At 46.0% G+C, this 64,521-nt stretch overlaps 5 protein-coding genes across 11 annotated transcripts in view; 4 read left to right on the top strand and 1 right to left on the bottom strand.

The window, feature by feature from the left end:
- smoc2 (SPARC related modular calcium binding 2) overlaps positions 1-3,035 on the top strand; it is a gene marked incomplete at its 3' end in the record, with an annotated part of 9,278 nt that extends 6,243 nt beyond the window's left edge. The window contains exon 3 of the mRNA XM_084020904.1: positions 2,974-3,035. Coding sequence (XP_083877030.1) covers positions 2,974-3,035 — 62 coding nt within the window. The remainder of the gene's footprint in view (positions 1-2,973) is intronic.
- A 14,971-nt stretch (positions 3,036-18,006) lies between these two features.
- dact2 (dishevelled-binding antagonist of beta-catenin 2) lies at positions 18,007-22,498 on the top strand. The gene is made up of 4 exons (XM_084020879.1): positions 18,007-18,350; positions 19,563-19,695; positions 19,786-20,067; positions 20,199-22,498. Exons 1-4 carry the CDS (start codon positions 18,093-18,095, stop codon positions 22,058-22,060), a joined length of 2,535 nt encoding a protein of 844 aa, XP_083877005.1. The 5' UTR covers positions 18,007-18,092; the 3' UTR covers positions 22,061-22,498.
- A 16,100-nt stretch (positions 22,499-38,598) lies between these two features.
- LOC311021371 (leucine-rich repeat flightless-interacting protein 2-like) lies at positions 38,599-56,228 on the top strand. 7 transcript variants are annotated; one of them, XM_084021882.1, is made up of 15 exons: positions 38,599-38,775; positions 40,074-40,228; positions 44,907-44,993; positions 49,897-49,938; positions 50,173-50,304; positions 50,684-50,755; positions 51,598-51,768; positions 51,882-51,974; positions 52,301-52,393; positions 52,983-53,084; positions 53,754-53,886; positions 54,419-54,589; positions 54,666-54,745; positions 54,827-54,931; positions 55,398-56,228. In XM_084021882.1, exons 2-15 carry the CDS (start codon positions 40,139-40,141, stop codon positions 55,506-55,508), a joined length of 1,482 nt encoding a protein of 493 aa, XP_083878008.1. In that variant the 5' UTR covers positions 38,599-38,775; positions 40,074-40,138; the 3' UTR covers positions 55,509-56,228. The 7 variants fall into 7 exon arrangements, with proteins under 7 accessions (XP_083878008.1, XP_083878010.1, XP_083878011.1 ...); XM_084021883.1 differs by lacking the exon at positions 38,599-38,775 and adding an exon at positions 38,996-39,016; XM_084021884.1 differs by lacking the exon at positions 50,684-50,755 and having other exon boundaries at positions 38,600-38,775.
- Positions 47,109-49,890, top strand: LOC311020683 (leucine-rich repeat flightless-interacting protein 2-like; the record flags this gene model as incomplete). Its single annotated transcript, XM_084020891.1, has 8 exons — positions 47,109-47,171; positions 47,257-47,328; positions 47,561-47,650; positions 48,049-48,102; positions 48,421-48,474; positions 48,621-48,677; positions 49,120-49,191; positions 49,412-49,890. Coding segments are annotated over 8 exons (639 nt in total), but the record flags the coding sequence as incomplete, so codon positions are not given.
- Positions 56,229-56,589: 361 nt separating the features above from the next.
- mlh1 (mutL homolog 1, colon cancer, nonpolyposis type 2 (E. coli)) lies at positions 56,590-62,006 on the bottom strand. Its single transcript, XM_084021881.1, has 19 exons — positions 61,774-62,006; positions 61,145-61,235; positions 60,922-61,020; positions 60,764-60,837; positions 60,613-60,685; positions 60,444-60,535; positions 60,324-60,366; positions 60,164-60,252; positions 59,969-60,081; positions 59,795-59,888; positions 59,558-59,711; positions 59,146-59,435; positions 58,391-58,527; positions 58,102-58,210; positions 57,964-58,027; positions 57,720-57,884; positions 57,553-57,645; positions 57,372-57,482; positions 56,590-57,291 (listed from the first exon to the last, which is right to left on the bottom strand). Exons 1-19 carry the CDS (start codon positions 61,878-61,880, stop codon positions 57,136-57,138), a joined length of 2,154 nt encoding a protein of 717 aa, XP_083878007.1. The 5' UTR covers positions 61,881-62,006; the 3' UTR covers positions 56,590-57,135.
- Positions 62,007-64,521: the final 2,515 nt, after the last annotated feature.

Raw genomic sequence — 64,521 nt, 5'->3', positions numbered from 1 at the left:
TGATTATGAATGTGATGTGAGATGCAATAGATTGCTTAATTTATGTACATTCATGTTCCCCAGATGATGAATCCTATTGACTTTGGTGGAAGTAAGATGGTAGGTTAAGTTGAGGAAGTATCCCATCTGGTGTGATCCTACGTATTGCTACATGAAATATATTTAATAACCTAAACAAGTAGACAACAACAGGAAATGATCCCCACACCTGGATCAAATGTTCCAGATCAAATCTACGCTGCCTTACAGTCTTTGGATGGATTTTCAGTTGGCCTCAGTCGTGAGGAAGACGGTGTTGACAAAGCGGGCGTGTCTCTGCCGCCCCACCATCCAGCCTGTTTTGGGCAGATCATCCAGGCATGTGTGGAGGACCACCAGGCAAGGCTTTGTACTTCCCCCCCGGAGGAGTCTGCTGCTGCTGCTGCTGCTGCTGCTTCTCTGCTGCTGCTTCTCTGCTGCTGCTTCTCTGCTGCTGCTGCTTCTCTGCTGCTTCTCTGCTGCTGCTTCTCTGCTGCTGCTGCTGCTGCTGCTTCTCTGCTGCTGCTTCTCTGCTGCTGCTGCTGCTGCTTCTCTGCTGCTGCTTCTCTGCTGCTGCTTCTCTGCTGCTGCTGCTGCTTCTCTGCTGCTGCTGCTTCTCTGCTGCTTCTCTACTGCTGCTGCTTCTCTGCTGCTGCTTCTCTGCTGCTGCTGCTGCTGCTTCTCTGCTGCTTCTCTACTGCTGCTGCTTCTCTGCTGCTGCTTCTCTGCTGCTGCTGCTTCTCTGCTGCTGCTGCTGCTTCTCTGCTGCTGCTGCTGCTGCTTCTCTGCTGCTGCTGCTGCTTCTCTGCTGCTTCTCTACTGCTGCTGCTTCTCTGCTGCTTCTCTACTGCTGCTGCTTCTCTGCTGCTGCTTCTCTGCTGCTGCTGCTGCTGCTTCTCTGCTGCTTCTCTACTGCTGCTGCTTCTCTGCTGCTGCTGCTTCTCTGCTGCTGCTGCTGCTTCTCTGCTGCTGCTTCTCTGCTGCTGCTGCTGCTTCTCTGCTGCTGCTTCTCTGCTGCTGCTGCTGCTGCTTCTCTGCTGCTGCTGCTGCTTCTCTGCTGCTTCTCTACTGCTGCTGCTTCTCTGCTGCTGCTGCTGCTTCTCTGCTGCTTCTCTACTGCTGCTGCTTCTCTGCTGCTGCTGCTGCTGCTTCTCTGCTGCTGCTGCTGCTTCTCTGCTGCTTCTCTACTGCTGCTGCTTCTCTGCTGCTGCTGCTGCTTCTCTGCTGCTTCTCTACTGCTGCTGCTTCTCTGCTGCTGCTGCTGCTTCTCTGCTGCTTCTCTACTGCTGCTGCTTCTCTGCTGCTGCTTCTCTGCTGCTGCTGCTTCTCTGCTGCTGCTGCTGCTTCTCTGCTGCTGCTTCTCTGCTGCTGCTGCTTCTCTGCTGCTGCTGCTGCTTCTCTGCTGCTGCTGCTGCTTCTCTGCTGCTGCTGCTTCTCTGCTGCTGCTGCTTCTCTACTGCTGCTGCTTCTCTGCTGCTGCTGCTTCTCTGCTGCTGCTTCTCTGCTGCTGCTGCTGCTTCTCTGCTGCTGCTGCTCCTCTACTGCTGCTGCTTCTCTACTGCTGCTGCTTCTCTGCTGCTGCTTCTCTGCTGCTGCTGCTGCTTCTCTGCTGCTGCTGCTGCTTCTCTGCTGCTGCTGCTGCTTCTCTGCTGCTGCTGCTTCTCTGCTGCTGCTGCTTCTCTGCTGCTGCTGCTTCTCTGCTGCTGCTTCTCTGCTGCTGCTGCTGCTTCTCTGCTGCTGCTGCTGCTGCTTCTCTACTGCTGCTGCTTCTCTACTGCTGCTGCTTCTCTGCTGCTGCTTCTCTGCTGCTGCTGCTTCTCTGCTGCTGCTTCTCTGCTGCTGCTGCTGCTGCTGCTGCTGCTACAAATCAGTTACTCATCACACCGACTGGAGATCACCAACAAAGCACAGCACCTCGACAGGTAAACAACCTCACATCTGTAATGTGATGTATAGTTGCCCTCTATTGAAAATACTTTATAAATGTTTCATTTTTATTGGGCCGATAAGTCAGATTCTACTACAGCAAAAAATGTGAATCCTCCCAAATTCTCGCTGGTCTCATGAATCCTGAATGTAATATTTATGAGGAGGATGATGGACGTGTCTCCTCCTCCTCCTCCTTGTCTCTATATGGTTCTCATGCTGCTCTAATCTTTCTCAGCGGTGAGTAAGGTGATTTCATCATTTATTAGATCCAGTAAAGCTACAAATCACAGAGGTCTGGTCACATTGTTTAAACGTGGGGAGCAGACTGCTGCTGTAATCCACGCTGAAATTCCCCTGAAAGAGGCTCTTGTTGCCCCCCCCCCCCCATACCCCCACCATGCCCCCCCTCCCCTCTACCGGCTGGAAAACGTTAGAAGCCAGGTTATGTGAATGTCCAGTGTCAGAGGACTTCTTAAATGGCATTAGGTTTGAATGTCTGTATCAGAGCAGAGATCTGCCGTTCGACTGGAGCTTCCTCTGATCTCACTGCCGCAGTCCTGAGACCGGGACCAGGGCTGGGACCAGGGCCAGGACCTGAGGTCTAGATGAAGAACCAAAGGTGTGTCTTAACAAGTCTTCAAGAAAGAAACCCGTGGATTTCAGTTCTTGCTTTTATGCCAGAAGTTTGTATTTAAAAGAAATAGTTCAACATTTTGTGTTAATTAGTGAGATGCGATGCTAGGTATTCCCACCCGTTGTCAGTCTTTGTGCTAAGCTAAGCTAACGGGCAGCGTGGAATAAGCATATTTCCCAAACTATTCCTTTAAAACATATTACAACATACAATTGAAGATTATTTGTATTGGATTATTTTGTATTTGAACTGTATTTAAATGTAAATATGTTTCAAAAGTAAAAGTACATCAGTAAAGACAAAAGTGAGGGGGAAAGTGAAGAAGATGGCAGGAAAGGTTTGCCATGTTTTGCTGTTGATGGTGCAGATTTAATCCATCCATTACTCCCCAGACCTGGTTCCCACCCAGCAGCAGTCGGACCCCCAGACCTGCAGAGGCGTGGCCGAGTGCTGAAACCTGCTTTAAAGCTGGACAGGTGATGTCAACAAATCCAAACCGTGTTATGACAAATAAGACAAGCGCGCTATCGCAGCCTGATGATGAACACAAAGCCCTTTTTCTTTTCCCTTTTTCTTGACTTTGCCAGAGATCCAGTCACATCCTTTCTGATGAGTAGATCCCGAGGAATCCCCCCCCCCCCCCCCCCCCCGACCCACGATCACACATCACCTTCCTCCCCCATCGCTCCCATGCCTCGGCCACCACCATCCCTATCAAAGGCTTAGTGCGATCTGAGGAAAAGATGAAGGGCAAAAATGTGATTTTGAAGAAGGAAAAAAAAGAAGTAAGAAGCCAGTGAAGTGTAAGAGGACTGAGAGAACACCGAGTACAGCGTTGATGGAACCAGGCCATTATGAATCAAACAAAAGGCTTCAACAGTTTCAGCTCATAATTCAACACATTTCAAACCTACTACATTTATATGTTTATCTGCCAAAAGCAATGATAAGAAAATGTGTTTTTTCAAAGTGAGTTAAAAAGGAGACCGCGGGGGGTGGGGGTGGTGTGGGGGGGCGATGGTGAGGATGAAGGATGTGTTGTTGAAGGAGACAGCATCCGAGGTGTCAAAGCAAACAAGACGAAGCAGAGAGGGCCACAGGTGTGCAGTCTGCTCGCCTCGCTGCAGACAGCCCCGAGCATGCATACCACTGCAGGCCGAGCTCTCTCTCCCCCTCTCTCTCTCCCACTGGCCTCCTCCACCTCCATCCACCTGGTTTGGGGGGGGGGGGGGAGAAAAAAAAACCAGCACACCTTTTGTTGGGAGGCTCTCAAAAAATGACACATTACAACTTTCTTTTTTTTTACGTTAACATCGACGGGATTAAAGATTTCTGGGTTTCATGCTTTGTTTTATTTTTCTGCATATAACTCAGAAACAGGTCATAAATGTTTTTTTGCTTTTCCCATCATCACCGTTGTCACACAGAATTGTTTTTCCATTTCAAGTAACTTTATGAAAACAGTCTGACCGTTGGGCTCCACATCATTCCTCTTCCTCCCTCTCCCTCGTTTTCTCACCCCCTCACCTCCTTCCTCCCCCCTGACGGGGATAAGCTGTGGTCGGGCCCTGACATCCCAAGTAATTTACTAAGTCAACACGGAGTGAAGAGGGCCGGTGTGCTGTGGAGAAAGGCCCTCTGTGCAGCGCCGCGGCCCCTGAGGAGACACACCACCACCAGGCTGCACGCCGGGCTTTATTACCAAAGACAAAGCATCAAATATCCACATATTGCAAAAGTACGTGGATAATATACAGGCTATAAAGTCACAAATGGACAGTCCTTCAGTGGGAAGTTTCCTTGGACGGACCAGCTTTGTCCATTTGGGAGTTATTATTTTACATGAATTCCAAGATGGCAAAGACGTTGCAAGTAAATCCAGATTCATCCTTTTTCATCTTCGAGATCTAATACATGCAAGATGCTCTTTGAAATGTCACGACTGTCTGCAAGGAGAAAACACAAAATAACAGTTCACTTCATGTGAGGTTTCTTTCATGTTGAAGACTCGTGCATGAGGAAATGTTGCTCTAAATACAACGATGCAAAACGCATAATCAACCTGTTAAAGAACGTGCACGGTTGCACGAGTCCAAATGAAGATGCATAAACTAAATGCACTACATGAACACGTACACACACACACACACACACACACACACACACACACGCTTGTTCAGGTGCAGCCGCCCACTCTCACTGCAGGCAGCTCCTTGTAAAGGGGCCTTGGTAATCACTGTGTTTGCTTTCCCATTAGGCCGCTCTTCAGAAGCGAGGGCGACCCGGCTCCTTCGCTCCCCGAGGACAGCTTTGCACTCCTCTCCTAAAAATGCCTTATGAAGAATTAGCCACATAAACACCTGCAAATGAAGAGCCAGAACCTCCAGAAGAAACTGTATCTTTCACCCAAACACGCCTGGAGATTTGACTCAAATATCACTCCTTGACTTTCCTCTGCAGGTGCCCTTGAGCAAGGCACAGGTTTTTTTGAAGCACCTGGGAAAGCACTATATAACACCTATTAATTATTATTATTAGAGCTGCTCTATTTTCTGTTTCTTATTTCCTAAGATAAATCATTTGTTTTTTAAAGGATGGCTTTTGGGTTGAATTTGAGACTTTGATCTGATTGAAAGCTGAAAACTCATGCAGGTGTTTACTTGTTTTTTTTTTTTTTTAAGATAATCCACTGGGTTTTTTTCCATGGGGCCGTCGCTGCAGATGTTCCCAAAGAGGTGGATTTTGGTGGAAGATAGAGGCATCCCAGGGAGGTGATGGAGCTTTCAACAATGAGGGCCCTGAGGATTTACTGCCCGGCTCACGGTGGACTAGAAGAATGGGCCGCTTCACTAGCAGAGAGAGAGAGAGAGAGAGAGGGAGGGAGAGAGAGGGAGAGAGAGAGAGAGAGAGAGAGAGAGAGTGACGGACGATGAGTCAAGACGAACCCCGTCCTGAACTCAGCGTGGAATGTTTCATTTACAGTCACCCACACGGACACCCGGCCGGTGCCTCGGCTGCCAAGACACAAGAGGGATGGTGGATTTCAAACAATGTAGATAATTCAGAGCCTGAACCCCCCCACCCCCCCTCCACTGCACAAAAAGGTCCACATGCACTCCAGATAGGACAGAAAGGCCCTATCCACTCTCTCACTTTGTCTTCCCTTCCCACACTCTCGGTACCTCTCTGTTATCTCACTGTCTCCGACTCCGACCTCCGCCAGCCATTTGTCATCTTTAAATGATTCCAGGCAGAAAAAACACTGCATGACACGCCGAATTATTAAAGCCAACATTTGCAGTGTAAACAAACATCCACAAACCTGTCCTTGTGTATTTCGTTTAGCCCTTCGCATCCATTTCTCCGGCTTTGAGACAATATTTTGACTCGTAATTGCGGCGTATGAAATGTTATCGTTGTAGCTGTCAATGAAATCAGGCGTGGCGCGTACGGTTGGCGCCCCGAAAAGATGGAGTCGCCTCGTTGCCGTGCTCGGGATTGACCCAAGCAAGATTTACCTTTTTTTAATGAAACATCACAATGTCGGGGTTGTGTTGCAACTCCGATGAATGTCTGGCAAACGCCGGCTGAAATCAAAACCGTGAAAGAGGCGTCGACTCCAGGTATGTTGTTTTCCACGCTCAGGTTCAAACCCCCCCCGACTTAAACCGTCCGGGTCAAGATGTACATTTTACGACAGGAACGCTGGGTCTCGGCCCACCAGCATCAAGGTGTACTTGTTTTTGCCCCTTTGAGAAAATATCAAGAAATACGGGGCTCCTTTTCTTGGGCGTGATGTAAGCCGAGCAGTGTTCGGGGTCAATGCTGGGAAGCCTCCTCGCTGGGTCACGTACGAGCTCATCAATCACAAACACGGAGGACTTTGCGTAGCGACGAGCTGGCGAAAGGAGCTGACGGCTTGACGCGACTTGGCCTTCGGTGCCTCCTCGGGTTCCCAGCCGTCGCTGACTGAGAAGATTACTTGCATAATCTAATATTTTGGTGGCACAGGAAAGCATTCATGCCTCATTCTGCTAAGTTGTTATTGGCTTTTTATACGTGAATTAGTTATGTGTGGCTCCCCACCCTGCTTCCAATCCTGGTGTTTGTCTTTGCATGTCATTAATACTTTGACCAAGCTGCATTTTGCAGAATTTAACTCTTCATTTAACCGACTGAAAAGTCTTTTTCCTTCTCCAGGCAACACAAGCCCCTATCCCCCCTATGTGAAAGCCCCGGTCCGTGCTCTTGATTGTAGTCTGGATATCTTTTCCATGCACAGAAACTCACTTTAAAAGAAATGCTCTAACGTCTGGCTGTAAGAGCCAAGACAGTGATGTAACCATTCAATGCCATAGGGCTCGCCGTGCGCAGCAGGTCGGTGACTTGGACCTGGACCAGCGATACACAAGCCACTCTCTTAGCAAAGGTGTTTGTGTAGTTGTAACAAGATCACCACTTTCCTGGCAATCACCGACGTTGCCGTTAAAACAGACGGATGGAAAGACGTGGTCAATAACCACGAGCATGGCACCGTCCTGGGCACCCTCCTCTTTGTCTCATCCTGGCGATGACACTATCTGTGAGTCATCCTGCAGACCGGAGCCGTTTACCTTTACCTACACCGGCGTCTCCTCGTGCCGAGCACCGTCGTTGCACCATGACCCACATCGGTGAGTTTACATAGCTCAGATACCCAACGAGATAGCCAGACCTCTCACCGTGCACATCCCCGCCACACAGAGAACTGATAGCAACTAATCAGCAAATGGCGGTTTTAACTGGCGGGGGATCAGACGTGAGCCGGACCTCACAGGATTTCCACCATGTTGTCTGAATGCGGGACAGATTCTATCGCAACAACTCTTTTTTTTGGTTCGCCGTGTGCAGGCTTTTCATGGTGTCCTTCCCTATCAATTTACATGTTACATATTAAATTGCTTCAATGTGTTTGTGTTTTGGCTTCTCTGGATCACATTCAGCCATGTTAGCATCAAAGTGTTGCTTTAAGCTAAATGCTAATTGTGAGAACGCACACACGATGACACAGCGTTAGCATGCTGATGTTAGAAGGTCTGTTAGCGAGGTTAGCAGTTTGGTTTGTTGCTTACGTTTGCACATTAGTATTAAACCCAAAGTAGAGTTGAGGCTGATTTTTTTCTTCTGAGTTAGAAGATCAGGAACCGACAAACAAAGATAGATGTGATAGATTTGAATTATTAGTTGAGGAAACCCGTCCGGACTGAACTCCCACTTCCTGTTTTATTTTGATTTTCACTCTGTTCGTGGACTCCAGCTTCACTTCCTCCCATTGTTCAGTTTCCCGCCACATCAATCACCACACCTGCAGCTCATCACCGATCAGTCACCCATATATACACATCTGCTCCCCCACCACTTCCCTGATGGTCTCGGGACGCGTGTCCGATATCTGCGGCCTTTTTCTGGCTTTTGACTTTTTGCTTGTTTTTGGATTTTGTCATTTAGCCTCTGGATTCCCTGTTACCTTTGCACCGCTGGCTGCCTTCCTGTGTCTTCCCTTTGCCTGCATTACAACCCAGACTGTCGATGTGAGCTCTGAGTTTTGCCTGAATCCTGCGTGAGTCTCTGTTCTTCGTCCACGTCATCACAAATACAAAAAATGTGTTTGCTCAAACAGCTGGTTTGCAGGCCTGTTTCAAACTTTCTTACAGAACAAAACGATGACAGAGCTTTCTGAAAAAATGTTCTCTCTCTTTTCACTTTTTCTGTGGGGCAATAAACTGGAAGTAAATAAACCTCCGGGTCTGGAAAGTGAAGCCGATGCAGAAGTGCCTTAATGGTGCATTCTTTCTAATGGCCATCGGGGGCGACTCTAGCTGCAAAGAGAAGTCTGAGACCCTATTTCTCACTTGAATTATTAGTTGTAAACATGAGTTTATGGTGTCAATTCCTAGTTTGAAGTCTTCTTCAATACAGCGTGATATAACTTACGGTCGATAAAGTAAAATAGACGATAAAGCAGGTCGTTACCACAGTGTTGTTCAGTCTGGTTTTAAAGTTAAACCTTTCCTGCTGTTTTTAGTTCATGAAATGCTTTGGTTGCCTAAAAAATGTCTTATTCTGCATTCAGCTGTTCTTGGCTCCACCCTCTTGTGTCACTTCTGGTTGCAGAAAACCAAGATGGCGACGGCCAACGACGAACTTCAGAACTTCTCCAACAGGTGACGTATGGCCACTACATCTACTTCTTACCAAATAAGGATCCATCATGACAATATGTCTATTTAGGCTTTTCTCTTGACATGGCCGTGTTCATTTGCAGGACAAATATGATGAAACACAATTTTCCAGATTTTTTTTTGTAGTCACAACCATGTGACCCGTGCCCCCTAATAGTCTTCTTAAACCCGGAGCAGTCACAGTCTGTAAACACATTTGATGCGTGAAAGAAAATGCAGGCGAAGCTTCACAAATTAACGGTCAACATGTGGCTGTTGTGGGACGGCGTTTTAGCGACAGGGTTTCCACGCGGCGCTGAGAGGTGACAGGGTTTCTAGGGTTGGCTCGCCACACAGACCTGCTCTGTGCCGACCCCGCGGAGCGTCGGGCTCCCTGCGTCAGACCTGGCCTCGGAGAGAAGGGCTATATTATGGGCCTTTGGCCGCCGCCTCTCCCCCTGTAGTTCACAACTTTTTCACCACAAGAAAATGTCAGGGATGGAGATTTTTATTTCACCCGAAAAAATTTCCCTTTCTAATCACGCGTCTCGACTCTTTGGCTCGAGGCGGCTGGGAAACTCACCACCCGGCCGTGTCCAGAAACACGTCCGTGCTATCAGCCACTCCATCAAAATCTATTTGCCGTCCAAACACAGCGATAAATGAATTCAGGGCCGGGGCGCTCATTTAAATAGTCGTCTTGGCAGTACCTTTTTTCAAATACCTGCGCCGATATGTGATACTGGGAGGATTTACATAAGTGCTTTGTGGGTCTTGTCGGGAGAAATATATGACCAATAAAGGCAGCAGAGTCCTCCTTACCAACCCTGCACCATGACATCGCTCACGCCCCCCCTCCGGACCTGATGGACCGGATTTATTTGATCTCACTTCCCTAAAACATAATGCAAGCTGAACCTCGAGGAGATCCTTCGGTATGAGACTTTAGATCCAGTTTGGAACGCTCATTCTTCAAATATGTGAAGGAGTGCTTCACTCGGAGGAATTTGAAAACATTTGCTGCACATTATCTTGTTACAAACACTCCTAATCCTCACTCTCCCTGATAGAAGGGAAAGATAATTGCGCCTCCTCGGGGAGAGATTCATAGCAATTGTTCCTCTTATTGTGCCGAGCCTTGTTTGCCAGATTGCTCGTACCTGAAACGACAGAGAAACCTGTTGATTTGGATGTTTGTGAGTTGGCTCCTGAGATGAAATGATAGTCTTCGGGAAGAATTTTTGTCATAACTTTTAATGACTTGAAAGTTGTGGGGAAACACCTCCAGAAACAAAAAGAAGAATCGTTGGCAGCTCCGGGGGAAATCGGCTCGAGAGTCTTTGTTTGTGCAAAATCAAACTTTAATCTGGTGCTTTTGATAGATATTTTGAATGTTTATGGAAATACCCAACAACAGTCTTGTGTGGTCCTGGCGTCTAATGAAACACAATCACGTATACGCCTCGTAGCCATCGGATCACCGGGCCAACACACGATTGAGGTTTCTGAAAACTGCAGCCGGAACAAGTGGAGTTTTTCTTCCTCATCGGGGACCATCTCATTCGGACGTGGACTCCACAGGCCAGCTGTGTTGGTGCTGTCAGCCCTCATCCTCCTCCGGTCCATCTCCCCTCTGGGCCACATGAGCTCCCATGGAGGGCTTGAGGAGGATTAGCACACCAGAGCAGGGGATGAAGGGTTCAGGAGCAAGTGTTCAGGGGTCAGCCTGGGGTTATACATTTGATCTCCTCTCAAGTACAAATTAATGTGCTCTGGTGTATTATTTTTGATTGAAGCGGCTTACGCCTTCAGTTCTTCAAAACCCATCGAGTGTAATTTGCTCACACCCCGGACCCCGGCTCGTCTGAGGGCCACGACATCACCTGGGTCTGGTGTTTTCCTGTCGAGAGGGAGCGAGAGAGGTTGTTTTGGTTTGGGTTGATGGATGGGGGGTCGTGGGTGGTGGTCACGACCCACGCAGCACATGGAGTTAGCTAAAGGAAGGACCTCAGCTTTTATTCTAGTCCTGTGTGTGTGTGTGTGTGTGTGTGTGTGTGTGTGTGTGTGTGTGTGTGTGTGTGTGTGTGTGTGTGTGTGTGTGTGTGTGTGTGTGTGTGTGTGTGTGTGTTATGGACAGACAGATTGTAATGCCACCCCGAGGGCACGGGCAATTCTGTCACAGTTGTGGGGGGAAAAAAACTTCAGGTGATTCTGCAAATAGAGAGGCCTCTTTTTCTTTTTTTTTTAAATTGCACACCTGCGCGGAGACTGCGGCAATTTCAGAACTCAACCTGTATAGCCTGTGGTTATATTCCTGTGAACCCAAACCTTGGAGTCTAAATCTCTCATCTCCTTGAAGATTTTGATGCCAGGATCAGATGCTGATCAGACATGAGGGAAGTTTAGACAGGAGAGTTTTGGTTCCCTCCCCGAAGTCTGTGTTGCAACTGCATTGTGATAGCTTAGTGGATGTCTAAAGCCACGTCTGCCGGTGTTCCTGTGTGCAAGAAGAAACTTGCTCCGTCAAAATAGCTGCCCTCCTGAAGGAGGCGAGGATATTCAGTTGTTGCAGCCGAACCAGGCCTTTTATGTCTCCGCCACCATCTTGATAAAACGCACATAAACTGCACACAAAGGACACAACAACTGTCATTGTGTCGAGGTTCTCCGTGACGGCTTCCCTTCATGACGTGGTGATACTCAGATGCTGGGTGGGACAACAGACTTCCTCTCTACGTGGGCTTCAGGAGGTGGATAAGGAACTGTTTATTGAAAAATTCCTCCTTTCAAACTTTTTTTAAAGGTTCATTCAGTTCTTGTGACTTTGTTGGTTTTCATTTGTGTTTTTTTCTGTCTTAAAGGACCGGTGTGGAGTATTTAGCGGCATCTCAATGAGGCTGTAGCTTCCAACCAAATGTACCCCTCCCTTTCCAAGCGTGTCAGAGCACTACGGTGGCCTTCAGGTAATGTAAAAATAAAAAATACTGTCGAGACCTGCTGCTTATGCAGATATAAATGGTTCATCTCTAAGGCAACAAAATTAAAAATGTTAGTTTTACTTACAAAAACATAGTTGTATATATTATATTTTATGTCTGCCGAAAAACCCCATAAATCTGGTCAATTAATACAATGTCTAGATTTCACTCAATCACCAAAGTCATGGATTCATCCTCTGTTCACCCTGAACATCTCTACCAAATGTAATAACAATCCACCCAATAGTTGTTGAGTCATTTCAGTCTGGATCCGAGAAGTGGACTTACAACAGAAACAGTGTTACAGTTCAACTTCAGCTTCTCTTTGCCCCCAAAAAAAAGCTTCTGGCTCAACAACCGTTACACAATGAACATCTTTGACCAAAAGAAGAAATGTCAGCTTGGGGCTTTTGCTCAACCTCGTTGTCCAGAAGTAATAAGAAGCTGTTTAAGACGAGTAACAGAAACAGAGCCGGGACTCGCAAAACCACAAGAGGCTTTGCTACTGTTTCATCATTTCAATCTGACTGGGCACTGGAGGAAGAGTCTTTTTATTAAAGGGCCGGTGTGTAGGATTCATCGGTGAGGTTGCAGATCTCAACCAACTGAATCTTCTACCGTGTGCCGAGCGTGAACGCTGGCTAAGCTACGAAAAACACAAATGGGCAAATGTTGCTGTAGGAACGTGGCGATGCAACATATAGTTTCCCCACCGTCGTTATTGTAAAAGCTACTGGGATGGAAAACGGAGGTCATCACAGAGACTCCGACGAAGATAGAAAGCTGGTTGCTCGTTCGAGGCCGCCGTTGATGCAGCAACATGCATTTGATGCACAGCAACTTTGCTTGCACCCGATGAGTCGTGTAAATGTGCTCGACGAGCAAAAGTTCCCCTTCTATTGTGTTTTGGTGCGCTATCGAGCTATTTGCGATGCTTATTTTTAATACTTCACACTACCGTCGACGCCGACGTGTTAAACATCACGGCCTCTCGGGATGCAGCGTTGCAGCGGATCGCTCTCCTTTCCGTGATTCCGGCGGAATCGCTGTGTTAAAGAATCTTCTGTGGATCCGTGTGAATCCTTCACACTGGACCTTTAACAGATGTGGAATCCGTTTCAGAGCAGCAGAGTAGCGTGGGTGTCCGGGACTCTGCAGCCAGGGTCAGTTAAGTACGACGTCCAAGCCTAACACAGCTCAGATGTGTGTCTCTCCCCGTGAAAAAGATACGAGCCGTTTGAGACTCCGTGATAAGTCTCGTTTGTATGGAGTTTGACACTTTTACATCCGTGTCTGAAACGTAGCCTCCGACGGGTAAATGATGTCTTTTCAGACTTTAGTTTTTCTCCAGCCTGAAGCCCAAACACACATCTCAAACTTTTATAAACTACTTGTGGGTGAGGCAGGTGTAAACACATAAATATGATAATAAAAATAATAAAAATCACATTCACAGCAATTGTGCGTGACACTGTGCCCCTTGACAAATCCCCCTGAGGTTCCACAGGGGGAAAGAAAACATTCTCCAAACAGCTCCCCCAGCTTGTCATACAAGAGGTATAGGCTATCCGCCGCTCTAAATCCCCCCACGGGATCTCCGGCTGAAAGGCAGCCCACTGCATTCATAAGGTAAGGCCACGCTTAAATCATTTAATTTAGACTGATGTCTTTATGATTTGCAGGAGCACGGCGTGCAAGGCCGTCTCGCTCGCTTGCTGAATAAACAAAAATTTGTTCGGCTCAAATAAAATTTGATGAGGAGATAATTTTGCGAGCGTACGGCGTATAAAGGCCTCTCTCATGTGCTCGGGGGGGTTCTGCTGCTCCGAGGGGCAAATCAACTGGAAGTCTGAAGAGGTATTTCAGCGCAACGTTGGACAAGATGATAGAGGGAGATAGCTGATCCGGTCCACCGTTGGGGACAGGCCTCCACGTGCCCACAAAACACACACGGGTTTATCCCAAATCTGCCTTTGTAATGCCCCCAAAAAAAGAGTTTAAACTCAAAATAGATTACAGTAGACGTTTCGCACAATGTGCCTGAAGAAAACACTTTTATGACTGTTATTTTTATCAGATGTCCCTATTGGATGAAGGAAAGTAACCGTTGCAACACCATTAGACAGTTCCTTCAACATTTCTTGGCATGAACAACTCAATCAAAGCTGGAAACCCACAGACACAAGCCTCTAATCTGGGATTTCATTTCAGATGGAGCTGCTCCGCTGACTGGGAATCAGAAACTGACATGGTGGATTGTGTCGTGACTGAGCTGTTTGCTCTACATAGACGTTGTGAAGTACAACATGTATCAAACCCAGAGTCGATACCACGTGGTACGTTTCTTGGCTTCGGTTTTGTTGGACGAGTCCAAAATGTTTAGAACAACAAATTTGATTCTGCTTTCCGTTTCGAGACGTTCAGACTTGCCAACCAGCTTGACATGGAGTTGGAGTGTTTTTAGAGTCGAAATCACAAAGGGCATTAAAAAATAAGTCTACGGTTTCAAAACACAAACCACAGAGATGAATTCACTGCGAGCCTTTGTTGTAGTATTTATATATTTTTATATTTCTTAAGAGGTTGCAGATAAACACCAGATGCATTTCATTCCCAGTAGAACAAAAACTATTTGGGAAGTAAAACATCTAATTCCATAATGGTCCCTGTAACTCAGTAAGCTGGTCAGCGGCCGCATGTTGACGTCCGTGTGAGGTCCGTTGGTGCGACAGCGTGGTGATTGTCGGACACAAGAGGCCACGCTGAGCCCTGAAATTCCCTGTGCTTTGTCTGTGTTGATGACAGAGGGATTTTCAATCAGAGAACCTGCGATGGGAATCCCCTGAACAACACACACACAGAAATATGTGACAACACACAACCCCCCCTGGAAATAACTCCAAATCAGCAACACCCATCACAGGATCCTGCTTCTTTTCAAGCGAACATCACAGTGTCATCTGCATGATATCAGATCTGCCTTGCAGCAGTAAGATACATGAAAAGTGTTTTATTGTTTATTTTGTATCATATGCACCTGGCTCTTCCTCTCACACATTCAGTCCCACATATGACAACAGCCCGTGTTTACCCGTCTGACTTCCCCATCCCACGCCATCCTGTTTGTTGCAGCATCTCCCATTGTCCCCCCCTCCCCCGCCCCCGTCTGTATCTACCTGAGCAGGTAAAAAAAAACCCCTCTTTATCACGCTCATTCCACTGCAGCTGTTTTGAATGAAGTTGCATGGATACAGAAACAAAAAAAAGGGATCCCTGGCTGTGTGCTTTTGTTTCGTTATCAACATTTGGCTGCTTTATCATTTCTTAAGTGGATGAGGAAATAAAAGGGTTGGGGGAGGGGGGATGGAAAATCTGCAGATAAATGCCGAACACAAAGAAGAAGCCACACAAAGAGAAACCACGAAGCTGTTTCCAGTTACAGCCTTTGCAGAGTGGTAGGTAAAAGTTTTCCAGTTTTCAGAAGCGAAGGGTGGATGAGGAGCCGGCCGAGCTCACTCGAGCACAAAGCTACACTTGATTGCTAAAAAAAGAAAAGAAAAGAGAGGGCACCTTTAGGGAGCAGCACCCCAGCTGATGTCACCCTAAAGGAAGTGCTTTGAAGGGGATGAGGGCGGAGGGACATCCAGGCATCACAATGCAGCGTTGTATGCCAGCAGCATCACAAGGACATGACGTATGACTGGGAGGATGCAGCGTATAGTCATACAATAATGTGAGCATCTTGATGAGGGGGGAGGGGGGGGGGGGGGGCATCAAAGTGACGAGGATGATGGGTAAACAAGTCCGTATCTCCCCAAACCAATCTGTAAATGTGACGATTAGCTGCGTGGGGATCCGATGACTTCAGCTTCAATCCCTTAGATTTCATGTCAAAGTGTAAAACTAATCCCACAAGATTGAGAAGTGGTGTGACACTGCCCCCTAGTGTCTATGACGGGTTAATAGTTAATAGGAAAGCCATTGAATGTGTGTGTGAGATAAGTTCCTTAAATAAATGGCACACAAACACAATGTAATCCATAAGATTGGTGAGCGGAAAATGAGTTGATGTAGCTCCTATTTTCTTATCTGTGTGTGTGTGTGTGTGTGTGTGTGTGTGTGTGTGTGTGTGTGTGTGTGAGACACACAGGTGCACATCCCTCCTGGTGTTTGGGTATTTCCTTTGAACTCCAGCCTGGAGATAGCTGCAGATATCAGCATGAAAGGATCTCCCTCACCTGTGATACAGTTGCAAACAGCGTTTGGGTGAATTGTCTGCAGTCGAGCTCATGTTGTCTTCATTCCCGGCGATGAGGGCTTCAATCATTCTCTCATTTCTTTATCAGATTATTGACAAAAAAAGGGGGAACAAGTGCTTCTTTGGTCTCAGGTGGAGGAAAGGAAGAGTCCTGCTCGTCTGTGTGAGTCATAGTGTTGGGAGGAGAACAGAGATAAAAAGTGATATGATTTCATACGTCCTGTTTGGTAAGTGAATTAAGGACACAGATTCATCATCATTACGATGTTTTAAGCCCCAAAGAAATCAAAATAATAAAGGTCATCCTTTTTCCAAAAACTTGGTTTAGTTTAAGACAACAATAATAAGTCTGGACCATCACATTTATATTCACTGTATATATCTTGTTTCTCTATTTATGTGATGTTGTACAGAGTGTTTTTTGCTGACTCTGCTGTGTCAAAATAATTTCCCAGTCAATTTCTATTCTATTCTATTCTATTCTATTCTATTCTATTCTATTCCCTCACCTGGGAGTCATGGGCATTGGGATTGGACCACAGTCCGAGGGGCAGCAGGAAGTGGGAGGAGCCTATAAATATGAGATGGAGTTCAGGTGCGAGCCCTTTGAGCAGCAGAACTCTGGGTTCTCTACGGCTGAAATGTGGCTTTCCTGGCCTTCAGTGTGGAGAGAACGATCAGTTATAAGGCGGCCAGGTGTTTGCATTGCGTTTCGTGATAATTCACGGATCATATTCTCCTGTTAAGATGAAGCCAGCAGCACCGTTTAAGTGGACTCCTCCAGGGCCTCATTGCTGCTGACTGAGGTCATCAGAGTACCTGATGATCAGCGTTCACCACATGCTGACCCGACTGGGGGAGAAGTCCACGGTCAGTGTCTTTTTATTCATGTGGCCCTCGAACACAAAGTTCATCTTTCAAGAAAAAGCCTGTGTTTAGCAGTCAGGCTGTCATACAACACACTGACTTAGTCTGGCTTTCAGTCTGGCTTAATCCAATCTGTACTGCTTTCTGAGCAACCCTTTAAAATTTCCCATAGGGATCAATAAATCTATCTGTCTATCTGTCTATCTGTCTGTCTGTCTGTCTGTCTGTCTGTCTGTCTGTCTGTCTGTCTTCTTATTCTCAATGGGATTTGTTTTGTATTCTGAATGTAATTAAGGTGCCATGGTGCATTATTTTACAAGAAATAAATAGTTTTTAAGTACAAGAACTGTCCCCTGGCCTTCTGTCATTCTACGAATATTTACTTTAATACCACAATGAAATACTTTCCTTTAATCTCCATTCAAAGTGTTGAAACCCACTTTTAATGTCTATATTTTCTGGCTTTTCTTTCCACCATCTCTCTGTGTAAACGTGCATTCAAAGCTCCATTACATGCAGCTGATTTCTCAGCATAGGACGCATGCATGTGGCTTAAATTGTAGTATTGTTCCTCACCACCAGGTGGCGGCATTAATCTATCCCTTGCTCTATGCTGCCACCACGTTGCCTCCTAGTTCTCCTAGTTTTGTAGAAGTAGTTTTCTCTGCCATTTGTTTGAGTGAATAAAATAAAAAGTCTGATGTGCTCTAGATTAATTCTGTTAATTTGATTTAATGGTTGGAGTTTTGCACAGAAGTCCATCTTTGTAATCCTTGTGTGCATTAATTAACTGAGAAGTGCTTCAGTGCACGCTTTTCACGTGGTTCCATTAGTTGTGTGTGTATTTGCTGGCTGGTTGTCTGAGTCCTACTGGAGAGAATAAAAACACCGAATAGTGTAAACAGCATGATAATACACTGGTCGCTGCCATGTGGTATTATGTAGATGAGGCGGTGCATGCCTGGGCAGCTCCATGAGGGCTTGAATGGGGAGGATTAGGACCAGATGTTCACTGGGACTCGGGAGGGGGAGGCAGCCAATCAGGAGGAGGGTGGGAGGAGCCCCGTCTCTCCTCTGAGCTCAACGTTTATTCTAACAGGTAGTTTAAAAACCAAACAGGTCAGCAGCAGCAGCAGCAGGACAGCGAGGAACCACGACTCTCCCAGCGTGTTGTCTCTGGATATGCCCGGACCTCGACGCGCTCCAGCATGCTGAGCAGGAAGGGCTCTTGCGCGGGGATGATGAGCGCCGCGGCCGGACTAGACCGCAGCAGGGTCGGGGAGAGGCTGCAGGCTGCCCTGGCCGGCCTCCAGGAGCTGCATCTGCTGAAGGACCGGCAGAGCGACATGGTGAGCTGGGCGCTGAGGATGGACCGGGAGGAGCCGGTCCCCGCAGTCCAGGCGGGGCCGATGGGGGCCGAGGAGCAGCGGCTGGAGGCCACGCTGACGACCCTGAAGCAACAGCTGGTAGGAAGCCATAAATATAATCAATATCAAAAACATTACAAGTTTATTTCTAACGTACTTCTTTATTATTTTTATTGTCATGAGAATGAAAGTCAGCGGATGCTCATGAGCATTCCTCTTCCATTCTTGGCAGACACACTTTCATGCTCTCAGCTGGGGGTAGGAAGTAGGATGGGTGTCATAAATCAAGGTTCACTGCAGGACCGGGAGGACTTTGAGTTGGGTGCGTGCACGCGCGCACAGTGCATGTGCACGCTGCAGGGGGTTGCAAACCTCAATCATTAACCACTATATATATATATATATATATAACGTTGTGTGTGTTTTTAAGGGTGGTGGTGATGAGATGCCACTGAGTGTTTGAGACAAGTTGTAGAGTTTTCTGTTTAATCGGATTTAATCGGATTAAGGTGCTTTTACTTTTACTAGAACTCAGCAAATGCATGAAATGACTGTAAAGTCCTTCAACATATGGGTTAAATTGTGTTCATGCAAAATGGTGGCAGACTCACAACACCCCATATTAAAACACACACACACACACACACACACACACACACACACACACACACACACACACACCACCGCCTACATAAAGACTTAATGACCCAGAAACACTTTGCAAGAAGTCTGTTTTGTTTTTGCAGCAGCAGTTTAAATGAAACTCAACCAAACTAACTTCATAACGAGGTGTTAATTAAAATGGTGCCATTTTGCAGGCGGCGTGCTGTCGTGTTTGTTTTTTTTTATTTAAAGAACCACTGTAACAGTAAAAATGCTCGGCCCTGGCTGCAAAGCAAACAGTCCTTCATCACCCCCCCCCCCCCCCCCCCTCTAAAGCTTTTCCTCCTCCATTAGTTTACACAATGGCCAGGCCCTCGCTGTGGGGGAGAAATGAGTCACCCACCACCAGGCTCCCCCATGTCCTGCTGGGGTTAATCATCAGCCACAGCTGAGATGCCTTTGTTTTTCTGACGGCGGTACATTAGAGCATCTTTCCATCCGAACAGGCCCTGCCTTTGTCAAACTAGAGGATCTCCAACCGCCATCCTGACTTCCCTGCTTCATTCTCACCTGCACAGAGAATAAACTGTAATCGTATCCACGTGTGTCGAGGGGGAGCTTTATTGCGTAACCCCCCTCCCCCCCTTCTGTTGGTTCAGGTCGTACTGCTCCATACATGCGGCTAAAACGTCTCGTCCGTTTTCACAGTCTCGTCTTCGGAAACAGGACGTCGGCCTGAAGACTCACTTGCAGCAGCTGGACCAACAGATCAGCGAGCTGAAGTTGGACGTGAGCAAGGCGTCCACGGAGCAGCTGGAGAGCGACAGCAGGCCGAGTTCAGGTGTGTAGGCAAACCGTCTTATGACCCCCCCCCCCCACCCACAGCTGTCATGTTTGATCCTGAGAGGAAACTGATGGGTTGTTTCTGCAGGTTTCTATGAGCTCAGCGACGGCGGCTCCTGCTCGCTGTCCAACTCCTGCACCTCCGTGTACAGCGAGTGTCTGTCGTCCTCCCAGACCAGCCTCCTCCTCCTCCCCACGAGCCCCGCCAACTCCCACATCGGCCTCCCGTCACAGGTGGAAGCGTGCCGCCGGCGGTCCGCCGACGAGAGCGCCACCCACCCGACCCCCCCGCGGGCCTCGGGCCTCCATCTGGGCAGCAGCAGGATCCGAGCGAGCACCGAAAAGGCTCGACCCAGACCTGTGTCGACAGGTAACGGAGTCTCACTGTCTCTCTTGAGATGTCGTAACCATGCAACTGTTACTTAGCAACGTAACATTTTCCTGCACAATGTTGTTTTTTTCTGCGGATGAGTGATTTCATCTGTATTTTGCGTTTATCAGGCGATCTCGACAGGATGATGGCTCACGGGCCGAGCTACTACAAGTCCGTGGAAGCAAAGCAACCCACGACGTGCTCGAACCTGAAGACCTCCACGTTGGACTCCAAGTTCCACAGCAACCTGGTGTCCCGCAGCGGGGCCGAGGTGTACCACTACCCCAGCCCGCTGCACGCCGTTGCTCTCCAGAGCCCCATCTTTTCCCACGGGGGCGAGCCGACGGCGCCCGGACTCCAGGGACCGCCGGTGAACGGCTCCGACACCCTCCAAAGGGCACCCATGGGCTACGACACCAAGACCCTGGGTTACATCGACAAGCTCCTCCTGCGCAGCTTGAGCAAAATCCAGAGTGAAACAGGCGCCGAGGCTCTGCAGACACACGGTGGCTATCACAGGAGGCCCACCGAGGTCTTAACTGTGTATCCCGAGGTGTTTCAGAAGGATGCGTCCACGCTGCAGCCCCTCCCCCCTCAGACCGGCATCACCCCCGTAGATAGCAACCAGAAGAGACACTGCATGACGTTCTCCAGCCAAGAGTCGGCCGATAACGCAAACCGCAATCAGCCGGCGAGAGCCCCGGAGGTCTCATACCGATACTCCTATCCCGTTGCCATGAGGGAGTACAGCTCTGATGAGGTCACCACTTTATCTCTGAGGAAGAGTGATAAAGCCCAAGCCGGTGCAGCAGCGAGAGGCGGTTCGGAGAACAGATGTGAGGATCATCTAGAGCCGCAAGAGAGGAAGGGCTACAGGCAGAGGTCCGTGGCGGCCCACAGCTCCAGCACAGAGGAGAGTCAGGAGGTTCACGCCGGTCCCGCGGCCTCCCCTGAGTTTGTGCACGCCAAATTTGTTCCTGCCGGGTCCCAGAGGGTCAAGGTGAGACAGGCGGACCGTAAAACCAAAGCCGTGAAGCTGCGACGGAAAAGCAGCGAGAAGCCGCGGTCGGCGAGGCTGCAGCACGGCTTCTCCTCGGGCGAGAGGACCAGGGAGGCCGGCGGCGGGACCAAGGGGGACCAGAGGAGATCGGGAAAAGGAAAGGCGACGCAGAAATGTTCCAGCTGTCACACGGAGGAGCGCAGGCAGGGCTCGGGATCGGACTCCAGCCACTGTAGCCCGGGACTCGTGTACACCCACAAGGTCCACCCCAAGCCACATCCCGTCCCCGCCGGGGCAAAGTCCAGCAGCAGGAGCCGCCGCCTGCCGTGCCCGGAGTACGAGCAGCCCGCGGAGCAGAGGAGGAGGAGGCTGGGGGCCAGATGGCCCTCCGATGTGGAGGTGCTCCAGGCCCCGTGTGCTCAGCGCCAGAGGTCCAAAGACCCCCATGTCCAGACGTCCGGGGGCATGCAGATGATCCGCAGCGTGAGCGCCAAGTCAGGCCAGTGGACGAGACCTCCTCGCCCCTTCCCGACCTCCTTGTCCTCCAACTCTTTCCTCCACCATCTCAACGCCAGATACCCCCCGGCGGCCTTCAACATGTCCAGCCTCTACCCGCCCCGCTGCGAGTCCGAGTACTCGGCCGAATGCGCCTCGCTGTTCCACTCCACCATCGCCGAGAGCAGCGAGGGCGAGATGAGCGACAACACCACCAACCGCTTCGGGGACAGCGAGTCCAGCCGGAGCTTCCAGTCCCTCTCGGACTCCGACAGCAGCCTGTCCCTGGACGAGGAGGACCAGGTGGACAGCCAGGAGGAGAGGGGTCTGGTGTGGGCCGAAGCCTCTCTGGGGCCCACCGCAGCTGGACGGCCCCTGCAGCCGCTCCCACGCCCCGAGCCGCCGCCGGCCTGCCGCATCAAAGCTTCCCGAGCCCTGAAGAAGAAGATCCGGCGGTTCCAGCCGGCCTCCCTGAAGGTCATGACCCTGGTGTAGCGACGCCCCCCCGGGGCTGAGTGAGGACTGAAAATGGAGAGGGCTGAGGGGAAATGCTATCAAAACATTCTGGGAACTCTTTGAGCTCAACATCCTGAATGATCCCTGAGAAGCAGACACTGTTGTTTTGTTAAAAAAAAAAAAAAAATCAAGAATTTTCAATGGTCGAACCTTAAACTGTACAAAATGGTGCATTGTATAAAAGCATGTATAACATATTTACACTTAATTTGTAAATATTTATGTTGTAATTATGGCATGTCATAGCATGTTGGCTGCAATAGAGACTTCCATGGGTGTTCCTGTTATATAAGTGAGAAATAAAAACCGGTCTTTTATACGTCTTATTGCAAATAGTTTTCCTGATAAATTCTTCGTTTTGATCATTGGTTATTACTATCCGTATTTGTCTTTTAGAATAAACGTATTTAATATGCATTGGGATACTTGTTTTTGTATTTTCTTTTATCTTTAGTTGGCTAGCAGCGTTATTAGCCGATAAGTGGAAGCTAACTTTCCTTCATCAGAGAGCACACATGTTTGCAAATTTTCCTGCCGACTTCCTCCCTCCTTCTGGTGATTATTTATCAGACATGTTGGGGGGGAAAAGTTTCCTCTTAATCCTCACAGACGTCCCGCTGAGGTGGACCCAATTTAGCACAGATAGGGCTAACGGCTCCTTATCTGGTTTCCTGCCCAGCTGCTGGTTTAATAAGTTGCGCCTGCAACAAGACAGTCACGTTTAATTAGAGGGTGAGACTTATCAGCCTCGGCCATTTAAATGTGAGCAAACAGTTTGACAAACGTTAAGACGACGGCAGAGGAAGAAGCTCAGGTTTCTGAGGAGAGGTTTTAAAACAGTTGGTGTGTTTTCTGAAGGGGGGGCACATGGGATTTAGAAGGAATGACGGATGATAAGAGGCTCCTCATTTCTGAGCTGTCATGAGGAGATTAAACAGTGGGCAGCTGCACAGAGTCGCCCCCAATAATCTCATTTCCAAAATCTGCCTCTGCATTCCTTCCATTAAAAGTTAAGACGACGGGGTGAGCAGGAGGCCACTCGTGAAGGTAAGCAGCACTCCCGTGGTCGTACACGTAAGAACGTTTCCCCCCATCACAGAAATCCTCTCTGACCTTAAAAGTTTCCAACTAAGAAGCTTAAAGGGCTGACAAACATTTTCGGCATTTCATCAAATTTTACTTTGAAGTTTCTGCTCCCTGCAGATTTAATCACGTTCTTTTCCAAGACCAACGGAGCCTCCGTTTAATTCATCCCCTCTCGTTTAACTCAAGTTTGCCAGCAGAGAAAGAAAAAGGCCTTTGAAGTATAAGGCCACTTTTTCACATAAGGATTTAGAGAAACGAATATCCCCCCCCTCCGTTTGAAAAAAAGTTGTCATTTACATCAACCTGCATAAATCCGCCATCGAGCGCCATTATAACGATGCCAAAGCCATGGGCGGCAGTGTAGGGAGAAGGATGAAGCCATGCAAGCCAATCAGAATCCTCAGAATCAACAACAAATAACACGAGCGACTTCCACGACAACACATCCCCGGCGTTATCAGAAATCTCCACTTTGTTTTTACAAAGAATCGTTTTCTGTGATAAAAACGAGGTTTTCGTGTAAATCAGAGGCCAAACCGTGTTGAGATATCTGCCTTTTCCCTTCATGTAAACGGGCAGTGTTACTTTCTTTTCCTTCCATTCGTCAGAAACACGAGAGAAAGTCTACACATCAAAGATTTTGTTGTAGTTTCGAGTCGTGGCTACAATGGAACTTATTAGTTGCTGTACATCCAGCCGACCTCCGACCTCCCACCAGAGCGGTGGGATTAGTGCTGCTGTCTTCGGCCCGACTCGGAGGGGAGCGTGACATGCGGCGGACTTGCCTTTGATGCTGAGTGTGTCGGGGAACCGCGGCGGCTTGACCTTGTGTGCTTGCTGACCCTTTCAGGCTGTAGAGCCGCCTCATCTCGGAGGGTCTCCCCCAACAATGGGGAGGTCAGGGGGGCCTGTTTGTGTGTGTCGCTGTCTCTGGGCTCCTCTGTGTGTGTGTGTGTGTGTGTGTGTGTGTGTGTGTGTGTGTTTGTGTGTGTGTTACTTTGGACTCATTGTTTGAGTGTGTTGCAAGAAGGCGAGTTCACCTGTTCTACTGCCTGCAGAAGCCTTAACGACATAATCTAATTGGATGAACCCTCTGGGGGTCAGAATGGAAGCAGCCAGCTGTGCAGCAGGTGTACAGTTACACACCTGCCAGTAGGATTCGCTCGTGATATTCTATATATTATAGGGGGGGTGTGTCACGGTGGGCTTTCAAGCCCCCTGACAGACTACAGATGTGGCGAGGGGATCTCAGCTGACACCACACCTGTCGGTCTTTATAACCGTATGAACACGGAGAGCCACGACACAGCTGTATTTTTATTTTCTTTTTTCACATTTAGTGAAAGTAGCCAGCAAATGAAAAATCCTGATAATTGACTTTGCACTCAAACCCAGCTTTTCCAGCGCTCGCTGCCTCTGAAGGTATAAGTAGGCGGAAGGGTCGTGCCAAACTACTCAGAGCACTGGGACACGTAAACACGGAGTTAATGCAGCGAAACGCTGGCCTCTGAGCCGCTTTGGTCATTGATCTGATTACACATCAGGTCACTGTGCTCCCAACATCTCCTTCAGTAGACACACGTTCCACTCAGGTCTTCATCTAACGGAAAGACATGATGTCATTCTGATGTCATTAAGATAACGGAGGGCGTGTCGCAGACAGGTGTTAATTCAACTTTGACTTTAGGGTTCACAGTTGGGGGGGGGGGGGGGGGGGGGTCTGCCTCCTCCGTCCGCCTCCGTCATCGAAACTCATAATACACCATCGGGTGTTTTATGGGATGAATTGATCAGATTTTGGTTGTCAAAGGTCAAGGTCGTCATGGTGATATCCCTGAAACTCCTTGAACTGATAAGATGAGATTTGATGCTAATTAAATGCTAATTTCACACAAATGTGTAAAAGGATTAAATGGAGTAGTGGCGACCTTTTGACCTCACTGGTTGGTGGAGCCATACCGCTGCAGGTTGATATTTCTAGTTTCTACATGGAGAGTATCACTGCTTATCTTGTAGTTGCTGCGTTTCTTCCCTCGCAGCCATACATCTATTTTTCCCAGCTGGATGTTCTTAACGGTGCTTTCGCTGATGTAAGGAACCACGGAGAGAGATGCTGCTGCCGGGCCTCAGATGGAAGATTTAACATGTTGACAAGCGGGAGCTCAGAAACTCATTACCACTCCCGATGAGAGGGGATTTCCACTCCCACAATGCACCTCTGGTGTGTTTGTCCGTGTTCCTGTGAAGAAAGATGGATTCTCTCCAGTTTGATGAAGTTACAGACAGATGAGGCGCAAACAGCAGCGTTTTGTGTCAAACAGCAGCGTTTTGTGTCAACTTTGTTGTATTGAATTTACATTGTTTACGCCAACAACGTGGTACGTTATCGTCTGTGGTGACTCTGCGACCTTTTGCACGGGGGAGGGGGGGCTACAGTGTGTGAGGTGGCCCTTTTGTCCCTTTGCTTACTGTACATATGAATGGGGCTGGACCGGAATGTCCAACCTCATGAATGTCAATAGTCTGAGGCCGGAGTTAAGGAGCAGGCTCCTCTGGTTGTGTGTGTGTGTGTGTGTGTGTGTGTGTGTGTGTGTGTGTGTGTGTGTGTGTGTGTGTGGGGTAATAGAGATAGAGAACAGCGAGATGAAGTAGAAAGCCGAGGGATATGATGAAGATGATGAGCTAACGGAGGAAAGACGAGGTGAAGCGTGAAGAAGACGAGGGAAACTGTAGAGAAAGTCACGAGGAGATGCACCATGTTTCCAATCCTGGAAAAAAAAAAAAAAAAAGTGGGGCTTAGCCAGTCTCCCCCCCCTCTGAACCACCACCTGCCCCTCTTTAAGCACATCCTGTCATTTAATGCCTAATCCCTTCATTCACTCCCCGTGTGTTTACTAACCATTGTCTCGGACCTCTTCACGCTGTGGTCAAGAGGTGGTTCAAAAGTTCGCCGTGTATGGGGAGCACGCACTCAGAGGGCATTGTGGGTGTTTCGGTCGCTCCTGCCAAGCAATTGTGTTAAGACGGAGAGAAATCTGAAATCCCTGTGCGTGCCGGCGGAGGGCTTTCTTTGGCTAACGAAGAGATATATTTACGGGACAGATAATCGGACTACGCTGTAATATGACCCGTATGACATGCGATATAAAGATAGAGCTCATTAGTTTGTTTAAAAATACTTTTAATCATTGCCTCTTCTTAATACCGCTTCAGTGAAAATGCTATTAGCATGCTAACATGCTCACACCGACAACCCTGAAATTATGATGTTAATCTTCAATCTCAACAAACCATCACAAACCAAAGTTTAAGTTGTGATCTGATGCTATGGTTCATCCTCAGGGAATAATGAATGTCCTTTGACATCCAATAGTTTGTTGAGATTCTTCACTCAAAACCTCACATGTGGATCTCGATCTCTCAGGGAGCGTCAGCGGATCACTCAAGTGGTAGGATTCATCCTCTGGGGATCAGGAATGCAGGTATTTCAGAACAGATAGACGTCGCCGTCCCTAAATGGCAAAAAGCAATGTTGTTAACACGGCGAGCAGAAAACATTGAAGATTATACAAATGAGCGGGACCTGAAAAAATAACAGCGCTAATCCGCTAATCCTGTGTGAATTGACTCTTATTTTCACGCCGGCGCTACTCGAGCTCGACGTTTATAAAAACAGTCGTTTGTGCTCGAGTGAGCAAAAATAATTACAGCGACAGTCTCTCTGCAGCTTAGCCGGATTGTGAGTGTGCAGTTTTCTAAGGAGGACATGAGCTCATGAGGTGCAGCTACAGTAGTGTTTGTGAGGGCAGCTTCCTCCATGAATCCCCCCCTCCTTTCAGTGTGTTTTTATCAGTGTCTTTGTGAGGACGTCCTGGCTGTTTTATGAGCAGGGCATCCTGTTTCTGCTCTCTGCAGCTTTTGTCAAGCCCCGGGCTCTAAACAACCTAATTGAACAAGATCCTTCAGAGAGCTGTAACCATCTCGCTTTATCTTGATTTTCTCTACTGTGGGGTTTGTCAACTGGCTCGCCAACAAAGCCACCAATCCTCATTATGAACAAAAACAAGCCTCCACTCTGAAGCGGCGTGAGCTCTGAAAGGAGAGATCAAAAGAGGGAAGAGAGTGACAGCTGGTCCTCCTCTTGGTCGGGGCCCCCTGATAAGATCAGAGTGACAGCAGAACATGGGGACCCAACAGGTACCACCCTCCCCCCCTCCCCTAACAAGTCCCTCTCCAACCAACCTCTCACATCTCGTTTGAGTCTTAAAACCTGGATTCCTCTTCTTCGCCCATAAAGGTGCACTGGCATTTGTTTTTATCTATCTCCACTTATCACCTCCTCATATTTGCCTGCCCTTCATGTGTGACTGCTCTCCGGCTAAGACGCCATAAACCCGTCGGTGAGTGTGTTCACGGTGGCCTACTTGAAGGCTCAGTCTTCCTACAGCCTAATGGACTCTCTCCCCTTTAGCACCCATAAAAAAAACTTCCACTCCTCTATTTCTAGTGCTCAGACGAGCTCAGCTGGTGCATCCGAAAGGGTCGATATTCTATTCATTTGATGGGAGGCTGTTTGGTTAGCACAGTTTTAGGGCACCTTCGTCCTCCCCTTTCACTTCTCCTCCGTTTGAAACCGTTTATTAATTGCTTCTTTGGGATGCTGGGAAAAGCGTAGGTAGGCCGTACCAATTAAATTGGATTCAGCCGTGGGGGGAAAACTGCTTGTCATGGGGCCAACTGCAGCATTTCCTTGGGGTCAGGAGTTTGCTGTATGGCTGGTTGGCTTTTGTCTCCCAGGTATAGTTAGTGGTTTAGTCTGCGCTCGCCCGTCTGAGGCAGGTCCCAGCTCGCAGGTGTAGTGGAAAGCATCCAACAGGGAGAAACTGGCTCTTTCCTCAACACACCCTGAGAATCAAAAGCACAATATAACTCTTTTTTGTTGCATTAGTATCTATTTCAGTTTGTTTTTGTCAAAGCAAAAAAAAACGAAAACAAACACTACAGAGCAGGCGAATGTAATTTCAGCCGGCTCCACTCGCACATTTAGGGGAGGAGGTCTTTGGACAGGGGGTCAGAAGTCACGCAGGGTAAGACTGATCCTATCCGTGCAGTATTATTCTCTATACCCGTAGGAAGCAGGGATGACGACAGACAGGTTCAAACAGCTGTCGCCGTCACGCCAGACCTGGATCGGTTCGAGTCGATGTCGGTAGAAAAGCGTGAAAGCGTCGGCTTTAAAGGCACATGCTAACCCAGTTAGCATCAGGGGGGGGGCGCTTACACCCAAATATTTGGAGTCATCTGTCAGGCATCACACACGAATACGTCAGGGGGGCAAAAGTTTGAGGCGATGCATGGTATTGTCATTTGTGTATGTTATCCTGATGAATGGCTCTTTGAAACATGACACAAAAGCAGCTGATGGGGGAGCGCCGGGCTGAACCCTTTGTAGTGGGGGGGGGTTTAGGGAAAGTTGAAGGGGAAGGCTTACAGATGAGAAATGGATCTTGTTGTGAGCAGGGGTCAGAGGTATTAAGAAAGGATTTATCTAAAGGGGGAGCCGGTTGAACAATTCGTCTGTAAGTTGTTGGTGATACAATTAAAAAACTAGGATTTATCAGGAGGAAGGTAATTCCTCATTAATTATGTTAATTTGGAGTGGCTGGACGGTGTGTTTTCACAGTGGTACCCAAAGGCAACATATGGCATGCCTTTCCTTTTTATCTGCTCCAGGCTGTTAGCACCACGGCTTCCTGGCATAAATATGTTAAAAGGGTGGCAACTCCACTTCCTTTTATGGCTCTGAAGATAAACATTAACACCTGACAGTGAATGTGCTCCGAGATAAACCAAGATTTCTTTTTTGCTCCGGTGGCAAAGATGAAGGGACTCCTGAAGACATCCTATCACGAGCCGTATTTCATCACGATAACAGCCAGCGGAGATGTGGGATAAATCTTCAAATGTGGACCCCCTCCTCCCCAGAGGCCTGGACGATGACATGTGGATGATATGTTTATATGGGGTGTTTACCGAGGCAGTAAATCACCACAGGCCTGCAGTGGAAGGAAGGATGACAGTCTATCTGGGGCCCCATGTGTTTTTTGGGGGGAGAGAGAAGGGGGTAAACTCTTGTCACGTTGAGGGAGCTTGACCTGGCAGGTTTGACCCCGGAGCTCCTTTGAACAGGACAACCCAGGGTGACACTCTAGGCCAGTTTGTTGAGGGGGGATTTGCACATGAAGGACAGGAGATTTTGAAGATCTCAGAAGAGGACTGCAAACCGTGAACCCCCCTTTTTTTTTTTTCTTTTGTCACGTGTCTTACATTAAAATACAACCAGATGAGTTGCACAATAACGTGATTCCCTTCGGAAAGTAGAGACGTGAGAGTGTGTTTCTGCGCTTATTCCTGATGAGGTCAAGTTTGAACATCAAAGCGGCGTTGAAACTCTATCTAACGTCGGTTCTCTGTACGTTAAGTTGGAAGTGTGATAGGCCTCGGCTATCTCCACGGCAGAATCAGCGGCTACATGACAAGATTATTCATAGAAACCTGCACAGTGTTGATGCAACAGGGTGTAACGGAGCCATAAAACACTTGGTTGGTACAAAGTACTGTAACGAGTGGGTGTTCGGAGCATTTTCAGACATATTAAGCAAACAGCAGCTCTGTATTTTGTGTGCTAAGTGCTAATTTCAAACAATGAAGGCGTGCAGGTTCTTCTTTGTGTGAAGGTAATGAGGTAGTGAGGTGTTCTCCTTCAAACCCACAATTATAGTACTTTTTTTTTTTGCCGTGGGAACTCGGCACGATACGGTCTCAGTCGGGATTATGCAGTCACGCTACCTCATGGCGCCACTTAACAAAACGCCATAATCATTACATAAATAAGGCGGAAGATGACGGACGGACGAGGAAGGGGGGCTCGGAGGCTCCCGTCAGCCGTTTAGTGCAGTTTGACGACCGTCACACTCCAGCAGCCGATCTATTCTATTGATCGGTGCTGGGTGTTGCTCTAGTTGGATCAATGCCCATCCTCTCTGGCTGATCTTTGCAGGATGGGGCATATGGATGTGGATTTCCTCCACTCTGGTCATTGAAGCCATTAAAAGAAAAAAGGGGGTGAAAACAAAGAGAAGGATGAGGTAGAGACAGTTTGAGAGTCCAGCTTTGATGCCGGCTCTGCATGGATCTGGCGTCCAGATGACCTGTGCTTGCAGAGCAGATTAGCCTTGACGGTTGTATCTGGAGAGAGAGAGAGAGAGAGAGAGAGGGAGAGAGAGCTGTCTGGAGATCCTCGGCAACATTAAAGATCAGAGCAGGTTCACGGTGTCAAAAACCCCACAGAGCAGTTCTTATCTGCAGACCCCCGGTGGAAAAGGCCCTCGGAGCAGATTAGACTATTTACATTAGATTTTTATCCTTACATTCCTTCACAATGAATAAATGAAGCCGAGAGCGGATTCACTTCGTGTCCCCGCAGCGGGACGCTTTCTTTCTTTTTTTGGGGGTTCTTGGTGTGACAGGAACTTCTCCCGCAGGAAAGAGGGCCACCGCTTGGGCATATCTCAGTGTGTATCCACCTCACAAACAGCCTCTCCAGGAGATCCACTGTGTTGTCATGGCAGTCCTCCAAACACAGAAGGGCTGTGTTTAGGGGGGGGGGGGGGGGGTTGTGTTTCCTGTGTTTACCGAGCGTCTTGGGCAATCCCGCGGTGAGGCGCAGGATTGCCCGGTCTCCACAATGGCAGCAGTGAAGTCTTTGGGTCCTCTATGGAGGAGCAACACACACACACACACACACACACAGAGAACTAATCTTAGATGACAATAGTGTGCGAGGGCTGAGCTGTTATGTCACTTCTCCATAGTAGCGGCTAGAATGCAAATGCCCTACTCAACATTGGGCACATTCTTACGCCGGAGGTTAGGACATCTCACTGTGCATAAGTGGATTTGTAAAGCAGCCGTATTTATAGAAGGATGGAGTAAAGGAGGAGTAATCTGACCCTTCTAAACGGACATCAGCTCATCACTGCAATCTGGGCTGCAAGACTCTTCCAGGTGTGAGATCCATTATTTCACACACCAGTAATGCACTACTGTAAATGCACCATTGGGGTTTCCCAGGAGTGGTGGCAGGGGAATAGTGGTCATCAATCACCTGTTGTTAACATGGGCTCCATTAAGAAGTGATGTGCACTCTGTGTTTAGCGTAATGAAAGGTCAAGCTCGCTGCCCTGCCGATGAAACGACCTTTACTGGGAGACACGTGTCAATATGGAGCTTTATATGGATGTATTGTCTGTATACTGGTTCTGACTGGTGCTGCTGCCTTCTGGGCCAGGTCACCCTTGTGAAAGAGATCCTCGATCTCAATGGGCTTTTGCCATTTGTTAAATACAAGTTAAAGAATCTGTACTGTTACTACTGTAAATCAGCTTTTTATATGACAGCATTAGAGTCCAAGACAAATTTCCTTCCAAGGACAATAAAGTGTATCTTATCTTATCTCAATATGGAGGCTTGTTTTCTTCTCACTGGAGGAGAACTTCTTCTGATGGATGAGGTGATCGTTTCTCTCTTATTGTGTAAATACAAAAAATTATAGAGTGCAAAGAATTATAAATATTTTCACCAGGTAAGAGCCTTCAGTGTGTCTGTTTGGCATCATATTAATTCATTAATTCATTAATATTGATATATTTTCCTCAAGCATGTGTCATCTTGTTTAAGACAATCTCAAGATGGGAAAATCAACCCGATTTGAGATTTTGGAGCAACCGTAGCCGAGTTAGCGGTGTAGCTCGAGGAGATGGCAATTGTTTGTTGAGTCTGAACAACTTCCATGTTCATGTTCCCCAGAGGAGGAATCCTTTTAGCTGGTGATCCCGCTCCCCAGTATGTCAAGGTCCACACTTATACAAAATGAACTATTCAACTATTCAACAAATCATTTAATTATTTATTGTTGAATGCATAAAATGTGCATGTTGGCAAATGAGTATGTTAGCAGTCTCACGTTAGCATTTAGCCGGTTGGCTCGTTGGGTTCACCTGAACGCTCGGATCATCTGGAGCTCGTAGAAACCTCAACGATGCGTCGCTGTGGTGTATTTATGGGCGGACTGAAATCAGGATGTCAAAAGCGACTATAGTCATAAAGAGCGTGGAGTGTGAAGTGAAGAGATTCAGTTCAAAGAGCGAGTCAGCTGACTTTTTACTTGGCTACACATTCCTGGTGCTCTGCCATTGCCTCATAGCAAATCTGACATCGCAGCCCCCCTGCAGATTCCCATCCTTCATCCCTGGATGAGTCTGGTGTCTAATGAGGGGCTTAGATCCGCCACTGTCCAGGGCCCGTCGCTCCCATCACGTTGCTCAGCCTTTCTTCTTCTTCTTCTTTTCAAAGCGGGCAGAATAGCAAGCGCTTCTCTCTCCCAGAAGTGCCGAGTCATTATAAATTGCACGAGTATTGTTGAGTCTTCGTAGCGTGACGCAAGAGGAGAGACTGGACTTCAGTAGCCTCGGGGCCGAACCGGAACTCCTAGTTTTAATTCCTGATTTAACTTGATTTGCTGTCAGTATAAATGTGCAGGAATCAGAGGACGTGGTTTCAATATATTATCATCAAACTTCACTTTAAAAATACTGATATTTTGCATCATCCTGTAGGTTTATCAAGCACATCGTAAGTAGAAAAAACTGTGGCCCAAAACAATTTAGTCAATTCAGAATCTACAACGCCGTATCAGGGCCACTGTAGGAAAAAAAAAAAAAAAAAAAAAAACGGAGTTGAGAGGAGGGGGCAATATTCAGAGAAAACTCAGCAACAGAGCAACTCTTTTTTATATAATAAGGAATCTTGCCCCCATCTTTCGCCTCTGTGAAAGTGAAAGCTACCGCTAGCATGTTAGCCCAACCGCCCGGATCAATAAACACCCATAAGATGACAGTTTGTCCTCATATAATTAAAACCAACAATAAGCACGAGGTGTTGTCACACGTTGGGATGATTCATTAGAAACATAAATGCGACATTTATGTGAAGTTAGCTAGCATAGATGCTGGTGATTAGCATCGTAAAAAAGTCGCAAATTCACAACTTTTTTTACTCTGAATATTGGCCCCCCTCTCTCGGCTCTGTTTTTTTTCCTACAGTGGCCCTGATACGCCGTCGTTTAGTATAATATCCGTTTTATTATGGATTTCCTTACTTCGTATGCGCATTCAATGCTAAAGCTACATAACCTGCACACATCAACATCGCACAAATCGCACCCATCTTGTTTTGTCCCGCCAAAAAGCGATTACAGAGGTCGGCGGTGGTAATCGGGCCGCGCCCGCATTTCTCGTGATGATGCTAAAATAACAGGTTATCAGCGGGTAAATACGCATCCATTATGCTGTCAAAACAAACCGAAGGGAGAAGCACATGTGCGGGCGGATTGAGCCACGTTACGTAGCGTTTACATAATTTGATTTGAGCGGAGGGTTGTGGGTTCGGGGAGCAGCACACTTCACACCACGGAGTGTGATGAGCTCCCAAACGAGTTCCTCTTCTCACACAAACAAAACATGTCCAGATGAGTTTTGGCGTGAGGCTTCGACCTCATGGTGTGAGGGGCTTTTTTTCTAGCTAACACCCTTTCACCAAATGTCAATTGGCAAATAAGCCCCCCCCCCAGCCTGAAGAAGAGCCTGATTAGACCAACCATTCTTCCTCATAAAGGCCAGCAGCCTCAGGGTGCTAAATGCAGGCAAATAAAGAATTATAGAGCTTTTAAAAAACACACAGATGCAGACGCACCAACACACAAACCTCCATCTGCATGACAGTTGTCTTATTTATGGTGTGCTTTCTAAACGTCTGAATGCTTGAAATGTTATCCCCACAAACAAAGTGCAGGATATTCACAAACATATGATCTGCAGCACAAAAAGATCCTCATCTCTGACGAGATAAAGACACAAAGTGAGCGATGAGCCTTCTGGTGAGTTGACGGCATTCCTTCTTCTGGCTTTTGAACTCGGCTGGCTGCAGGCTTTTTTATGCTACTCTGAGACTGCCATTGTTCTGGTGTGGTCATCGACAGTGACCCGTGTGTGTGTGTTCTTGTTTTTTGCCATCCGAACAGGCCTGAACGACACACCCCTCATCGTTTGCCAAACAACACTTCAATACAGAAACTGTAGCCTGTATCAGACCGCTTCTGTATCCAGAAAGTAAAGGATATGATTATATGACTCATGGCTGTGAACAGACAAAACATTGTTTTCAGAGACTTGTTTCTGATTTTTTAATAATTTTTTTTGCTGTTACTTTTTATTTTTTTAATTTTTTTAATTCTTTTATTTTATTTGTATTTCTTTTATTTTATTCTAATTTCTCATTCATTATCTCATTTATATCATCGTTGTATCTGTATGTATCTTATAAACCTCTGTAACTTTTTTTTTCTATTTGTAAGCATGGATATTACTAAATTGATTCCGAAGCTGAAATCTGGCTGTCTAGGGATTAGCTGGAGTTAGGAGAGTGTGTGTGTGTGTGTGTGTGTGTGTGTGTGTGTGTGTGTGTCTGTGTGAGTTTGTGTATAAGTCCTGTAATGTGTATTTATTTTTTTTAACTTTATATTATGTGTATCATTTTATGAAAGAACCCCCTTGAAAATGAGATGATTCATCTCAAGGGGCTATCCTGAATAAATACATTCTACTAAAACTGCCGAACAAAGTAATCACAACTCTCCTCCTCCTTCACAGTTCAATTAATACACATTTTCGCCGCCTCAAGCGTCGCCTCGGGCTTTAATTCAGCCTCTTGGCGAGTAATGACCCAATTACCTCCACTCAACGTGCTCACATAGGACAGCCAGTCACCGGGTTCAACCCCACAGGTGTCCAGAGTGCAGGCCCAGAAAACATCAAAAGACAATCCTTTATCATCTCTTTTTTATGGTCGACTAGCTTTGCCCGTTCTGATGTCTTTCTCAACGCTAAACGAAGCATCTTCTAACAATCTGTTCAGCAATATAGATAAAAAGGAAGCTGCGTAGCTTTGCTTTCACACAATGAGAGATAAGTGTTGTTAATATCACGTAACAACCTTTTTAGCCATTTAGAGAAATGTGTTAAATATTCAGTCAGCTTGTTTTAGGACAGCCAACTGCAGGGAAATGAAATCAGAGATGTGGTAAAGAGAGGGAGGCTAAAGTGCAGGTTATGTGGCTAATTATGTGTTGCAGGGACAGGCAGCCACTTCCCATGAGAACTCACTTTAGAGAGTTTTTATTCACAAAACTTGCTGTCTTTATGTTTACAGTATAATTATGCAACGTACCCTCATACAGCGACTCACACGGCATCATACAGAAAGTTATTTTTCTCTCCTAAAAGCAAGTGCATTGCTTTCTGTATGTGATATTAAAGTGGAATGTTCAAAATATACTGCATTAAATGTATATCATAACTCATGTGAGACACACATATTCTGTTCATGTGCAACATCCACATTACATTTAACAACATGTTTTCATCATATAAGATAGTGGGTGTTTTTTTATTTGACCCCAGCGACCTGGACACTGAACCAGGTGCATCCCCTGATTAGTTCCCCCTCCCCGGCTGACAGCGTACAAATCTGTGCACTAATGACTTCAGGGTGGAATGAAAACCTGCAACCTCGGCATGTGGCTGCTCATCCTCTGCTCCCGTAATGAATTTTATTTTTAAGAGACCAACTGAGCTAACCACCAGGACTAAAAACAATGCACATCCGATTGTTTATAGCATCTAATTTGTGTCCGAAGGGGTCCGGGCCCGTGCTGTTCATCCTGCGTCTGCACCTCCGGTCTATCTGCCCCCCCCCCCCATCCCTGTGCAGTGTTCCTGGAAGGAGTAATCAATGAGTCATGTGTCCTGATTACAACCAACTCCCTATGGGGGCATCTTCAAAGGGCTCAAGAGGAGATGGAGAAAGGGAGCATTGCCCTCCATGGGGTAATTACAAGTTAGGGGCTCCGTGGTTTCTACTCCTCTTTTTCCGAGGAGAGTCAGGCTTAAAGACAAACCAGTTAACAGTCCTGTTAGTGCAGTGGGAGGCGTTTTCCACTGGTGGGTGGGTGCACGCCATCCGAAATCACACAAATCCACCTTCATGCTCCTAAAAAAAAAAAAAAAAGCACACACAGACAGAGACAAAGATAGTAAAGAGACAGCCGGGGGGGTTTCAGGGTTTGGTGGAGCTGAGTACCTGCATGTCCGTCCCAGAAAAAACAAGCTGCTGTGTTTATGAGTTAAAAGGGCCATAAAAGTAGACAAACACAATTAAGCACTGTCTGGATGCCTCAGGCCTCCTGTTTTTCTTCACCACTTCCACCTTTGGCTCGTCCGACCATATTCACACGTTTTCTTCTCTCTGTGAAGTGTTTTGCTTTTAGTCAGAAGTCATGCCTTCTTTTTTAGAGCAAAACACAAAGGTTACAGGTCTGAACAGAGCCAGCACTACCAGTTTACCGACCATGATAATAGAGTTATTTTTCCATTTATTTAAATGAAGACAGTCTGTTCTGCCAACACTGCAACTGAAAAGACCACAGTTGTTGTGATTACTTTTATATACACATTGTTATGCATCTGTTGCCTATTTAGATGTGATCATTCTCGGTCATTATCACTGTGAATGATGGTTAATTAGCGCTTAAAGCGATGACTACATGGAAAGTTCACCAGGAGTGGAGACAGTACGGCTGATGGAGACTTTGGGTTAAGACTCCAGTAAACTCTGTCTGCACGGGAGCAGAGAGAGAGAGGGGCGATCAGAGACAAAACAGTCATTAGCTTCCTGTAATGAGGGGGAATAATACAGCAACAGTGTGTGTGTGTGTGTGTGTCGTCTGAATGCATGCTAGATTGTGGCCTTTTTTTTTAAATCCAGAAATCAGAATTTGGTTCGGAGCCATGAGAGCAGGAGATGGTGGGAGGAGCCAAGTGCAGCATGGCACCAGGGCTTTTAGTGAGTTTTTTTTTTTTTTTTAATATAAAATCTAGGAAATAAATTAAAATAGAATAAAACACAGAAAATATATTAAAATAGAATAAAATACAGAAAAGGAATTTAAATAGAATAAAAAAAATTAATAGAATAAATACAGAAAATAATTTGAACTACAATAAAATACAGAAAATTAATTAAAATAGAATAAAATAATAATAAAAATAAAATACAGAAAATTAATTAAAATAGAATAAATTCAGGAAATGAATAAAAATAGAATAAAATAAAATAAATAAAAATAGAAAAAAAATAGACAGTGTATATAGTAGATGACCTGTAATGGCGAGACATATACTTGTACTGCTTGCATTGTTCATACTCTTATACATATACTCTTTACATACTCTTATACTCTTTATGCATTTATGCATAAATGTTGGCTCGCTTTAACACATAAAAAAGTGTCAGCAATAATAATTTTTTATCCTTTCATTATCTTTGGAAACGTCAGACTGTATTGTGCCACAATACCCGATATTTGCAGTCACGTCATCAGGGAACCAGCAGCTCATACAGAATTAACTGCTTTATTTATGTTCGAGCATATCCATTTACACGTGGTGTAACTACATGTTTGAAACACTGATGTTTCACACAGCTAAAGAAGAAGCTTATCCACCACTGCCCCCTTGTGGTTAATGATTGTAATTAGCAGTAGTCAACAGTGCTTTTGCGCTCCCTTGGTGATCTAGTGGCAACTAAATAAGTATCTTTTATGAACTATATAAGATGCAATATAGAACATATAAGCTTTGTACAATTTTATAGGTGATCAAATATTACATTAGCTAGGCCTGTTTTGCGACCTGTACAGTAAATATGTGGTGTGGTTTGTAATTGCATTCAATTAGCTTAAAATTATGCAAAAATAATGTGCGCCCAAGATATATTCTATTATTATATGTAACTATTTTTTTCTGAGGTAAACATCTAAACGTTAGTCAGCGCTTGAAAAGTAAGAAAAGTCTGAGGCCAACGTGAGTTTATATTAGTCTTCGAATTTCAGTTAATAAGAAAAATACCTGTATTTTTTTTATGAATTTGAAAACAAATTCCCGGTCATATAGTAATCAGCTGTTATTGGTTAAATGCGAAAAATTGTATTTTACAGTCGGATATTCATATACTAACAATAACACCTCCACCAGTGCGCGTCATCGCTTTTTTAAAAGTTTCCATGCTGTCAGCCGCTAAATATCAAGCACTGGAAAGTCACTGCATACGTTGTAATACCAGACCTACTATTTATCACTCAATAGAAAACCACCCCCCCCCCCCCCCCCCCTCTCTTGTTGGCGTTGTGATATTTCTGACGGTCCGCGAAGGCAGCATCACACCCTAATTTTCCCCCCAACATCCGGGACCTTTGGAGCTAGCCACACTGGGGCAGTTGGAAAGCGCTGGAAAGGCGGACTGATGACAGCTGTCAGTGTGGACAAAAACACTACCGATCTCTGAAGAGACGCCGAATGGCGCTCCGCTAAGCCTCCGGGGGAAAAGGGACAACACCTCGGCGCTATTTTGGGTTATTTAAAGGTGTCGAAGAGGTAACGTTATGTGTTTTTTTTGGGGAGGGGGAGAGGGATCGGTGCCGGTTTGCCCTGTCTGCCTCTCAGGAGAGTCGAGGTTAGCTCCACTGGCTAGCTAAGCTAACTACCCAGCTAGCATAACTTAGCCTTGGGCTCCTAGTGGAAGATCGTCGGGGGTTTTGGGGGTCATTGCTGGGGGGAAGGACATGCGTGAATAATACTCTTTTTTTTTTGTCGGCGGAAGGACAAAAATAAAAAGGTAACCTAGCTAAAAAAAAATTTAAATGAGAATTTGGGGAAACGGAATGCTAGTTAACGATAGCACTTAGTAGCTTATGGTTGAGTTGGCTAACCATAGTTAGTATAATTAGCCAGCTAATGCTACCAGGGGCGGTGCATTGGCGTAACTTTGACTTCATCCTCGCTAAGGTAACGTGTGTTACTATCCCCTTTATTAGTGGACACAGTAGAGGGACTGTAATGTTAGCTCTGTTAGTAGTTGGAGGTGGAAAACTGTCCCGAGTTCATGTTTCAAGTGAGTTAGCTGAAGTTCGATTAAACGTGTGCTAACTTTGCATTATGTTGCTAACTGGCCAAGGATCGTTATTGATTTGTGCGGGTTTGGAGCGGGTCAGACTGGTACGTTTGAATGTGTTTGGACCCACGCGGTTCGGTTTAATCACACGTCTTCATTGAGAGCCATCTCTGACTCAGCTGGGTCCTAAACTAGGCGTGTTCCTCAAGAGCTCTTTGTCTGTGCCATCTGTTAAACTAATACTGTCAGGATATCCATCAAAATACACTGTGATGAGGGATGCTATTAAACCAAGCATCATCACCATTTTCGATCATTCTCATTCCCTGCTATTAACTGTTGATTATTTAACCTCTTAAGACCTGGCGTCCACATGCGTAGACATTTTGGGTTGTCTATACTATAATACTTAATGTGGACACCATTTTTCTCAAAAAACTGCATCATGTCAAAAGATGATGCTTAGTTGTTATACTTATCAGGTCCCAATAAACCCAAATCACAAAGAGAAATTAAAAATGCATATCAAAAAAGAGCTCAGGTCATAGGAGGTTAAATGTTCACATGATTGATGAGGCTGCATGTCATATCATGGTGGGTTCAACAGCCACAACTGTTTATCCATAGGTGCCATAATGGCTGTTTTTTTGTTGTTGTTGCAGGAATTAAAGTAAGATACATAATACACAATTTTGTTGATACAGATCATATTGTTCCAGCATGTGTCTTTGTTTATAGACCGTTTGAATACGTTTCTTTTGTGTCTCTTCTTTTCTTGTAGCGATCTACATACAGTTCTGTCTGTTTTCTGCACGTCACTGGTGGAGCTGAGGTTGCAGAGGCAACATGGGGACACAAGGCTCTGGTAGAAAGCGGGCCCCTCTGAAAGACCGGTTCTCAGCAGAGGATGAGGCTTTGAGTAGCATTGCCCGGGAGGTAAGTTCAAACTCCATCACTTACTCCCCCCCGTCTTTCTATTATGGGGCAAAGGGGGATTCATGCATTGCATAATTAATGATAATATGATTTATACCAGCTCAAAGTGTCTTGTTTATCCTCACCCAGATAATGGGCTCTTTGAGCACATGTAGAATATTGATTTGTCAGCCTCGGATGTTGTTAATTTGTTAAACCATCACATTTTAAAATAAAGAGAACATGACTCGCCTGTTAAACCATTATCAGCACCCATGATTGAATGATGCTCTGTGACTGAAAGAGAGACCATTGAAGCTGGAACCTTGAACATTATGTAATCTTATTTCAGTTACACCCATACTGCATGTTGCATCAGTATCATTGCCTCACAAAAATGCTTTAGTGTTTTTTTTTTCAATTAAATGATACGTTTCTAGAAAATGAAAATAGTATTTATGAAAACGATATTTGCATCTTTCCAAATAAATCGATCTAGATGATTTTTAGTGTTCTTTTGCAAACTAAACTGTTCATTACAACAGTGAGTAGTGAGATTGTTTAACAAAAGAAGCAGAACTGTGCTAAATTGATTTAATAGATGGTGTAAACATAATAACTTATGATGATAATCAAGTTAACTTCTAATAACTCTTAAGGACTTGTTGCTTTTACAGCAGCTCTGAATAGATTTCCTGAACATATGGAGCAGATTGAGATGTAAATTCAAACGTGGTAGATGGCGTGTTTTGTGTTCGGCTTGCTTACATTCAACACTCGGGTGTTGACTCAACCTGAAACAGAAACTTATACCTATTACGCAGAAAATGATGTTGTTTTGAAACGTGGTGGTCAGAGTTGTGTCAATAACAGAAACCCTGAAGTACGCACTTAAATGTGGACATTCAGGTTTCGCTGGTTAACGCGTGTTTCAGCCCAAGTGAGACAGCTGGTTTTGGCCCACAGAGAGACTGACTTGACTTGTAGTGTTTTCATTTGGGGGGAAAAACACGGGCAGAGGAGAGAAGCTTGTAACGACATGCCCTGGGATTATTCCATTTTGTTCCACAGCAGGGCTGCCATTCCTTTGCCTTTTTTCCAGCGAAAAAGAGAGGGAGAGAGAGGGAGTTGGCTTACAACATTTAAAATGCAAAGTTTTCGGATTTCAAATGTCTTTAGTTTTGTAGGCATAGTGAGGGAAAAGACACAAAATCAGCGTTTCTGTAAAGATTTCTGGTGAAGTTTTATTACAGGTATAAATGTAACACAGGGTGATTTGGTTTGTCTTAAATACTTGCCGTTACCCATTTTAAGAATGCTTTATCTGTGCGGTGCCTCATTCCTGGGCACGAAGCACAAGGCTCCATTTGCTCTCTTTATAGTCATGCAGGCTGATCATAGAAACATGAGTCATCCGGCCCTCCCAGTCAGGTCCCGAATCTCAATCTCTTTGTGGAGCAGAGCAGAGATTAGATCAACTGTGCAAGCAGCTCAAGGGGTCAGTGTGTAACTCCCCAACCCTCCGAAACAAATCTTCAAAACGCTGCAGCTCCTGCCTTGTGTTGTCTGTGCCTCGTTAAAGAAAGCTGCAGCCTGCCTGCGCTTGGCACGGACCGCCGCTCAGAATGACTTGTGAATTTGAGCCTACGCCGCCACCAGCCCAGTTCTGAGGCCTCTTACGTTACCCGGCAGTCAGTCCCTTTGAATACCAGCAGCTCTGCTCAGAAATCTGACAGTGTGAGAATTAGGTGATCGTCGCATACCTGTTGTCTCTCGCATTAGGATCTAAGGGAGCGAGCGGTACTTGAACAAGGCAATCATTGACTTTCCTCGGTGTACACAGGGTGTGTGTGTTTGTGTGGAAGCTGTAGTTCATAGTTCATATGATCAACCAGTTATTATTGCAATGGAAAGTGTTGCATTTTCTTTTTCGTTATACGGTTAAGAGACTACAAACAAAGCACATAATACCGATGACAAGCTCATTTGATCAGCCCCTCATTATGCAAGCTTGTAAGGGTAGCTGTATTTTATTTTAGATTTAAAATGTCCTGTTTTTGTCATATGCAAGGAATGAACCATTTCAGGGACTATTCTATCATTTTAATGTTGCAATAGAGACCCCAAGGTTAGTCGTTTACATAACATAGAGCTGCAGGCATATTCAAACAAGTCTACTCGTTTTAAGGAACTGTTTCAACTTGTTTTTTATATACCTCATATGTAGGCGTATTTCTTGGCATCTTGATTATTTTATTGATAAGAATTGTGCAGTTGGCTGGGCATAGGCATGGATACAATTCTGCTTCAGGTTTAATTTCGTATTTATTGTTTTGATTCTTTTTTTTTTTTTTTGTAATTTGTCATAATTTACCAGATCCCGGATGTCTTTTCTGGCTTCTTTTTTTTTCTCTGACCGTCCAAAGATAGTACTTTTTACTATCGTGGCTGGACTCTGATTGCCCAGCGTGCTGGAGGTGTGTTTGATGGGGAACTGCTGCTGCTCAGGTTACCCTCCCAGCCTCATGATCCATCAGAGAGCTGGGGCCGGATGGGCCAGGCTATAGATAGGACGGAGCCAGAGAGCTCAGCTGTGCTGCTGTGCAGAGCGGGTCATACTGTCAGACAGCTCGACAGGTGCAGAGCTGAGGGCCAGCCGCCTCCCTTGCCATCGCGCTTGCTCTCTCCCTTCATACAGTTTTACTTCCTTTTTCACCTTGGACCAACTTTCATTGTAGGACCATCAGTTAGACTCCAAAAATCACAAAAGGAGTTACTGATCATTTGATGATATTCTTTTGTTCACATTTATTGGTGATGATGAAAGATTTGTGTATCAGCTACACAAAAAAAATCCACATTTTTATGTAATTTGTATATTGTATCATCATGTCTGGACTATCATTCTGGGTCGTGGTTTCCATTTATTCCACTCATCTTTGGAAATGAAGTTTAAGTATTTCGTCACTGTGAAAAATAGTTCAACTGAATACAGATCGCTTCCTACTCCTCCTCATATTGAAATCTACCTAAGTCAAAGTGTCTTTTTTCTGTTTTTAAAATGTTTTTTTTTGTCAACACTTTCCTCTTACGACGCTACATCCACCGGCAAAACAAAACCACGAGTTTGGGTGGTTGTTAACTGTATTATAGAACAGTGTTTGTTCACTCCAGGCTCGTATTGAAACAGGAATACTCTCATGCCCACAGGCCTTCTATTCTGGCGGGGCAGATAAGAAGTTGCTGGAATGCTGACAGTGTTTGTCTGCAGTGAGATACTGTACACACACCACCCGCTGTATTTATGGACCGTCTTTTAGCTGGAGATAAAGGGCTGCTTGGCTCCGTTCCTTGCTGGTGGGATGTTCAGTTTCACGTGTGTGGAATGTAATGGACGTAATGGAAGGACAGTCTGCATAGTCACCTGTGTGACTCCTCAGGGCTGTACTAAGTGTGTGTGTGTAGGGAGGGGGGGTCTCCTAAATTAGCTCCTTCTGCTGAGGTACTCTGTAAAATTAGCTCCTGTTCAATTCTGACTCGGTCGGTCACAACTTGTGTGATGATCTCTTCTCACTTTTGCTCCCAGAGGAGAGTTTAGTTGGGATCCAGTTTGGCGTTTGACTCAGGCTTGTTTACGCTCCACGAGGTTCAGCTAGTTCTGAGATCGCCCACATGTTTACTGACTGAGCAGAACCGCACCATTGTGACTCACTTTGTTTTCTCACGATCCTGTACTTCTCCTGACTGTTTATTTGTGCGCTATCTGCGTCTTCCCCCATGAGAGCTTTAAATCAGCCCTCCTGAAACTGCTGGTTAGCACATGTTGAAGAGGCATCCTAAGCACTCAGTCTGGACGGGGGCGACACAGCCGTGACTCACAGGCAAAACTGGTCAGCTAAGGGCACGCTGAATGTACGCTGGAGTGTCCATATGGTAGCAGATACTGATTAGTAGGCTGATTTTGAGGCCATTTTTGAGAAGGAAATGTGTTTTTTAAACACCAAGACATATAGGAAGTGGCACATTTTACAGTAGAAACATAAAGTCTGTGCTCTCTGGTGAAAAAAGTGTTTCTATATGACCTCTGGATTTCTGCAGTGCGGTTTCTTGTTACTTAACAGACGAAATATTCTGATACCTGTCCAATTTGTGGTTATGTAGGTCAAGCTGGCTGATGTAAATGCATTATTCCTAGTGTGAAGTTACCATCAAATATTCAGACGTTTTTAGAAAAGGCATTTAAAAAGGCAGTATTGCAATTTTATCAGCATGAAAGGGTATTATGGACACATTAGACTCTTGCTGCACCCAACTGTCCACTTAACCTAACTAGAGCAGTTCTTCATCATTTAATTTCATCAGCTACACCGTTGTAACGATGCAGCACTGCCATGAAGTCATTCTCATCATCCAAAGTGAGGGTTAGTTGGTTTCCAGCTGGTGAGAGGAGCCGGGCCCTCACAGGGCTTGACAACCGCACTCGAGCAGCGAAGTGAAGAAATTAAATCAACCCACGTGTACATTTTCCACCCTCTCTCTCTTTTTCTCTTACAGGAAACTTAATAGAAATGGAAATTGTACTGTGTGTGTGTTTTTTTTTTAAAACAGTTTCCTTCCTTGTGTTTATTTGTTGCACTGAATGGGGCGTGTTTTTGCGAGTTGTCATGGCTAACAAGTGTGTTCATGTTGTGTCCCACAGGCGGAGGCGAGGCTGGCGGCGAAGAGGGCGGCTCGGGCGGAGGCCAGAGATATTCGAATGAGGGAGCTTGAACGGCAGCAGAAAGAGGTATAAAACACAAAGTGGATCCGGTTGGTAAAGAGACACTCTGATCATCATTTAACCCATCAAGGAAGCGATTGTGATACCCCATTACTGCTGCCCTCAGCACACTTTAGATGTGGGAAATGGCTTTGTTGACAGTTGGATCAGATGGTCCAAAAGCTGGTCCAAAAGCGGCCTTGTGCCTCGAGAAGACATTTTTAGATTAATCTGACAGTTCGTACACCAACATTTACCCACAGAAAGGAAAAAATGAAAGTGCTGCATGGACACGGATGAAACCAAAAGTTCTATTCCTGACGTGAATCTCACCCCGTTTTTTCAAGTTTCAGCAGTTTTTCCGTGAAGTATGATTGTATGTTTCCCCTTGGCGTTTCTCCCTCTGTCCAGCGTTCTTACCACTCATCCAGCAGCAGTAGCAACAGAAAATGGGGTCAGATCCACCAGTGGATGGTAGGCGAGCACGAGAGCGGCGTCGCCTCTCGCCTCTCGCTCCACTAACGCAGCCCGTTGTGTGGGATTGAGCTCCGGCGAAGCCTGACCATTTAGCTACACTTGACTCCCAGACTACACTGTAACTCACTGTGGAAATATGCCTCGGCGGGTATTTGCTTTGGAGACACCATAATCTGTGGCTGCGTGTGTATTTGTAGAGTGAGCATTGGCCTTTGACTTTATTTAGGGTGGTGAGTCTGCATGCAAGAAGGTGGTTTGGACGTTTAGTGTTACTCCTCCGACTCCCCGCTGCTTTGCAAAAGGATGGGAGGCGTTTGACTGCTAATAAACAACTTTTGCATGGAATGAATTGCCGTGTGTTTCCCGACACGGGAAAGATAAGCAGAGATTGTTCATCGTGTGTCGTTGTGTTGCCTTTTCAAACGAGCAGATGAGAAAATTGTATATCTTTACTCTTGCTGCCGTGTTGAAAGAGGAAAACATTTGCAAATGTTTATGACATCCCGTGTGGTTATAAACACGATGACCCAAGTTGTTGCATGTTTTGGTCTGTGCATAGCAACGTTTGAGTGTTGACCTTACTCACCCCCTGTGATGGAGCCCCTTTTACTTTCGCTCTGTAATCTTTCCCAACTTTCCTTCCTTATTTCAGGCTGACTCAGAGAAAGCCAGAGGTTCTAGTAGTAGTTTATCCAGCAGCCGTCCTCGCCGGGTCTGTATCTCCCCACACGCTTCCTCTGTCTCCCTGTATTTCCTTTCTTCTTTCTCCCTTCATCCTGCCGTTAATCTCTCATCAGCCATGTTCCTCTCTGTCTGCTTTTCTGCTGTGACTCCATGTTTCCACATCAACAGGGGCTGGATGATGATGTCATGTCAGTCCGCAGCTACAGGGTGCGTAATACTCAATAAATCCCCGACACTTTTATTGAGACAGCGCTCTCATAGGGGCGCACAGATGTGGTCGAAATACTTTTATTTGGTTGTATTCATTCGTTGGCGTTGTGAAGGTTTCTCCTAATGTTTGCTCTTTTTGGTTTGTAGTCAACCTCATCATCAGCAATACGTGACTTGGGTCGATCCAGTTCCCGTAGAAAGGATTTGTTGGTGCGTCGTGTGTGTGTGTGTTTGCATGTGTGTGTTTGGAAACTCATTTTGGATTAAGATGAGATTCCCAGCATGTAACCAGTTCATATCTGGCTAACATTATTGTTCTTAGGTGAGTCCAGTTATATTCCAATGGATGCGTCCAGAAGCAACTGGTTGTTTTCAGATTTAAAATCCGGTTTTATCTACGTCTGGAGATTCACAGTGTATGACAGATTCTTATCATTATTTATGATACCGGGAAGGAGACTGTCGGAGACATGTTTCGCTTTCTTTTCCACTTTTGAATATCTACCGTGAATCACACTTGCATGTGTTGCTGTGTGGTTCTGACTTACTAACGCTAATATTTGATTTAGAATTTTAAGCTTTTAAATGTCAGCTTTTTATAGTGCTTGGAAATTGGTAATGTGGCCAGACGTGTAGTGTTGTTAATGCGTTCACGTGTTGGATGACTTGTTGCTGGTTGAACCACTCACCTGTGTTAGTGAGCTTGCACACACCTAACAGCAACCTTGCGGCTTCTCAGATGTCACGTCGTCTTCATCACTTTTGTGACTCCCGTTTCCTCTTCAGTCCGACGGCCTCACCTCTAGCTCCGCCCTCAAGAGTTCCCGCTCCACTGTATGTACCTACGTGATGAACGCTGTTCCTGCAGCCCCGTTTGCCTTTTATTTTTTAAATATATATGTTTTTCTGGGTTGAACAGAGTTCCGTTTACAATGATGTGCTCGGCCATAAAAGGGCTTCTTCTTCCAGCTCCTCCAAGAAGGACCTGCTGGTCAGTGTACTCCGTCAGTGTGTCTCCTGGAGCCTCAAGCATGGAGGTGTAGACTAATCATAGGGATTTACCGTTGATCGACTTTAACCCACATAAGAATGGCTGTTCCTTGCCTTGTGAAGCATCACGTCAGATGTCAAGATAGATATATTCGTCTGACACTTTAAAATGTGTTATGTCGGTGTTTGTTTGAGGTCATGTGACATCACGCTTGTGTCGCTGCCCTTTCCAGACTGGACTTTACCACGATCAAAGGAAGTACAGCAGCCTGACGAAGACCAAACCAGCGTCTCCTCTCTCCACTTCCACCTATCAGCCTCGGGTCGGTCATCCTGCCAGTGCTGTCCATCACAGGCTGATGTGGTTAAAGCAGTATATTCATATCTGCATGGCCTAGTTTATTGGACATTTATATGCCTGCAATAAGAGATATTGTTTGTCTCGTAAAAGCAAAGAGAATTATGGTTTTGAAGCTAGCGTGCGTGGCTCTCCCAGTTCTTGTCATCATTTGAATTTATGCAATTACAGTGACTGACAAAGGCAGCGCTCCATCAATATGATAACGGTTGACAGGGACAGTCACCCGACCTCACTACTACTCAACACTTTTCCACTTTTGTCAGCGAAACCTTCATCCTGTTTCCTCTTTAGTTTCTCTCCACCTCACATTCCCGTTACAGCTTTCCTCTGACCTGCCCTGCTCCCCTCCTCTGTCGACAGGCCACCACTTCCTTGTCCTCCACCGGCTCGGGGCTGCCTCGCAGCTACAGCATGGTCAGTTGGCCAACATCTCTCTGCATGCCTCTGGTTGCCTTCACAAGTAGACATACCCCATGTGTGCCATATACATCAGATAGGATGCCCAGGGTGGCTTATATTTAGCCCCGGGACACTGAGCACTTGGTGGCTGGCCAGAGATTTGTGCTTCAGTTAGATTAGGGAGAAGTTTGGTTGTAGAGCACTGAAACAAATGGCCTACTTGATGTTGAAATACAGATTCTGTTTCTGTTCATTGCACGGCCCAGAGAAAACCAATCAGATTCATAGTCCCTCTTGTGTTTTGCTGAGTCCTGCATTGTCGCCCACATGTAGGCCTCTATTGGTGACGACACCGGTCTTTACGGCTCGGGGCACAGCTCAAGACCTGTAAGTCTCCTGAATGTTTGTCTAACGGCGTTACAGCAATGCCGCCTACACGGCAGCTCACTGTTGTGCATGCGGCCCGACGTCTGTCTTCATTTTTGATGCCCTGTCCTCCTCCTCCTCCTCCTCCTCCTCCTCCACATCCGCAGCCCTCTGAATACAGCTGGTACTCCTCTGGAGCCAGCTCCACCCGCAGCAGCCCTGTGGTGAGCACCTTTTAAAACCACCGCCACCCTGCATGATGTCAGCTAACACCACGCACACACACACACACACACACACACACACACACACACACACAGCTTCCCCCCTCATCCCTGGCCTCTCGGCACTTGGCCTCCCTCCTAGGGACAGCATCACCCATACCAAACAGCATAGTGGATTGACATTCAAGTGTGTGATTTGAAGGATTTCTCCTGCAGTGCTGTGCAGTCTGAAGATGTCGTTAGTGAGGTCGTTCTTCTCTAACTTGGCTACAGTTGGTGCTTTTGACATCATTGTCCTAATTGCATGAATGGGCATTAAGTAGTCGAGTCTTCAGAGTAATCCAATGATCTGTTTAAGCAGACTGTTGTTGTGCGTGCGACGGTTGCCGTGGCGCCTCATCTTGTGCGTGTGTTTTACATGTATGTGCGTGTTCCTTCTCAGTCTTCCTCGGACGATGACACTGTCAGCAGCGTGTCGCAGGATCGCTTCAGCAGAGGCCGCAGGGACAGTGTGGTGAGCTGTAGGGACCGGTCTGTACAAAATCTAGATCGACGCCGTTCAATTCCACAATCAACCGTGTGTTGAGTGGGACTGATACGAGCATCAGCTGAACGGCAGACGATACATTTGAAATGTCTTGAACTCCTCTGGCTGTATATGTCATCCCTTCTTCTTTTCTCTTCTGTCCCTTTCCTCTCTTTCCTCCCTTCATCCTCCCGTGTGTCATGAGCAGTCGTCTGACTTCTCGGACATTAGTGAGTCGGCTGCTGATTATTTTAGCCGCACCAACCGAAGAGGCAGTATTGTGTCTGACCTCGATGATCTGAGCATTCCAGATTTGGACTCTACTGTAAGTTCGCAGCTGTCGGCTGGAAACGTGCAGTGCAACCCTCAAATGGTGCATGATTGAAAATAACATTTTGGTTTTCCAAACTTATCCGACAGTGTGGTTTTTTTAAAGTGTTTTTATTGTCTATAAATACGTTGAAGTGGACGTGACTGCAGAGTGCAGCGGCATGGACTCTTTAAACGGAGTCGTGTGTGTGTGATTCATTTGATTGTTTGTCAAACCTCTTTATGATCTGTGAACATGCAGCACTTATCCCAGACTCGTATTAACTCGTGGACTAACTCCCTGATTCACAGATGTGGAAACGACTCCCAACGACGACTCCCTAGAAACCGATCTGTTTATAACATTTCTTCTCTTTCTTTCAGCTGGATGAAAAATGTGACAAGCAGTACTCAGATTTCAGTCGGGTGAGCGCAGCGTTATTTTTCCATTCATATTCTTCACCAGGCACCACACAGGCATCGCAGCACGGAACAATAAATTGATTTCTATGCCGTATTAAGGCAGCATCCATGTAACCACATTATTATGTTATCTTGCTTTTATACACTCGGCCTGTGAGATTGTGATCTAGTTTGATGGAGTTTATATAAAAAGGCCTTGTGTGCTGTTTCTCTGACGGTTCTCCGTTGTGTTCTCAGCCGTCTTCCCGCTGCGCCACCCCGGGCCTCTCGGCGGCCACGTTGGCGTCGCTGGGCGGCTCCTCGTCACGGCGGGGCAGCGCCGACACGGGGAGCGCTTACGACCCCGACACCAGTCTCAGTGAACTTAGGGTAAGGTGAACAACACACACCCTTCTACACTGATGGGAAAAGGCTGTCATGTGACTTGTTTAACTCCAGATGTCCATCATCACATTATCATAGAGCTTAAATGCTAAAACACATTTATATATCTGTTCCTTCATCTGAAACTCCCACAGCGTTTTGTTTTTTCCCCCTCTGCTGTCCTAAGTGTCTGCTTTTAACCGTTTTTTCTCTATGGATGTGACATGTGTCCTGTGAAGCTGCTCCTTTTTATATTTGGGTGCGCTGGTATGTGTATGCCATCTGGATGGTTTTTGACATGGCAGCCCGGGTGCTTTGTTATCTCTCCTCCCACCCTCTCTGACGCCCCAGTTCACCCCAACCATTCCTTCCATCTGCTCTACAGGATATCTATGAACTAAAGGACCAGATTCAGGATGTAGAAGGGCGGTACATGCAGGGGCTTAAAGAGCTGAAGGTAGAGGGGCTTGAGCTCACAGCATGCCTTCTCTTGTCCTCTGGGAGCAGTATGGCGTCACTAACCCCTCCCCTGCCTCCTCATACCCCTCTGTTGCCCCCCTCCCTCCCCTGTAGCTCCTAACACCACAGCCATGTCTTTGCGTGCTCCCAGTGTAAATTGCGGAATGATGGTTCTTTTGCATGATCTTCCCTCACTTCCTGTTTTGTTCCAACACGCTGGTTGTGGCCTGAAAGAGTGAAGGCACTCCCACATTTCAGCCGAGCTCTAAAGTTTGAAGGAGAAGAGTTAAAAGGCTCCACCTGCTGACAGATAACGGTCTTGCTTTCAATTCCCAAGTTCCTCCTTCCAGCCGGGCTCTCAGTGCCACAGTGTTGGATCACTTCTACTGGTTACTGGTTCTAAGAGTAGCGTACTAACAAACCTGACTCCTGTCTTGTTCTTGGTAGAGTCTGATCAGCTGAAGCACTTGTAGTGACTTTTCTTCATCTCGTTGCCTGGTTGTTCACTTGTAGTTCTCTTTCAGATCCCCTTTCCACACCGCCCACGCCTTGTTTCACTCCTGAAAGTGATCCAACGCATTCTGATTATAGTTGCGTGATCAATGTCACCACTTGCACCACACGTATTAGTCACCAAATAGCCTGTTTTAAAAAAGGTGGCAAAAAATTATGCCTTTTACTTAATTATTTAGCATTAAGAAAAGACGTGTGCAGTATGTTTGGCCAATGTGTGTCACACAACTAATTGTTTGTAACCCGGAGAGCCCGCCTGGTGCATGGAGGTGAGCTGTGCCATGAACCGGTCTACCCTTGTTCACATTAACATGCTCCCCTTATCAGGAGTCCCTTGCAGAGGTGGAGGAGAAGTATAAGAAAGCCATGGTGTCGAACGCACAGCTGGACAACGACAAAGGCAACCTCATCTATCACGTGGACACGCTAAAGGACGTCATCGAGGAGATGGAGGAGCAGATGGCTGAGATGAGGAGGGAGCTGGAAGACAAGTCAAAGGTGAAACGTTCCCAAGCTTTTTATCATATTCAACCACATGACAGATTATTTCTTGCCGTTAAAATGATCCGTATGGAAGCGCTGTGGCTGAAGTGTTGTGTTTCTGGTTTCAGGAACTAGAAAGACAAAAGCACACGTGTACGGTCCTGCAGCACAAACAGGACGAGCTGAAAGAAGGGATTCGCCAGAGAGATGAGCTTATAGAGGTAAAGGCTGCCCTTTGCATTAGAGAAACCCTTCTTTCAGCCTCTGTGCAGACTGCAGAGGGCGCTCTGCTCTGCAGGAACTTGATCAGGATCGATTGGCCCTGGTCTGCCTCTTCTCACATTTGGCCTCGTTGTCCTATCTGACTCTATCATCCATTCCTTCCTCAGCATCTTCTCCCCTGGTTTCACCTGTTCCTATCTCTACGTTTCTGTATCTGTGTGTGTGTCTTTTAAGTGCATTTTCACTCCTTTTTTTGTTGTTTTCCCATTCAATTTCCCCTCTCCTCTTCTTTCACCGTACTGTGTCGTCTTTGTGACCGCTCCAGGAGAGCCAGCGAATGCAGACTAAGTTAGATGACCTCACCAGAGAGGTGTTTGACCTGCAGGAAACGATAAACTGGAAGGACAAAAAGATCGGGGTAGGAGGGTAGATAGCTGTGCTTTTCAGCCCTTTTAGACGCTAGTGTCCGTTCACCTGGTTTGCCTCTCATGCTGTCTCTGCATGTTGGAGACCCCTTTGGGCGTTAGCACATACCTGGTCACAATCACAGTTTGGAATTGCTGCATGTGGAAATAACGGGGTTTTCCAGTTTGGATCCCATGACCTGAGCTAATAATGCAAGTGTGCACTGTGTGGAAGCCTGCACAATAAACACTTTTATTCAGGATGTCATGGAAACTTAAAAAAGGGAATATGTTAGCATGACGTGCATGTTCCACCTGTGGATCAGGTAGTTCTGTAGGTGAAGTCAGACTGTTAGTGATGAAAGCATCAGTATGTAGTGTTCACAGCCTCCTTCAGACCTCTTCACTTTGTCATCCGTGTGTCTTTGTGTTTCTACGTCCTCGCCGCCGGCTCCATGTGCACAGTCGGTGCATGTTGGTGCACGGACGAGGTCTTTGCTGTAGCATGTGGTGTTTGCATGTGTGTCCAGAGTCAATCCAACTTCTCCTCTGCCTCTTCTCCTCCCGTCTCTTTGTCTTTTCTCTGGTCCGTGTGGCGTCCAGGCGCTAGAGAGGCAGAAAGAGTACTTTGATTGCATTAGGAATGAGAGGGACGAGCTCAGAGATGAGCTTGCTGACATCAAGGGGAAGGCCAAAGCAGGAGAGGTAGGTCCTCCTCCAGTCCCACAGAAAAACAAACTAGATTACAGGAGTCTCTGGCCCACAACCACTTTTACTGCTTTTCCTTTTGGTTGGAACGAAGCCACTTAATGCTATTAAAGCTGATGTTGTGTTGTATTCTTTACTTCTGCCTCTTTGTTTTTCACTACTCAACACGTACTTAAACCATGACTACAGTGTACTATATGAAATACTTGTTCTTTATATGTATATAACGTCACTGTGGCAAACATACGGATAATGATCTTGTTTGTTGTAGCTGATACCAAAATGATAACCGATAATACGACTTGTTTATAATAACCTTGTTTTATCTGTAGACTACTGACAAGCATGTGTAGGGTTAAACATCATTAGTACAACATATTATTACTAATTAAAGCTGTGCAGGTAAACACCGGCTGGTAGAGAGGAGAGGATTCTTCAGTAACAATAATTTCATTTTATTGCTTTATATATCGTGTATCCCTGTATTTGAACTGGCCTTTTACTTTTCAAGTTGTAAGTTTTCCATCCATTCATAGCGGCCAACTTTTGGTCTGTTTGATCACTAATTGGTGGTGACGGATGTGGTGTATACACATATAAAAGCCTCTGTACTGTGATGTGTGGAAGTGGAGCCAGTCCTCAGTCATTACTGTTCCCTCGCCACAGAAACACGGCCTGGTCATCATCCCGGACGGCACGCCAAACGGAGACGTCAACCACGAGCCTCTGTCCTCGGGGATCACCGTGGTCTCCCAGGAGGCCGCCCAGGTGCTGGAGTCTGCAGGAGAGGGCCCGCTGGGTGAGCTTCTGTCAAAGTCAATTTTATTTATATAGCATTTACAGACGGCTTAGCCGCACCAAAGTGCTTCACAATAAAGTGCAATAATCAAAGAATAAACTAAGGCACACAAAAAGAAAAGGACTACAGATAAAATACGTTTAAAAAATGCAATAAAAAAGTGTCCAGAGGCACTAAATACTGGCACATAAAAGGAGAGACTAGCCAAAGGCAAGTGAATAGAGGGGAGTCTTTTAAAGGGACTTATTCAGAGACTGGGATGTGGAGGGGGAGGCAGTTCCAGAGTCAGGGGCTGCTACTGCAAAGGCTCTGCCCCCCCTAGTTTTTAGCCTGGACTTGGGTTCTTCCAGCCTCAGTTGGTCTGCTGACCGTAGTGCTCTGGAAGGGGAGTGGTGGTGGAGAAGATCAGACAAGTAGGTGGAGTTTTTATTTACAGGAAACCACATTTCAGGGCGTGTTAGCATCAACCTGCTAAGATCAGGGTTCTGCTCGTCACAATGGACTTCACCAACTTAACTTGTCTGTTTGGTAGACGTGAGGCTACGCAAGTTGGCGGAGGAGAAAGACGAACTGTTGGCTCAGATCAGGAAGCTGAAGAATCAGCTGGAGGAGGAGAGGCAGAAACACTCTAAGATGGACAGCACATACACGGACGGGGAGAGGATGGAGAACGGTACAGACCTGCACATCATTGAGATGCAGAGTGAGTTCATGTCAACACGCACAGCTTTTCAACACTTTGTATCTTCAAACTGACCGGTGTCTGTTTTCCTCTGCAGGAGATTCCAACAGACAGATTAGTGAATACAAATTCAAGCTTTCGAAGGCGGAACAGGAAATGGCCACAATGGAGCAGAATGTAAGTTTGAGTCAGATATTAGCACGTAAAGATCGTAGAAACGTGATCACGGATACTCAAACGCTCCTCGTGTGTTTCCAGATTAACAGACTTGAAGGCCAAGTGGTCAGGTTCAAGTCATCAGCAGACGTCTCGGAGAAAGTAGAAGACGAGCTTAAAGCGGAAAAACGGAAACTTCAACGAGAGGTAAAGACACAGACTTGCATGAAACGTAATGAAGAAGGCTGAATGTTAACTACACCACCACTGCAGCTCTAGTGGCTTTATTACACCTCCAGGTTGGAGGGAATCCTCATGATTACACCTTGAGAGATCTCTGTAGAATTTGGCACAAACGTCCACCTGGACTCAAGGATGGAGTGATCTGATTTTGGGGGTAAAAGGCCGCCGTGACGTCACACGTGACAGCAGGATGAATTTTTGTAAAAGGATTAAATCCGGGACCCGAGGTGCAGATTTATAATGCTTTTAATGATCATTACATCGGATCGTTGGTATCCGGGTAGGCACGTCCTGATTAGCTGACCCCTGGCAGTACTCATGCCGTCCAGTAGAGGGCGGAGAACCAGGGGCTAAAACCAAACCTCCCTCTCTAATAGTTGTTACCCGTTAAAATAAACTAATAAAAGCTCTCCTCTCTGCTCCCCCACAGCTGCGCACGGCTCTAGATAAGAACGAGGAGATGGAGATGACCAACAACCACCTAGTAAAGCGCCTCGAGAAGATGAAGGCCAACAGGAACGCCCTTCTGTCGCAGCAGTGAGGCAAGGCAGCGTCACCACAGAAGCCCTTAAAACTCGCACCTCAGACCTCTGACTGCCATATTGCGTCGGGAGCACATTTCCATTCTTAGCTGTAACCCTTAAGATTTGTAGCTAACCAAAAACACTTTAAGGAAAACAGAAAAACATGTAGCACAGGCAAGAAACTGAACTGTCCTTTTTTAAAAACAGAAAAAGGAAGTTGTTTTTTGTCTGGCAGTGTTTTTGGAGGAACGACTCAGAAAGTAAACTAATAAACTATCAAGTTGCTGGGAGATGCATCTGAGGGATTTCTCTAGTCACTACTTCATTTTCAGAGCTTTGTACAGCATCATGTTATCCACGAGACTTCCTCCCTCTGGCCGGGTGCTCGGCTCTTCTTTTTGTTTGTTTTTCTTTTTGATAAGTTGCATGAATGAGTATAATGATGCTTTTAAACTATTCAACGTCACGGCTGCTCCTCCGGCCTCGCACCTTCCCAGCTTCCCCCTCACACAGTGAAGTGCCTTTTCACACGAGGAGACCGGGGGTCGAAACAATAATCCTTTTTAACCGGTACTGAAAAGATGTATTTAAAAAAACTAAAAACTAAAAAAAAAGTGCAGTCGTTATTTGAAAAAAAAAGAAATGTAGAACCAACTGTGTCTGCTGCGGTTTCATTGATTTTTTTTTTTTTCAAATATTTAAAAGATTTCTTGAAAATAAATGTGTAATTTACAGAACTGTGTATATAATCTCTATTTTTTTTCCTTGTGATGCAGTTTTACTTTTTGCCACTTTTTCAAATCGGTGTCGACTTTCTTTAATCAAGAATCCAATCCGATGCTTACTTGCCGTTACCAAGGCAACAGTTTTACAGCAGAACAGGGAAAAGTGAAGTACAGGCTGAAATCTACTAAAAGTATGAAGCACATTTCTATTGGCTGGTTTTTATGCAAGGTTAATTGAATCTTGTATCTAAATAAGAAATGAAAAAGAATAGATATAGATAATTTCCTTCAAAATTCAGTAAAATGAGTAAAATATGAAAATAGAAATACAGTAACAGAGTATTTGTACTTTGTTTCTTCCCACATCTGGTGTAAAATCAGTTTTATTTTTGCAGTTTTGAATCATCAGTCAAGGAAAAGACAAGTTGTTTAAAAATAGTTTTCTTTTTCCCGAGTCTGAACTCTGGTTTTAATTAAAGTTGGATTATGTGATTGGAAGAACGAAGCCTGAGTCATAGTAAATAAATAGTTTTGCAGATTTTCATCATTCGGGCTCGGAGGTGTTACAAACTCGTCGTTGTCCAGACGTTGTGTGGAAACATTAGCGGTGGTGTTAATTCCCTCCACGCCGCCGTAATAAAAGTCGAGCTGGAGCGCTGGCACCGCTAACGCATCGTTACGAGGCTCATGACCCGCTTCTGCCTTTTTTCCTGGTCGCCTCTTCCAAGTCTCATTTAGAAAACCATGTGTAGCCTTGGCACGATTAAAGGCCGTTCAGAACAGGGGTTTCCTGGGACGTCATGGAAAACTGTTCTTTCCCCTCTCGTTAAGACAAAACATCCAAAGCCTCTTCGTCACACGAGTATTTATTTACAGAACAGACGTCACGTTGAGTATAAAAAGGGCAGCGTGGTCGGACTCAGCACCTCTCAAACACTTTATAGAGATCCGGGAGGTTGGCGATCTGCAGCACGGTGCCGTCCTCGCTGAAGCTCTTCGGCGGACTCAGGAGGCTTCGGAAGGCTTTGAAGATGACGTGCTCGACTTTCCAACGCCACGAGTCGACGTCAGAATCCTGAAACACAACCGCAGTTTGTTCCTTGTAAAGCAAAGGACGTTAAAATCAGCATTATTGGTTTAAACGTGGGTTCCCACCTGCTGCTCTCCCGGCTCCGCCTCCAGGACGTACTGCTTCCTGATGGAGTAGAACATGCTGCACTCCTTGCTGAAGTCTCTGAAGCACTCCTTTTCGTTGTCCCAGTTCACCTGCACACCACCACGTGTTTTAGATTCGCTTTGTCTCAGGAAGAGTGATAAATGAGGAGAGAGAATTCACCTCGGTGGCCAGGCGTAGGATGAACATGGGGAGGCCCTCCATCAGCGGCGTGTACTTGTCGAGCAGCAGCGGCAGCCCCGTTAGATTCCCGTCCTGCAACAGACGACGGCGGCAGAAATCAACGTTTGAAATGTTTTATCTTGACCCCCCCCTCCGTTCCAACTGACCTGGTCTATCTCCACTGAGAAATAGTCCTCCAGCATCTCGGTCTTCTTCCTCAGGAAGTCCACGATGTACTGAGCCAGGCCTTCTTTAGGACCGTCGTCTTCCGTCCAGCCGCTTTCCTCCGAGTCCAGAGCCAACATGGCGAGGTCGTAGAGCGGAGCCGGTGTCTGAACCATAAAAAAATTAAAAATAAATCACAGCCCGTCCCCAGTGTGTGCTGCTTTAAACAACCTAGACTTTACTCACGGAGAGTCTGAGCACACCGAAGTTCCCGAAGTCGTAGGTGAGGATTTGGTAGAAGAGCTCCTGGCTGTGATGGAAACGTAAAGAGTGAGATGGAGGAACGCTGAGGCGACTAAAGAGTGTGTGTTTCCTGTGTCGGACCTGAGCTTGGTGGTGTTGAGCAGGTACAGTTTGGTGTGATGCTGGATCAGAGTCCACTGAGGGTTCACACAGCCCACGAACGAGTGCTTCTGCAGCATTTCTTGAAGCCCTGGAGAGAAACGTGTGTACATACTTTGATATGAGTCGTAGCTTGTGCTACAGAGGAACATGAAGTGACTAGAAGTTTGAAAAAACTCAGTTTGGAGAGGAGGAGTGGCCTGGAGGAGAACATTCTAAAATTGTAGAGATGAAAGTTGACTTCTTTCCAGATTCAGCGTGTTTTGTTCACCTTCATGTGCGTTCTCGGTGACCTCAGCTCGGAGCTCTTTGATGCTGTTCAGTTTGATGACTCGTCTGTTGGAAGTGGCTGCAGCCGTCGGGTCCTCGTCTCTTTCCTCCTGATGCTGCTCTTTCCTGGGTTGCTTCCTGGCTCCAACACACACACACACACACTTTGCTGTCACACACACCTCCAGAGAGAGACTTAACGGAGCGAAACCGTTTCACGCATTTAATCGCTTCCTTAATGGGGTGGAGGATATATTTTTGTCCCGCCAGAATAAAAGCAACAAGTTCTTGACAAGGACGCATTAATTACTCTTTTTCAACCACAAGGGGGCAGCAGAAACACATTTTGCTGACTATAAAATGTGCCATGAGGCCATTCTCTTCAGTAGCTCTCTAATGAATGTAACTCCAGTATTTACCCTCATCAGCTCGTTTTTAGAGATTAATATCTGGATCTCAAGCTTTTCTTCACCATCTTCCCTGGATTTATTCAAACATTTTGGCAGAACTAACAATGCTAGCAGTGAGACGTGAGAGTATTTTCTTGCCTGAAGTAAAACCATAAGACAGAAAGAAGCTGACATTTTGAGACGGCGTCATCGATGAGTGATGATTCCGGTTCTTGCATTCTTCTTCCTGCTCTCTTACGCAACTCCATCAAGACCTGTCCTGATCTGAACTGCATTAATCATAACTCTGACTTCCTCTGCCGATTGCACATGCAGTACTGATGACACGATTCTTTTTTTTTTAAACCTTTGAACGCCGTCAGAATGGTCTTCGTTGCCCTTTGACCCCTCTGCTTCCTGCTCAGCCAGGGCCTGCAGCATGTCTGTGTCATCTGTCTCCTCCATCTGGACCGCGGCTGCTTCGGGCTCGGAGGCCGGCGGCGGCTTGTCTTTCGGCTGGAGGAAGGCGTCCAGCTTCTGCGAGCGACAGTCCGTCCTCACCATCTGATGTGCGTAGACTCTGTCGCCGGAGTCCGCCGCGGCGCCGGAGGACTTGGCGTCGCTGCCGCCGGAGACCGACAGCCCTGGAAGCAACGTCTAAACAGACACACGGGTTGTTTTTGTAACTCCAAAAAAAGAAAGAGACACCAAACGAATGGATCAATCCTTAAAAAGTGAACGGGCAGATCCAGAGATGGTCATCCGCTCGCTCAGCGTACCTGAGTGAAGTACGTGCGTGAGGAGTTGGAGCCCAGAAGTTTGCTCTCCACGTGCTTCTGAACGCTCTCGATGATGCTGTCTTCGTGCAGGAAGTGCACCTCGTGTTTCGTGGGGTGGACGTTCACGTCGACGTTCTGCGGAGCGATCTCCAAGCTGTGGGGGATCAGAGAGCGACCAGTAAACATGAATTCAACCTCAGCCCGTAAAAGAAAACAGGCGGACGCACGTCGGCTGACCTGAGGTACAGAAAAGGATGCGTGTTCTTGGGAAGGTACGCGGCGTAAACCGTCTCGATGGCTTTCTTCAGAGCGCTGGACTCCACCAGGCGATCTGAGACACCACAGGGCACGATCTCCGTTTAACAAACTCATCTGATACGATTCCCTCGTCTTCGAGCGTCGGATACTCACGGTTGATGAAGAGCACCAGGATGCATTTCTTCACCGAGTAGTTTGCGTTGGAGACGTAGCCCGTCATCTTGTAGGCGAGCTTCTGATCCTCACAGCCAACTTGGATCAGCTCCCTGGGAACGAAAAAAAACCCACGGAGCCGGGTCACGGGCTGCGTCACATGACGTTGTTCTTTCTTGGTTGGTTGGTTAATACCTGCTGACTGCGTTGCCAAAAACCCCTCGAATGTTATCCACTACAGACGCGTTGGGTAGAGTCCTCACATCTGCCACAGTCTCTCCTTGCTGGAAGAAAGATAGATATTTGTAAAAGATTTTACTCAAGAAATTCTACAAAAGGTAAAAAAGTTTCTCACCTTTTTGACGGAAAAGCTTTTCCCTGAGTTGTGGATGGCGTACCTTCAAAACAACGTTAATATGGGAGTTATCCAAACATTTAAAGAAGAGACACGGGAGGCAAAGCCAGGACGACAGACCTGCTGACCACCTCCACGATGCGGGAGTACTCGTCTCCGGGGCTCTTCAGAGCTTTCCTCCTGGTGGACACGTTGTAGAAGAGGTCCTCCACCTGCAGGCAGGGAGGGCAAACGGCTGTAGGAACATCCAGACACTTCATTCAGTCATCTGAGCTGATGAGGATCTCACCAGGATCTGTGTCCCCTGGTTGCCGGCGCACGGTTTGGGGGGGGCTTTCAGTTTGCCGTCGCTGTAGCTGGCTCTGCAGAGAATTTGATTAAAAACAGACTTCATGTAATCTTGGAGGGAGGCGATTGAACCGGGATTCAAACGTTTGTACCTGTAAGCGCATTTGGCATCGGCCGTTTTAGTCGTTATGGTCACATGGGCGACGTGGCTGACACTAGCGAGGGCCTGCAGACGAGAACAGACCATCAATTAGTGTCACCAATTAATAGCCAGCCCCTCCCCTTCACCCTGAGGCCGACGCTGCTCTACCTCTCCTCTGAATCCATAGGTCGCAATGGCCGAGAGGTCGGCGAAGGTCTGCAGTTTACTGGTGGTGAAGCGCTCGCAAACGATTTCCATGTCTTCTCTCTGCATCAAAACATCAGCTCGGTCAGACGTCACAAACTAATATCTCTCTGTATCTGTTTGGGTTAATCTATAGTTATGACATATTAAAAGTCATGGCGTGGCATGATTTTTAATTTGAACCCACCCTGACACCGGTGCCGTTGTCCTGGATCTGAAGGAGCTTCAGTCCGCCGTCTTTCACCGTCACCTGGATGTTGGTGGACTTGGCGTCCAAACTGGAACATGAAATACAAATCACAGCAGTTAATACACACGTGTTAATATAATAATAATAAAAAATAATAAAAAACAATTAAAAAAAGTCTGAATAATCGATGGTGGTGAATTTTAGTTATCGGGTTAAATCATAAAATATCATCACAAGCGACTTGAAAAAGATGTCTGGCTCTTTATCGTGGTAGAGATGTGAAAAATAGAGCCATTAAAAACAAACAAGATTATTTTATTATTGTTGTTTTGTTTTACTAAAACAAAAATCTCTAATGCAGTAAAAAAAAAAAAAAAATCTTGACTAAATGTAAAGCGATTCCTGTATGTTTTTATTTCATTTAAAGAGAACAATATCGGGATAATATCGTGATATTTTCATATCGTCCAATACCAGTCACGTGACTGGTCTACTTTACGTTACAGGCGACTTTACCACGAAGTGACGTAAACAACGGTGGCTCCTGCTGTATTGGTCACCTTAATTGGTCCCACTGCAGTTTTTAAAGCCACAAGTCAAACTAACTGCCTCATGGAGTCAGTTACCAGTTCTCTATCAGCTCTTTGACGGCGTTGGCCGGACGCTGGATCACTTCTCCCGCTGCTATCCGGTTGACAACCGTCTCGTCGAGCCTCCGGATGACTCCCGCCATGTTTACCGCGCTGCCGACGTTCAGGTTGAGTTTAACGGCAGGAAAAAGCTGTGCATACACGTAACATACGGGTTTTAAACGGGTTTATACCCGGGCTTCGATGTAGCATCACAACCTGTACATGTTACTGACTCGGACCAGAGAGTAGGAATAAAATGAAGACGTCTCACTCTTATCGAAATGTCAGAACCAGACTACAGTGAACGACGTCATGTAATTCGCTCAGATTTCCTAATAACTCGTTAAAGTTTAATTTCTTAATCTACCCGCAACAAAAAAAAGCTGAAATCACACGAAGTATAAAACTTTGTTTCGCGTGTTTTTTTTTCTTTCGCGGGGATTCATCTTCTCAAACATACACGATCTTTGATGGCGCTGCGCGGGGAGAAAGCCGGGGGCGGGGCCTCGTCCTGCTGGCGGACGTCATTGGTTGAAAGTCTTCTTCGCTGCTAAATATCATGGAACGCTGTAGCTTCGAAATGAGTGCAGCGCCCCCTGACGGCGGGTTGGTTTTTTAAAAACACATTCACAAGCTTTCCACGTGACACACACAAAACTTTAATGTCTCTGTTGGAAGTAACCGCGTACAAATACCACGTTACTGTACTTACGTCGACCTTTCAGGTATCTTTACTTTACTTGAGTGTTTATATTTCTACAACTTTTTACTTTTACTCCCTACATTTTAAACGTTCTGATCCTTACATATTCAAAACAGACTTGTTACTTTAGTTTTAATTCATTTGAGGAGAATTATGCAAATAACAAATGTTTTTTACCATACTAATATGATGCTTATAATAATAATAATATAATATAATAATATCATATAATTAGTTTTTTTTAATTGCTTAGCTTTGAAAATGTAAAAGTGCAAAGACTTTGTTGCTGACACATTTATTTAAAGCAAACTTCAATTTTTATATATTTAAAAATCATGAGTGAACAAAATTGAACTAATTATATTATTATATTATATTATATTATTATTATAGGCATCATATTAGTATGGAAAAAAACGTTTGTTATTTGCATAATTCTCCTCAAATGCATTAAAACTAAAGTTACAAGTCTGTTTTGAATTTGTAAGGATCAGAATGTTTAAAATGTAGGGAGTAAAAGTAAAAAGTTGTAGAAATATAAATACTGAAGTAAAGTAAAGATACCTGAAAGTCTGGTCTTGACTCAGTCTCTGTGCACTCTTGTCTGGGTTCATGTAGTCTAGACCACAACACTAGTCTCTTGCATGTTTGTACTTAGGCCTTCTTGGTCTGCAAGAAGGGTCAGGGTCACCGTCCATTACAGATCAATACTTGTCCTATCAGCTACGCCTGCCAATATAGTTGCAAAACTGTTGTGCATGTGTGATTTAGTTAGCAGAAAACATCTGTAATACAAGTAAGTATTATCAATGTTTAACTATATCTTTCAATGTTGAGCTCCTGAAGAATTGACTGTATAATTCACACAATGAAAAGTCTAAACTCCAGGTCCAGTAATCAATACAGTATGTCCAACATTCCATCCCAATCCTTTCAATCTAAAGTGGCTTCACTCCCACCAGAATCAATCTCCATTGTTTTATTATCTCAAGTATTGAAAAAGACTTGTTTCAAAGTTAAATTCAACGTGAAAAACATTTTTAAAAACATGAAAAACAGCTCTTCTGTCTTGCCGTCCTCGCATTCGACTTCTAAGGAAGTCCATGTAATCTTCAACTGTGCACATAGTTGGCTGATCACATAAGTGTCTGCATTCCTCACAGAGCCATGTGGCTTCAGAGGGAATCAGCAGAACGGTGCTCGTCCAAATCTGTGTTTTCAGAGATGTTGTACGATGATTTCTATTCAGTTTTTTAATGAAAACGAACCTATGCTCCACTTCAGCCTCTGTGAGTCCAGCAGCAGCCGAACTCCTGTTGCTCGGCTGTTTTAAAACTTGGGCCTCGGGGAGGATGATCTCAGCAGAATGAAATGCTGCGAGGAGGCTGTCCGGGGAGCGGCGCTGTTTGAAAGTCACGACCACGGGCAGCTTCTCAATGCGGTCCAACCTGAACACGCTGTCCTCAAATACCTGCATGAAGAAGACACGCTGAGGAGACCAGGTTTCTGTTTCGGTGTTTCAAACCTGATCCAAGTTCTCAATTAGATGTTGGAGTTAAGAATGAAACCAAAACCAATACTATTTTTACATATATGTGTTTATATATTTATATAGATATGAGATATGTATTATTAAAAGTAGAGTGTAGTTGATGTGGACGTAGTCACTGACGCCTTGAAGTCTCGACTGGCATTTTGGCTGTCGCCGCTTTTTTTTGTTTTTGGGCAATTAACCTGTCAATCAGCAGGTAAGCCCCGCCCCCTAAAGCATCCCCTGCTTTCTGGTCTGGTGGACTAAATGGACCATAATGTACTAAATGAACATCATGCTGGATTGAAGAAGAAGAGGAGTCGCCCCCTGGTGGCCAGCAGAGAGAAGTAGGACCATTTTCTCATAGACTTCTATACAACCAGAGAGGAGTCGCCCCCTGGTGGACAGCAGAGAGAAGTAGGACCATTTTCTCATAGACTTCTATACAACCAGAGAGGAGTCGCCCCCTGGTGGCCAGCAGAGAGAAGTAGGACCATTTTCTCATAGA

This window comes from Eutrigla gurnardus, assembly GCF_963514095.1.
Source record: "Eutrigla gurnardus genome assembly, chromosome: 11".
Lineage (NCBI taxonomy): Eukaryota > Metazoa > Chordata > Actinopteri > Perciformes > Triglidae > Eutrigla > Eutrigla gurnardus.
This window is presented reverse-complemented; position numbering and strand designations above follow the sequence as displayed.

Excerpts from the sequence above, each read along its gene's own strand:
- dact2 (XM_084020879.1), top strand. The coding sequence starts at position 18,093 with ATGCTGAGCAGGAAGGGCTCTTGCGCGGGGATGATGAGCGCCGCGGCC. Across the intron at positions 18,351-19,562 it reads CGACCCTGAAGCAACAGCTG|TCTCGTCTTCGGAAACAGGA; the intron begins GTAGGAAGCCAT and ends CCGTTTTCACAG. Across the intron at positions 19,696-19,785 it reads CGACAGCAGGCCGAGTTCAG|GTTTCTATGAGCTCAGCGAC; the intron begins GTGTGTAGGCAA and ends TTGTTTCTGCAG.
- LOC311021371 (XM_084021882.1), top strand. The coding sequence starts at position 40,139 with ATGGGGACACAAGGCTCTGGTAGAAAGCGGGCCCCTCTGAAAGACCGG. Across the intron at positions 52,394-52,982 it reads GGAAGGACAAAAAGATCGGG|GCGCTAGAGAGGCAGAAAGA; the intron begins GTAGGAGGGTAG and ends TGTGGCGTCCAG. Across the intron at positions 53,887-54,418 it reads TGCAGGAGAGGGCCCGCTGG|ACGTGAGGCTACGCAAGTTG; the intron begins GTGAGCTTCTGT and ends TCTGTTTGGTAG.
- mlh1 (XM_084021881.1), bottom strand. The coding sequence starts at position 61,880 with ATGGCGGGAGTCATCCGGAGGCTCGACGAGACGGTTGTCAACCGGATA. Across the intron at positions 59,889-59,968 it reads CCTGGTGCTCTTCATCAACC|ATCGCCTGGTGGAGTCCAGC; the intron begins GTGAGTATCCGA and ends GTGGTGTCTCAG. Across the intron at positions 58,211-58,390 it reads CACCGAGAACGCACATGAAG|GGCTTCAAGAAATGCTGCAG; the intron begins GTGAACAAAACA and ends GTTTCTCTCCAG.